This window comes from Erpetoichthys calabaricus, chromosome 5, assembly GCF_900747795.2.
Source record: "Erpetoichthys calabaricus chromosome 5, fErpCal1.3, whole genome shotgun sequence".
Lineage (NCBI taxonomy): Eukaryota > Metazoa > Chordata > Cladistia > Polypteriformes > Polypteridae > Erpetoichthys > Erpetoichthys calabaricus.
The window spans coordinates 51628508-51700596 of NC_041398.2; positions in this window are offsets into that span (position 1 = coordinate 51628508).

A 72089-nucleotide genomic window follows, 5' to 3' on the forward strand; every position below is an offset into this window, starting at 1 on the left:
TTGGTATCTCCTCCATGTTCTGAGACTTTGCTGGCAGACACAAAAAAACCCTCTTGCAACAGCGTGTATGGATGTGACATCTTGGAGGAGCTGGACTACCTGTGTAAACTGAATCGGCTGCGAGTACTGGCTAATGCTACCAGTAGTGACAAGGACACTAGGAAACCACAAAACTAGAGAAGAATCAGACAGGAAGGATAAAGAGAGAGCAGTTGTCTGTGGCCACCATCTGCAAAACCATTCCCTTTTTGGGGTTTGTCTTAATGTTGCCTCTCCAGTGCACCTATTGTCACTTTCATTTGCACCAAAGCAAGTAAAGTTGATTCGCAATTGCTAATGCTTCCTAACTGAATAGATTAATATCCCTGAAGCTTAACTGACTTGGTTTTGGACTGTGGTGATTAAGTGTCTCCTTATTTGTTTGGTAAGAAACAACTTCTCTTTTTCATCTTGCAGTCATTTTGACTTTTATCCTTTTAGCAAAATACTTTCTAGGCACAAGTAAAACTTTGACCATCTTATGTAATTGAGGATCTACAGGCAGAGCAGTTTAACCAAAGAAAACAAATTAGTGACCCAACCTTTAGGACATGCAAAATTTTTTTTTCTTTTTCTAGGCCTAATAAATACCAATGTTTTGCACATTGTCATGTGCACAACACAATGTTATAGGCCTCATGAGGATCAATCTGAATGGGACACAGGAGAAATGGTTCCTCTTTAATCAGAACGTCAATGACAAACAAGAGAAGCAGTAATTCTTGTCTTCTCCCAAACTCATGTCCTTCCTCTTGCCAAGACTTAAAAGTCCTATAACTTGCCACCAGGGCGTTATTTACTGAAAGCATCCATGCTATCAACCGTTTCTTTCCATTCCTAAGAAGGCAATAAATGTTTTTTTTTTCCCATCTGAGTCCTCAACTCATTTACACACACCTATTAGTTTTCTGCTTACTTATCTGAACTTATCATTACTTGCAAACCAGAGCTCATTAAGATCTCGAGATGCTGGTCTGCTTATGATTCCAAGGATGAATAAAATAACAGTGGGAGGTTGAGCTTTTTGTTGCAAGGCACTGAAGCTGTGAAATGGTCTGCCTGCTACTATAAGAGATGCCCCTTCAGTTTCAGCTTTTAAATCCCAGCTGAAGGCTTACTACTTCAGTTTAGCATACTCTGAATAGAGCTGCACACTAGCTGTGCATACTGCACCTCTGTTTGTAGTCATTAGTACTTAAACAAACAGTAAGTAATATGATATTTAGAATCTGTTACTAATGCTCACCTACTCTGTTTCTCTTCTGGGTACTCACAGGTGGCACTTGGTGCCACTGCTCTACTGCCAAGTTGTCTGCCTGCCTATGGAAAAGTCATCTCTGATAAAGGAGGACTGGAATCATTGGGTAGAAGAGTCCTTTCATCAGACTGGCGAGCCCAGTGCTGACTCAGCTGTGCAATGACCAGCAGGGGGAAGGCAGCTTGTTGGCTGAGGTCTGAAAGTCTGTGAACAAATCCTCATATGTGATATATCTGTATTTACTGAGTGATGTGGTCTATTCTTGTGTTTTGCTTTGTAGTTTGTAATATCACTGTTGTACTATTGTATTGTATTCCTGAGGTGGCAATGATACATTGGCCATCAAGCTCTTTGAAGAAGATTACTTGTGGTCTTTTTTGTGTATTGTATTTACCCCATTTGTGACACCCATTATACACCTGACCAATCTGGAAAATGATCTTTCTCTGAATTGCCTTTCCTAAGATTTTTTTCTATTTCTATTCACTACAAGGGTATTTTTGGGAGTTTTTTTCTTGTCTTCTTAGGGAGTCAAGGCCTATGGACTGTCAAAAAACAGGATCTGTTAAAACCCATTGTGGCACTTCTTGTGTGATTTTCAGCTATACAAGAAAAGCCAAGCAAAATGACACCTTTTATTGGCTAACTAAAAAGATTACAATATGCAAGCTTTCGAGGCAACTCAGGCCCCTTCTTCAGGCAAGATGTAATTACATCTTGCCTGAAGAAGGGGCCTGAGTTGCCTCGAAAGCTTGCATATTGTAATCTTTTTAGTTAGCCAATAAAAGGTGTCATTTTGCTTGGCTTTTCTCTACATTCATAATGGCTAACACGGTACAGCACTCTAGTACTACAGCTATACAAGAAATAAATTGTTGTTGTTGTAATTTTACAATGTTCATTGGCCATGAGACAAAATTTTGTTGAATTTCACAATACAAAATACTGACAATGCGAAATGTGGCCTTGGGTGCACATCCTATGTGCAGTTTGCATGTTCTCCCCATATGTTGGTGGATTTCCTCCCATTGGCCCTGTTGTGCGTTTGCCGCACTGTCCATGGTTTGTTCGTGTCTTAAGACCTATGCTAGCTGCGATAGGCAGTAACCCTCTCCACTATCCTGGTCTGGATTAAGCGGGTTAGAAAAATGACACAGCACTTATTTTGTTAATATTTAAGATTTTTGTTAATAAAAAAGAAAACCCATATAAAAACTTCCACTGAACCCTGTGTATTTGTGCACTGATTTGAATTAATTTTGCAGTGTATTTATGAATGTTTAATAATAAGTAAAACTTAAAATGCAGTACATTTGTTTAATGAAAATATCATATTTTGGGAATATTGTATCATGAGGCCTGAATCACAAGATTAATTGCATCGTGAGCAAAGCCTGTTGTCTGATGACTAGTGCTCCTTTTACACAATAAGTTGCAGTCACTTAAATCATTTTGTGCTCTGCATGCTTTTACGTTTCCTGATCTCTCGTGCAGGTAGACTCACTTTTGGTTGTTTTCTGCTACTTTGATTTAACTGACTATTACTTCAACATCCTTCACTCAATATTAATGTTCTGTTTTTGAAAACAAAAGGACAGGCATTTCTCTTTCAGAATTTTTACAGCTGGATAATTAGTTGTGTTGTACACATATGTTACCGCAGAATATGTTGCAAAACTCCATAACGCTTTTACTAAAACATGCATTTTGAATGTTATACTTTTTTTCCAAAGGGGTTTGAATAGGCTAACAAACAGAATAAAAGTGTCAGTGAATGTGCTAGGAATGCCTAGAAAAAACATCTACAAGTAATGTCTAATTCTGCTGTTTTGAAGCAGTACAAAAAACAGAATTGTTTATCTCCGCTTTTATAGTAGTGTTTTCAAATAGGTAGTCATAGCATACCTATAGTATCAATTACTGAAAACCCATGGCCTGAGTATCATTTTGAAGGGCAGATCCTACTTTGCTAGAATATAAATATTTTGTAAAGAAATTATACTGCATATCCAAATACTTTCAAGATTCAAAAACATCTTTACAAAAAAAAATTCTGAACTATAGATAGTGGAAAACATAGAAAATGGAATGTGGTGTCATTTGAAAGCTGAAAAACTCCTCTCATTTAGTATATACTGTAATAGTCTGTCCATCAAATGGTATGTAATTGAATCAGGACCTTTTAAAAAGCCAGTGGGTATTTCTGGACTGTGATGCAGGAATTTGGCCATCTTTGAGGGAAATAGGAAAAAATATTATGCCATGGTATTGGGGTATGAAATACTGCATTTTAGCAGCAAAACACTGTACTTTAATAATAGCAGTCAGTAAATGAACGTTTAAATGCCGCTGCCAGATCCAAAATAATGGGGCTGAGTTTAAAGGGTTAATTATTAAGCGTCACTAACTCAAACAAGGTTAACATCTAATGTCTTGCAAGCTTAGAACTCTCTATGTCTGTTAATGCTTTAGGTAAATTTAGTGATAGAGATTCTTGAACAACTTTTGTGTTTTCAGCACTTACTTTCCTTTCTTAGTTTTAAAGTCAAGAAGCCCGATTAATTTTTTTCCTATAAATCTATATTAAAACCTCTTTTGCATTCAGGACCAAAAAGGCCTCATTTGATTTCCTTAAAGTTCCAAAAGTCCTTTCCAATAAGGACTGCACCTTGTCTCTAAACATTGTGACTCCAATTTTTACACATTCTCTTCCATTTTTACACATAGACTCTTCTACGGTGAAATTACCACCACAAATAAATTGCATTTGTTCACATGGTTTTATTATCAACGAATTATGGTATTTTCATTTTCCTTGTTGCTTTGTATGTCCAATGGGCTGCCATAGAACTGCAAGAATCTTAATTAAGCGATATGGCATCTGCACCAGTAACATGGCAGAAGTTCAATGACAAATCTCTTTGACAATCCTAATCTGTCTGTGATAAGGAATATACTGATTTGCATGAAAAATGTTATCAATCAGAAACTGGTTTATAGGTATATCTGCAACTAGCATTTCAGCTTAGAGTTGCAAGGAGCTGCAACCTATCCCAGTAGCACTGAGCACAAGCCAACAAACAGCTTTCAAAATATTGTTAATCCAATTAACTAATATAATTAGACACATCTTTTCAAAATACTAAACAGGCATTTTTCCCTTTTTATTCTTCTGCAACCATCTGCACCATTTTAGCTTCATGTAACAGTGCTAATGCATTCATAGTTAACACTAGCAGTAGATGGCAAAGCATTATTACACTTGGCTTAATATTCCAGCACAGAGGTATCTTGTAGGCATATTTCTATCCTCATAAAACAAATGGAAACATATTGTAAGAATCCGATGAAGTGTTTTATTACTGTTGAAGTTCCAATTAACAATATGGTCCTTTGCTATACACTGAATATATTACTTTTATGTTTGACAAAACTGAAAATTCATTCTAAGTATATCTCTTGAGTTCCATATGTTGGGTATGGAGGCACAATGAAAGTACATTTTGTTTAGGGCAAACATTTTGAAAAAATAGCTAACACAAAGAAAAACAAAGCATATGTGCTTCTTTGTTTGTGTGGTCAAATATTATGACTTTTTTGCATAGAAATTCATATAATTCTTATTATACCATTTTTTAGATTTGATGAATGCCTTGATATAAGCATAGCATCAGATAAATCAAGTAAATTACAGACAGAAAACTTAAAAGGAGCTGAATTTCTTACTCTTTTTTAAAATGACTTGTAGGATAAAATTTTTATGAATAAAGACAAAACAAGTTCCGAAGAAGCATAAATATTAAATGGAGTCACAGCATAACAACACATGCCTAGCATTAAAATTTAAAAACAATACTTTAAAAGAGTACTGCCAAACAGATAACATTATGACCATTTTTGCAGGATCTGTACCCTTTATCTGGTTTTATCTCCCTCCCAAGTAACAGGAGCATCTCCAACTCATAAAGAGCACATTCTCCAATGTACCTCACCTGAAATGTTTACCTGTTTGATAACTCATTAGCTATTTGATCGACTGATTCATTCCTTAATTTTCCAAACACATAACAGTGTTTACAGTGTTGCACCCTATGCTGGCCGCGTTCTGCACAAAACAAAAGATCAAAATTGAGTACGATGTCACTCCATCGCACACTCAAATACAGTACACATCACAAGTTGCTGATTCAGATGTATCAGTTTACCTGGCAAATAACTATTCAGAATTGGGAAGAAAAATGGTTTAGTTAGAAAAACTCTGGGAAAATGCTCCTACTCCATGTAGACAGTGGCTCGGACCAATTATGAACAATTTATCCATGGAACACACATGGAACAGTATAAGCAACCACAACACTTTTGGCCATACCAATACAATTACATTTTTCGTTTTATACAAAGTAGACTTCAAAGAAACATTTTCTAGACATGTTTGAAGTTTACCATCAAAAATCAACCAAAATAGACATTTTGGCCTATTCAGTTCAAGTCAATCTAGTTTTCTTTTGTGTAGCACTCTTCACTGAGTACAGGCGGAGAGTGCTGTGACAACTTCATAGGCAAAACGCAAGTGTAGATTTTACAAATCACCAAATGCAGAATTATTAAACATAAAGATACAGTTTTGTCGAAACACATACAGAAAAGTAGATGGTGATTTACATAAATGAAAGCAACGATATCTGTCTGTTATTACTACTAGTCATTTAGCCCGTTACAATAACGGGCGCTAGAACAGTAGTGCATAAACATTAGTAGGAACAGTCTATATTAAACAGCAAGGGACTTTGACCTCATTCTTTTTGTTGGTCGTATTTTTCTTTCTTTCAGCCTTTCTTTTGTTGATGTTTACTTGCTGAGCTGACCGTTCTTCGTGGGCTGCCGCCGTGTATTGTGTGTCTTTAATTTTCTGTGACAGTAATACTGTCTTGTACGGCTCTATTCAATAAGGGCACACACAAAAAGGCGAGCTTCAAAAGGGCATCTATATATATAGATGGCCAGTTGACAATAGAGGAGATGAAAACAAAATTGTGTCCAATGTGTGCAATGTATGAAAAAAAGATTAAAACATCTGGAAACGCCTCAAGTAAGAATATTGTTTCTATATGCCTAAACAAATTAATTTTAGAAAAGAGTGATATCATACTGATGCTTATTTGACAACAATTTTGAAAATAATAAAGTGGATCATAATACTTTATTCTGGGCAGTGGACAGTGCTGCCACCTCATGGATCCAGCTTCTTGGGTTTTAATCTCACAACTTTTTGTTGTCCATGTGGAGTCTGTGTCATGACCTGGCTTCAATGCAATTTAATTAATTGTGCTTTTTATTATTTAAATGTTTTTATTGTGCATATTATATTTTGTCCTTTCTTGAATTTTTATGTTTATTTATTATTTACGTATTTTTCAGTTTTGTTAAATATATTTGGTTATGTGTCCTGTCACCTTAAGATAGTGTTTCAGTGGGAAGGGACACCATGACATTAAGCTTGAGGATGATCCTCTGGATCAGGTTCTCCAGATTGACATTGAGAATTGTAGTGGAAATATATTTTGATGAGTACCTTTAGGAATTTTCCACTTTTAGATTGTATCCTGTGGATTCAGAGATTTGATTTGTGAATGGGATTTTGTTGCATAGTTTGCCTGTGTTTTGGATTTTGCTTTACCTTTGTTTTCTTTTTAGATAATAAATATTCTTATTTTCAAAAAGCCAGAGTTTATGTTATGTCCTGTTTGATTTGTTCTTTTATTTTATTAATTATAATTTTATTTATTTATCTTATTAATTATAATTTTTTGCACAGATTCAGGTAATTATGCTTTCAGATATATAGTATGTTGAACTCAGGTTGAGTATAAGTACCAAACTCATTATTGAAATAATATCGAATCCCCGTCACTGCCAAAAGAGATCCTACTCTGCTGGGCCCCTTGAGCAAGGCCCTTAACCTGTAATTGTTCCAGGGGCGCTGTACAATGGCTGACCCTGCGCTCTGACCCCAAGGGGTATGCGAAAACTAACAAATTCCTTATACAAGAAATTGTATAAGGCGAAATAAAGAACAAAAAAAAAAAAAAAAAAACATGGCTAACATTATGTGACACTAATAGTTTGTTAGGCTGAAAGGCCTGTTCTTATCTAAATTGGCTTTAGAACATTAGAACATTAAAACAGAGTTTTATGCTTTTTCTCCTCCTTTTGTTAATTTTTTGATTCAAAAGGTTATTAAGGACAGTTTGTTTCTTGGTTTCACCATGTTGTGCCTGTGTAGGCCCGAGCCTTAACTTTTTAGGGAAAAGACATTTTGAGTAGTAAACCCCAATCCCAGGACTATATTTTGGGAGGCTTGGGCTTCCTTTGATGTTTGGTATTCATGATTTCATAACAGTTTGCACAATCTTCCTATATCTACATGGGCTTTCATCCAGAAACACTGGTGTACCATTTGATTCCAAATTGGCCTGCATGTGGGTGTGCGTGAATAAACTCTGCGATGGGCTAGTACCCTATTCGGAGTGATTTCCACCTCCCCATCTAAATTAGATTAAGTGGGTCTGAGAATGTTATAATTTTTTAATAAAACATAAATATTCTATTGTCACTTCATTATTTCAGATATTACAACCACATTTATAATGTTGTAACAATGACATGTAAAATACCACTGAAACAGAAGTAAATAAAATAATGATAATTTTGTTGAAAGAGTCTTACATCTTATTTATGGTAATCGGGCATGATTATGATAATAGTACTGTTTTTTTGGCGGCATACCTGTAAATGTCAGGCAACTTAAAGTAGAATGCTATTTCCTTCATCATAAGGGCTGGTGTGTATTATTGACTATTATGTATGAATTTTATATTAGGGTGAACAAAAAAAAACACTTCTCCAGTCCTTCATAATGTAGCTCGTCCTTGTCTTAAGAAATAGACATTTGGTAGTTGTGGCTAAATAAGCAAGGTGGAGGCCATACAGTTCCACTGACAGAGATTTCCTTGAACAGTGATAAGGAGCATATTTGTTTTAATAGTAGTAAAACTTAAATGCAAGACTTTCAAGGGTTATGCAATCCTTAATTCAGTCTGGTGTTTGAAGAAGAATCTAACAAGCAAAAGACAGACAAAAAATAATAATTTTACAGTAGCTGATATACAGTATTTACTGTATCTGCTATTCCTTAGGTTAACAACAAAGGTGAATAGTTCATTGTTCTCATCATTCTACAAGTTTGTTTTTTAATTTACCAACTGTAATTGATATTTGTGATGAGAGCTGATAATAATATTTCATGCCAGCTTTACAAAAAGTTAGTATTCATATAATATAGGACTTTCAAATAATATAGGATCCAGCAAAATCAGTACTGAAATTACACCTCTTAGCATTTTAGTATATAGATGCCAACATGGTTAACATTGATTATTAGTGTCGCACATTCAGACCAGTCAACAGGTAAATATTCTCCATGAAAGATGACTTAATTAAACAGATAAGAAGTTAGAGAATGTCTCCTTAATTCCCCAAACCTACACCAGAATGTGATGGTAAAAGTGAGGACTACAGAGAGAGTAAGTCTTACTCTTAAAATGTATCAAGATCATCTTTCTACAGTCACATGAAAAAGTTTGGGAACCCCTCTGAGCCTGCATAATAATTTAATTTACTTTCAACAAAAAAGATAACAGTGGTATGTCTTTCATTTCCTAGGAACATCGGAGTACTGGGGTGTTTTCCAAACAAAGATTTTTTGTGAAGTAGTATTTAGTTGTATGAAATTAAATTAAATGTGCAAAACTGGCTGTGCAAAAATTTGGTTCCCCTTGTAATTTTGCTGATTTGAATGCATGTAACTGCTCAATATATTATGCAACACCAAATTGGTTGGATTAGCTCATTAAGCCTTGAACTTCATAGACAGGTGTGTCCAATCATGAGAAAAGGTATTTAAGGTGGTCAATTGGAAGTTGTGCTTCCCTTTGACTCTCCTGTGAAGAGTGACAGCAAGGGATCCTCAAAGCAACTCTCAAAAGATCTGAAAACAAAGATTGTTCAGTCTCATGGTTTAGGGGAAGGCTACAAAAAGTTATCTCAGAGGTTTAAACTGTCAGTTTCAACTGTAAGGAATGTAATCAGGAAATGGAAGGCCACAGGCACAGTTACTGTTAAACCCAGATCTGGCAGGCCAACAAAAATACAGGAGCGGCATATGCGCAGGATTGTGAGAATGGTTACAGACAACCCACAGATCACCTCCAAAGACCTGCAAGAACATCTTGCTGCAGATGGTGTATTTGTACATCGTTCTATAATTCAGTGCAATTTACACAAAGAACATCTGTATGGCAGGGTGATGAGAAAGAAGCCCTTTCTGCACTCACACCACAAACAGAGTCATTTGTTGTATGCAAATGCTCATTTAGACAAGCCAGATTCATTTTGGAACAAAGTGCTTTGGATGAGACAAAAATTGAGTTATTTGGTCATAACAGAAAGTACTTTGCATGGCAGAAGAAGAACACCACATTCCAAGAAAAACACCTGCTACCTACTGTCAAATTTGGTGGAGGTTACATCATGCTGTGTGGCTAGTTCAGGGACTGGGGCCCTTGTTAAAGTTGAGGGTCGGATAAATTCAACCCAATATCAACAAATTCTTCAGGATAATGTTCAAGCATCAGTCACAAAGTTGAAGTCATGCAGGGGTTGGATATTCCAACAAGACAGTGACCCAAAACACAGTTTGAAATCTACAAAGGCATTCATGCTGAGGGAGAAGTACAATGTTCTGGAATGGCTGTCACAGTCCCCTGACTTGAATATCATCGAAAATCTATGGGATGATTTGAAGCAGGCTGTCCATGCTCGGTAGCAATCAAATTGAACTGAACTGGAGAGATTTTGTATGGAAGAATGGTAAAAAAAACCTCCATCCAGAATCCAGACACTCATCAAAGGCTATAGGAGGCGTCTAGAGGCTGTTATATTTGAAAAAGGAGGCTCAACTAAGTATTGATGTAATATCTCTGTTGGGGTGCCCACATTTATGCACCTGTCTAATTTTGTTATGATGCATATTGCATATTTTCTGTTAATCCAATAAATTTAATGTCACTGCTGAAATACTACTGTTTCCATAAAGCATGTCATATATTAAAAGGAAGTTGCTACTTTGAAAGCTCAGCCAATGATAAACAAAAATTCAAAGAATTAAGAGGGGTTCCGAAACTTTTTCATATGACTGAATATATATTTTCTACTTTTTGATAAAATTTCTCAATTTTTAACTCATGAGTTATATTTATTATACAGTATATAATGTTTGTTTTAGGCAAATTCAATGAAAACTCCTCATCATCAACATTACACTATGGCTGACATACTCAAAACATAAAAACAAGTCATCATGCTGTTACCTGATATTTTCATTATGAGAGGTATGGAAAGATGTAATACATTTATAATAGTCTGGATTAACATAAAAAAGTATTCTTCATGGACATACAGTGATGATCTGATATTTTCAGCACATTACACTTAGAAACACATTATTTTAGTTTTGGATATATGCTTAAATATAATGAAAGTATTCAGACCCCTTCACTTTTTACATATTTTTTATGTTGCACCCTTATGCTAAAATCATTTACATTCAGTTTTTTCTTCATCAAGGAACATTCAGTAACCCAAAATGACAAAGTCAAAACAGGAGTCTTCTTGAGTATTGCACAACAAACTTTGCACATCTGGATTTAGAGATTTTCTGCCTGGTTTCCTCAAGATGTGATCCTTACAATTGAGGCCAAGCAGTTCTGTCTTTTTTCATCAGACCAAAGAATTTTGTTTTTTAAAGTCTGAAAATCCTTTTAGGTGCCTTTTTGCAAACTCCAAGAAAGCCTTCATGTGTCATCTGACCACTCTGCCATAAAGCCCATATTAGTGGAGTGTTGCCATAGTGGAAGTTTCTCCCATTTCTACACAGGTTGTCTGGATCTCAGCCAGAGTGACCACAGGCTTTGGTCCCCTGTCTTACCAAGGATCTTCTTGCCCTGATTGCTCAGTTTGACCAGAGAGGCAGGTGTAGGAAGAATTGTGGTTATTCCAGACATCTTATATATAAGAATGATGGAGACCACTTTGCTCCTGGGAATCTTCAACGCTGCAAAACGTTTTTTATATTCTCCCCCAGAGTTGTACCTCAAGAAATTCCTGTCTCTTAGCTCTGTAGGCAATTTTGTTGATCTTGTTAGCTATAGCATCTTTTATAAACAGGTATATGCCTTTCCCAATCAATTGAAGTGACCACAGGTGGACTCCAAACAAGGTGTAGAAACGTCTCAATGATGATCAATAGAATGGGATGTACCTTAGCCAAAATGCTAGTGTCACAATAAAGTTCCTGAAATACTTCTGTTAATGTGATATTGCAGTGTTGTATTTTTAATTTGGAGAAATTCCTAAAATCCTGTTTTCTCTTTGTAATTCTTTGATTTTGAGTTCCTGTTGACGTGGGAGAAAATTAATTTAAAGATTTTAGCATTGGGCTACCACATAATAATATGTGAAAAAGTTAAGTGGTCTAAATTCTTTATGATGGCCCTGTATATAACGTAAGCAGTGCTTTTCCTGATTTAATGTCCACAAAAAACTGAATACATTTTATGTTAGGATATATTGTTTTGCAGCCTTTGGGGAGAAAAAGTATCATCAGACTCTCCAAAACTTAAGGTTTTTATAATATATTGCGCTCATATGAGCTTCATTAAAACATGTTTCTTCCTTTTTTACAGTTTTACTTTAGCATTAATTACTGCCATCTGCAGACCATCAAAACATTTTCTGATTTCCCCATCTAAAAATATTGTTCTGCAACAATTTAGACTGACAACTTTTAGTTAACTGAAACATTTTGAACTCAGCGCCCCAATGCTATCTGAACAGTGTTACCATAAATGCTTAAACTAATCACAGGATCTTATTGCACAATTATTTCAAACTATTGTTTTTGCCACTGCATTAAAATAAAACAAACAGCATGTCAAATTATTACTATCATTAAAAATGCTTACTGTAATTTCCTTCCTCTTATCACTGCTGGGAGCCAGATCCTTTTTAGACATAAATGTAAACATTAACTCCCTCTGATGCACTTTTAATGTTGACAGATGTTTTCCAGGTGCAGTATGAGGTCTTCGGGATGTTTTGAAAAGTTCTAATCACATCTGTCAACTGCAATGCAATGCAGAGAACAAGACATTTATTATCATGAATGCAGATTATGTTAATATCTCAGTTTATCTGCTCATTTTTCCTCTCAGAATAATAAACATTGACTTTGAAGATTCAGCTAACAAAAATTAGAATTAATAGCAATACCTGAGAAGAAAAGTTACCTGTATCGATTTGTATGCCAAGTGTTTTAAAAGTAAAAACTTACTTCACCTGAAGCAACACTAAATTGTAATATTTTAACGATTTCATGACAAAATGTTTCTTCTAATTATGATTATTCTAAATGAAAAGGGTTCTTCCCCTTAATCAAGCAATAAGAATGTATATGGAAGCACTGTAAACATCTCCAGCAAAATATATCCATGGAAAGTTTAAAAAACAAACATATGTTGGATTTTACAAAGAAAACTTTTAGACCATAAGAAATGCACTTAAGATATGACATTATCTAGAAAAGTAATAAGTTGTAAACCCATAAATTGATCCCATGCAGCTTTGCATGTCAAATATATATATATTTTAATTGACTGGCATACCCAAGATTTTACCGGTGGTCGACATATTTAGGGAAGAGATCTGATATGAATTTGGATGAGTGCTTTCACATTGTAGGACACTACTATTACAGTTAAAAAAAAACTGATAGCAACTTGAGTGAGTCTTGATGTGAAAGGGGCTACAGAGCACAGTGTTTGATAGTTTTAATAATAAAGTTGCTGATCCTATTATATCCTATATGCATATTTAAAAACAACACTGAAAAAATTACCTTTGTTTGTATTCACTGTTGCGGTAGGTTGGCACCCTGCCCAGGATTGTTTCCTGCCTTGTGCCCTGTGTTGGCTGGGATTGGCTCCAGCAGACCCCCGTGACCCTGTGTTCGGATTCAGCGGGTTGGAAAATGGATGGATGGATGGATGTATTCACTGTGTAGCACACTTTTTAGCCCTGGAAGGCTTCAGCCGGAATGAAAGGCACTCCAGAGTTCACAATATTACTGCTTTCATAACAGATCTTCTTCTTTTTTAAGAAAGACGTTTATTTGCTCATCACTTTATCATAGAGAAGAAACCCATTTGTTCTTTAAAACATTCTTTAAAAAGTCCTAATGATACAATGTCATACTCCTAACTCTAAATAGTATTACTTATGTACAGATTTTAGTAGTTCAGATTTAAATATGGTGCTTAATCCTCAGAGAGAATAAACACAACTGGCATAACCTATTTAAAAATGTACTAACAATTTACACAAATATGAACTCTCTTATTAACAGCCCACAGATTGTCTACACATTGAGCTGATATCCTGCTTCTAGGCTTGGATTAAATATTGCTGAGTATTAAAAGAGTAAATTGCAGCCTCCTTGTTGCTTACTGGGATGTCAAGCAATTTTAAAATGTTTAAAAGTTTAAAATGATAAGCACTCATTCATTTGTAACAGGTTCTCTCCTTGAGAGCAGTAATCATGACTCCAGAGGTTATAACTCTTTCCAGCAAAAAGAATTTCATTTGAAATTGGCGGCCTCTAGTCTTCTTTTTCCCACACATCATTGCTCTCCTCACCAGTCTGTCTCTCTCCTGTTTACCAGTTATCTTAGTTGCATTTGGGTGAGTAACTCATTACATAATTTATAAGAATTGAACTGTTCTCCATATTCTACACCACTATCTCATCACAGCATTTTTTCTCCTTTTCTTCTTTTCAGCACTTCCTCCCATGTAATTGTCTCTTTTCTTAGTATACGCATATTTACAATTTTTTAAAGGGGTGGGATTAGTTACACAGTGGTACCACTACTACCTTGCAACAAGGAGACCAGGGTTCACAGACTGGGTGCTCTCAGCATGGAGCTTGCATGCACTCCCCATGTCCATGTGGGCTTCCTCCTGGTGTTCTGTGTGACGGTTCAGGTCTGCTCCATGCTACCGTGTCCTTCTAGGAGCCCCTTGAAGCTGCCACCATCAATACTGTAACTAAGGGATGAGCCAGGCAAATGAAGACACTTACAAAGAGCAAGGGGTAGGTGTAAAAGTGTAACAGTGCTTTTATTAAAAACAAGTTCAAACAAACAGGTGCTCAAAAGTACAGTGCAGAAAGTTCAATAAATAAATAATCCATAAAACAAAATTCTGTGGAGGTTAAAAACAATTCCATAAATAATCTTTTAAAACAACATTAAAATCCTAGGCAGGAGCTAACCTTTAAAATCAAGTTCCCAGTTCTTCCCTTTTAAAATGGACAACTCCCTGGCTTATTCAGCTCGGGCCACACAGCCTGAAGAGACATTAAACCAGCAGGTGCAGCTGACCTTCTTACATGAGTCCGGGTCCCTGATGTCCCATGCCTCCGAACCCTGGCTTGGGTCCTTATTGACCATGGCTCCAACAGGGCTCCCCATTTTAGTCTCTTCTCTCCAACTCCCACTGCTTTCATGGGCTTACACGGGAGTGAGCACTGAGTCACTCCAGCTCCCAGAGTCAGCTGGAGGAGCCCCCTTCAGCCGCTGAGTATCTGCCACATGCTTCCCTGAGGGGCTCTCCTCACAGCTCCCAACTTCCTCTCTCTCGCTCGCTCACTTGCTCTTGCACTGGAAGTCTTCTGTCTTCCTGCCTGCTTCTCTCTTTCCCGTCTTTTTAACCTCCCATTCCCTTTCTTTTCTCCTTTCTTTTGTTTTTTCTTTCTTTCTGATATTCCTTTCCTTGTTCCATGCAGGCTCCTGTTTGTACTGCTTGTTTAATATTAGGTACAGGTGCAAGGAACCGTTCCCTACATGGCATCATAGAGGCAGCTGACTGATCTGCCCGCCTCTGCACAGTAAACACACTGACGAACACATGCCCAACTGGCACCTGAGCCTTCATTAGAGTGTAATTATTTATTTATCATTAGTCTCCTTTTGTTAAGCTGCAGATCCGCTATACCACACTCTGATTCTCTCCCATGGTCCAAAGACATGTAGGTTAGGTGGACTGTTATTGGACTGTTATTGTTAAACTGGCCACTGCACCCAATGACTTCCGGGATAGGCTCCAGCTTTCTCATTACCCCAACCAGGATAAACGGGCTAGGAAAATAAAAGGATGGATGGATTTGTCAAAAGGATTATTACTGTTACTATTACTGTGTTATTACTGCCACTGGAATCACCACACAATTCAACCCTTGACTTATTTGGGTTACAACTGTTTTATCTGTTCATACAATAACTTATTAAACAATATTGACAATACTGATAAAAGCAAAACCATAACAATACAAAAGTTATATTCAGGTATATCTTAAAGCCACTCCTCTTTATTAAACATGTTGGCATAACTAAGGAGTTTACCCAAATATTCTCCATCTGAATCTACATCTACTAGTCCATTCAATCTTCCACCAACTTCCACCATGTTTTTATAGGCTAATAATATTTATCAGACTTGGGCAGCAGCTGTAAGACAAATCTTTCTGAGCTCTTATTGTTTTCTCTGTTGCTTGTTGAGTTTGCATTTTTTGATAATCTCAATTGTATTAAAGTTGTATTTTTTTTGTAGGTTAATTTGCACTTTTTTCATAATCACTCAACTGTATTGAACTTGTATTTATTTATTGTAAGTTAAGGTGGAATACAGTATTTTGCTAAATTATAATAATAATGAACAAGTTGTTACATGTGAAATAAAATATCTCATGAGTGTTATATAACTTAGTAAAGGCTTAAACATTACTGCATGAAACTGAAATTAGAAAGGACCGACAGGGGAGAAGCAATATGTTATGGTATAGTTTTCATTGATAGATTTTTTACAAACTTATGCTTTCTGTCCACCTAAAAGAATCAGTCTGTACTTCTTTTTCTTTTACAATCAGGCAGGATTGGTTTTGACTTGTATTGAAGGTAAAAGTAGACTTCCTGTCATGTATACAACCCTGCACTCATCTTTTTTGTTATTATTTAATACTGTATGAAAACTGCTCTTGTTGGATTAAGTGTTCATAACTTTATCATATGTCACTCAGTATTCACGTTCCGTTTATAAAAGTGAATGACGAACATTTTGCTTTTAGAATGCTTACATCTAGAGAATGAATTATGTTGTGCACATAAGTTACAAGACAGTAAGTTAAAAAATGTAACTGCATATTTACCAGAAACTGCACTTTGTGTTAATTTTATTGTCATAAATATTGGAGTAAGATTCCAAACACCACAATATTAATACAGAATTTGTGTAACAAATATTATTTAGTACCAGTAACCGATAATGTGCAATGAATACACTTGACTTGAGCATTCATAGTTTTCATCCTCTTTCTCTGTCTCTGTGTATCTTCTGTTTGCTCAGAGGTTGATGCGCTTGCTGCTTCCTGAGCAGCTCTTCTTTTCTCCACCCTAGCGGCAGTCTGCTTCTCATCTTTCGTCGGCAACTTTTCGCGTTAAAACTGATTAAGTTAGTTTTTGTGTTGCAATTACTTAGTACCAATTACTTAGTACGTTTTTCTTAATTTTTCACTTAAGCTGGTGCTTAAGTGTTCAATCTGCCTCAAGAATGATTAAAGATATGAAGAGGTAAGGGAAGTGACCGCGAAGGTGGTAGGGAATGTTAACGATGAACGTACGCATGTGCCGCATGGCCACCCTGTTACCTACTGCAGAGAGTTGATTCTATAATAAAATAAAATAAAAATAAAAACAGTAATAAAAATCATCACCCCGAAAGCGGATAGCAGACATCACGTAGTATATGTGTACCAAATTTCAGGTCAATAGGTGAAACGGTTTGCGAGCTACAGGTAATTTAAAATCCTGGACAGACAAACGAACAGCCACGGTAGCGTATTATATATTAAGATTTGTTAAATATAATAGGTCAGTGGATTGAGTCCCTGCAGGAGAATGTCTTTGAATTTGAATCTGAATGAAAGATGGTAGTGCTGATGTGCTGTTTTGGAGGTCCTATGTGTCTGAAGGTGCTGTTTGCAAGCATAGGAAAAAGAACCACATTGTAGCACAGAGGCAAGTAAGTGTGTCATCACTGCTAATGTGCTGGGTCCAGTGGAGGTGAAGCTAAATGAACTTAAAGAGCTGGAATGTCCCCTTTACTGGTGAACAGTGATACTGGTTGATCTTTGTGCCATCTAAGCTAAGGTGCTGCAAGATGTACATGAACCACCAAAGGCTGGTCAACTTGAAGAAGCAAAGACCTTGAACCAGTTTCACGACCACTTCTATTTGGGTCTCTGCCATCAAGATGTGGCCCACAATATGGAAAAATGTGATGTTGTGAAGCACTAAAGGGCCTTCAGCTTCAGTCCAAGACCCTTATCCAACAGTTTTAAGTGGGGAAGCCAATGGAAAGGGTGGTGTTTGATGTGTTTGTGACTCTTCCATGCTATGAGAGAAGGAACAGGTCGATTTTAGTGGCAGTGGATTAGTTTACAAAGTGGATTGAGGCATATTCACTGCTGGAACAGACTGCAGCCTACATAGCAGATATACTGCTGAATGGGATGTTCTCCAGAATAGAGGTGTCAGGAGAGAGCTGCATAGTAATGAGGGGAGGAAGATTTAATCCCAAATGTTCACAGAGGCAAGTCAGCAATTGGTGGGTGTGGAAGGCAAGCTGGTCCTATATAAATAGCCCCTTCTGGATCAGATTACTTCTGGGAACTTGAGCATTGTCTGCTCCATACACCTACCTTTGCATTGGAGCATCACCAGACCCAGGATCAAACAGAAGATGGACTATAGTACCCACTGCCAAGGCTGAGCATACCCCACTGGAAACCTGGTGTGGGTCTATAGTCCTAGATCAGGGATGCCCAAACTTTTTCCTATGAAGGGCCAAAAATCAAACTTGACTGAGGTGCCGTGGGCCAAAAGTAAATTTTGCATCATATATCAAACTGCATTACATTAAAGTTGCTATGGTTTCCCCTTATTTATTTCATAATATTTAAAATAAATATAAAACAACTTTAATCTGATTAACTAATGCAATTTTATTTGTAAAGTTTTGCATTTTAATGAACTTATTACAATAAAAACAAACAATCTGCAAGTGTTCAATGTACAATACAGTTCAATGCCACTGCAAGACATTCCTTGACGAACTCTCCAGTAGCGAAGGCTCTTCCACTTTTAGAAATTAGAGCTGAAATCTGATAACTGGCCCGTGTGGCGCTTTCTTGTGCTGTTAAAAGGACGTAGCAGCGCGCTCTGTTCGAATCGAAGTTTAGCAAGCAGCTCGTTAGCCTTCTGTTTTCGCGCCTCGCCGCTGTACTTTGAGAAAGCTGCAGAATGTTTTGTTTCATAATGACGACGGATATTGTACTCTTTTAAAACAGCAACCGACTGTTTGCAAACTAGACATACTGCCTTTGATTTGACTTCAGTGAATAAAAACTCGTCTTGCCAAACTTTTTAAAAATTTCTCTTGTCTGTGTGCCACCGCCTTGATTTCTCCATTATTGCGTTTGTTAATTTGTTGACGTTAATTGACGTCGAGTGTCGCAAAGCAGGCGGTGCTGCACCTTGAATTGCGCATGCATGAAACAAAAAATCGAATTAATTTACATTTAATTTAAACATTTAATATCAGTTTACTCTTTTGTAGTTCAACAATAAAACAAACAAAAATGTTATGTCAAACTACAAATGACGATCTGTGTCGAAGGCATCCCCCCCCCCCCCCCCCCCCCCTCTTCTTGGATGGTGTGGCGGGCCAAATCAAACATTACCACGGGCCAACTTTGGCCCGCGGGCCCTAGTTTGGGCATCTCTGTCCTAGATGGAAATGAGGGCTCTTCCTTAGGCTACATGTCCATGGAAGGTGTTGGAGGCAATGGATGGAGTGTGCAATCCAGTCTGGCTCTGAAGCAGGTGAGGTGTTGTACTACTGTATTGAGACTGGTTGTCTCCATGGTCAAGAGTGTTCTGTAAGCCCTTATGAATATGACACCGAGCTCACCCTGGTGAGACAGTAAGTGGAGGATCAGTATCAGTCCCCTGCTGCTCAGGTTAAATTTGTTGGCCCCTGAGAGAGTTGGAAGATTTTGACCAGTCTGGCCACATTGTTTGAAATCGCCAGGGTGGCAGGCCTTAGAGAGGGGTCAGTGTAACCCTGGTGGGTTTTCAGGCACCTGAGCTGACCTGGAGGTCTTTTTGTACATAGAATATGTGGATGGATTGCTCACTTTGTTTCCACACTCCTTTGTGTGTCTTAAGTTTTTTTGGTTACTGTTAAAAAAAAAAAATAGTGCAATGTTGTGTGATCCATAAATGGCAGGATTTATTTTAAGACAGTTCTGTATTAGATGTTGTTCGCCTGTACAAGTTATCAAAAATAAAGCCTGTTTTTGTTTTTGAGTCACTGTCTTAAACCTCATCCTTCCTTTCAGTTCAATTAAGAAGAACTCACTCCCTAGTTCAGTGTCGTGATTTTGATGTTCATAATACTGGCCTGTAACTAAACATTAAAGTGAAAAGCAGCAAATGAGCATACTGACACTTAGCAAAGCATGTTGGAAAAGTGTTTTTACTGTACATTTAGAGGTAAACATTAAGGAAAAATGACTAATCAATAATTGCTTTTTTTGGTCTTTCTGATTTACTGTCAGAGTTTCGGTACACTTTGTGATTTCACAGAGTCTTATTAAAAATAAAAGAAAACAAAACGTAAACAGTCCTTTAACCAGACGAAGAGAAGCCCTGGAGAAGTAGCCTGCCATTTATTCTGGCTTAATCGGACTGGAAATACAGCTAACGGGATTTGACTCTTATTCACATGTGAATTAGGCGGCCACTGATCTGTAACTGTACTCTGCTGGGGTCTGCAGTGGAGTCTCTTTTTCCCAGTGATCTATTGCGGCCTTAACTCAGATGATCTATTGCTCGGAACTGGCAGTAACGGATGAGAATGATTCGCTGGAAATACTCTCTCATTTGTCTCTGTCGAAACCGGTGAAATAAAGGAGATGCTAATACAGAGAGACTGAACAGAGAGAGGATATAATTATGTCTCTGTGTGTGTGCTTGCATTCACACTGTGTATGAAGGCATATTAGGTATAATAGATGTAAGATTTTATCCTTTTGTCTTACTCTCATACTCTTACCAAATCACTTTACTCCTCTAAAAATCTAACCCTCCATCATACACTATTTTTATTCCATAACTTCATTTAGAAAAATGTTGGGAAATGGTAAAAATACCATTCCTTTTTTAGCAAATACGCTCCTCTTCTTTGTTAAATTGCTACACATCCTACTTGGGAACTAATTATTCTATAAATATAGACTTTATACAGAGGATATCTGCAGGATGTGCAATTTTATATTCAGTTATTGTTGAGTTCTTCATGCTAGTCAGATATTCATTAAAGCTTAGGTCCAACCACTTTAAAAAACAGTACAGATTTCTATTTAAAAAGACAAAGTTAGAAAAAAAAACAGTAACATTTTCTGCATCTTACTACCTTATCAAGCACTTCATATGCAAATATTGATTGGTTAAATATTTAAAACAGATCATCAGAAGCAGAAGAGCAATCAGAAGGAAAGTCAAAGTGAAAGCAATATAAGCTAAGTGGTGACAGGAGACCTGCTTCTGTAGCCAGTATGAACAAAGTGGAGTTACAATTGTGCCTCTGGGTGCTTTGTAGATTCCAACAGCATATGAACTCCTGATCCAAGACATGAGCACTGAGGGCACAGACTAGAAACTTAGAATTAACACTGGGGGCATTTTGAGGGTAGAGCAGAGAAAGTTTCCTTAAATGTCTGTATCTTTAAATGGGTTCCCAGTGAAGTGAGGGCTAGGAAGTTTATTAAAGGTGAACCATGAGCATGGACATAGGGTATTCAATGTACGTGATTTACCACATAAATTTATTAAGATAAATTAAAAAATACTGTTCAGAGAAAGAAATGTAACATAGTGAGTCTGTAGTACTAGAATCTATTGTTTCATGCCAATGTCATCTAAACCATATAAAGCATAAATAAAAGAAAGGCACAAAAAGAAATTATAAACTGCAGGTAAGCACTTTAGTTAAAACCCAGAGCTTTTAGATTCTAGATCATTCCACGATCTGCTGCAGTTAAAGCTTTTTCATCTTTTGTTAAATGCGGAAAATTAGAAAAGGTCAAAGTTAGACGCAGCCAAGATGAATGAATTGTGCAATCAATCATTGCATTTTTGTGCAATCCCTACTAAAAACAGCTTACAGCAGATGCTAGGCAGTGACCCATCTCTGTCGCCACAGTTTTCTAAAATGCTAGTAATTAATTGGCAAATTTCAGTATTCCCATTAATCTAGAAGGATTATCAGAAGACTGTGATGAATTCTGCTTTACTAACTTTCTTTGTATATGTTAGGAGGGCAGAAGGTGTTTAATTCAGTAGTTTAGACTGACATCATTTGCTGAATGCTAAAAATCATTAAAAAAACATTCTCTTAACCTATAAGACCTGAGTATATATTGTCAGTATTCTTTAATTGTTAATATATTAGTATCTTTTTCACATCAAGTGAAGCCCACAAGAGCAAAGAAAAAGACTCAAATAGAAAGACTTGTAAATAACGTGAGTTTCCCTAATTAAAAAAAAAAAAATCATAAAATGTATTTTGCCTAATCCATATTTAAACGTGATACAGATGGCCCCCATGTTAGTGAACATTTGAAGGTTCGCATTATTGGATACAGTGATGAACTCACACCCCATTAAAAAATGTTAATTTCTTTCCTTGCACAGTTACTGCCCCCTCTTTACAACAGTTTGAAACAAGTGAGTTTGAGCATGTCAGATTATATGATGTGGCTGTGGAATTGGAATATATTTTTGCCAGGTATGACACACTATATGAACTTAAACAAATCACTTAACCTGGTTATGCACCAGTAGTTAAAAACACATGCAAACAGTTGTACCATGCATCTGTACTTATAAAGTGTCTTGGGATAGTGTTCACTATAGCAATGAATTGTATAAAGATTAGAACTGTTAAATGATTACACTTTTTTATTGTAATGCATTGCAAAATTTAATTCAATTAGTCTTGATTAATCACATGTTTGACCGTGATAATTTTGGTTGCTCAGTGATGTCCAGTGTTCTCCTTTGAAAGTCACTGCCTTAAAACTTCTTAGCTGCTCAAACTGTAATATTTGTGGCTTTCATCTAAATCGTCGATACGTGACACAGTTGTCCCACATGAAGGTAATGTTTAGGAATTGCCAGAGCTCACTAGCTGAATTATGTCCATCCACATTGTATCTTCAACTATATTTTGGGGCCTGTAGTTTGATGCAGTTCATTTTTATAATAGCAATAGTAGTAGGCAATGCTTTAGATTTTATTTCATTCATAGTCCTAGATCCAGTTGTACATTCAGTGATTCTAGTCTGATACAGATTTTGACGATTAAAACTTGTATATAGTAGGGACATATATTGCTCTTAATAAATATGACAAAGGTGCTTCACTTCTGAGATATTTAAATTCAGCATCAGTAAGTCTACAGGTAACAATTTTGTCCCTGAACTGTCTGGGAGAGTAAATTGATAGCAGCCATCATAAACTTAAACAGCCATCAACAGACTAGTCTAGATAGCAAGGGCTGTGGAACAATCGCTAAATGTGATTAAGAAAAATTAGTCATACTTTTGAAATTTATCTCATGCATCAATGCTTTAACAGCCCTAAAAAATAAAAATGTTTTCTGCCATTGTATTTTATCAAGCTCATTGGAGACTGAGATGTACTGATGTGCTGATGTCATCCTTACAAGTGAAATTGGAAGGAGAAGTGGTAGTAAGTGTTTTGTGTTATTGCTGTGTGAGAGTTAATTAAAATACAAAATTTTGCTTTGTTTTTTGGTTGTCACTAAGGAACCATGCGGGTATTTTTAAACCTTTATTCCCTTTAGAATGTTTTTTTTTTCTTTTTGCTTATTTTTTCCCTGAGCAGGAGCAAAAGATGTTTCAATGCACCCAGTGGAAAAGTTACTTATTACTTGTACTTGTTACTTGTATTGAAAATTAGTGTCAGCATGGCAAAGTGAAGTAGAAAGAGCAGAAAGTAGTTGTGGAAACCAACAAGTCTGTAAGTAAGTAACCTGTTTCAAAGTGACGAACAGTTCAAGGTAACAGCAGTTCCATAGAGGGAAGAAGTTAAGGCATATAAAGAATAATTGGACAGAGCACTATATAGCACTTGTACAGTAAAGCGTTAGCACTAGTAAAAGAGAGGGCATTTATTTAAGCTTTTATTTAAGTTCAGGTAGGCAGTTGAGAGTGGGACTCGGTAGCGGTAGAATCAGACAAGTGAATAAGCAAATAACTAGCAGCTGATATTCAGTAAGCAAGTTTTCTTAGTAAGAATGAAGTAGTGAGTAAAAAGTTTTTCTTGACAGAACAGTTCAGGAAAGTTAGTTCTACAGTATAAAGAGGATGACAGCATAAGGTTTCATTATTAGGAAGGAATACAAACGGTGTAAGCAGAGAGCTTCATAGTAAGGCAGTAATAAAAGATTGCAAAGTTAGGAAAATAAACAAGGAAAAGTAAAGTTTAATAACTTCAAAGAAAGACACACAGCAGGCAGTGGAGGGGGATAATATTACAGGAGCTTAATGGGCCAGAAGGTGTTACATAACTGCAGTAGTTCTCTAATCTATTAAAGTATTAACTTTAATTATTTAAATTAAACCAGCAGAGAGTTATAATGCAGGGAACCTATTTAGAACTGGGTGATATTAAAAGTGGTGTCCCTCAGGGGTCAGTGCTAATGCTGCTGCAATTTTTAATATATATTAATCATTTGGATTGGAATATAAGCAACAAGCTGGTTAAATTTGCAGATGATAGATAGATAGATAGATAGATAGATAGATAGATAGATAGATAGATAGATAGATAGATAGATAGATAGATAGATAGATAGATACTTTATTAATCCCAATTAATTAATTAATTAATTAATTAATTAATTAATTAATTAATTAATTAATCCAAGATAGGTGGATTGACAGATAATCTAGAATCTATTGAACCATTACAGAGGGACTTGGACAGCACAACACTTGGGCAGATTTGTGGCAGATGAAAGTTAATGTCTGTAAAAGTAATGTATTACATGTAGTAAGTAAAAATGTTGAAAGAAGCCATTGAGAACATTAGCAGAATGTTAGTTGATAAAGCACACTGTATAGAGTATAAGTCCAAGGAGATTATGCTCAAGCCTTATAAATCATTGGCGAGGCCTCATCTTGAGTACTGTGTGCAGTTTTGGTCTCTTTGGACATAGAAAAAGTCTAGAGAAGAGTGACTAGGCTGACTGCAGGACTGTAGAGGATGAGTTATGAGGAAAGATTAAAAGAACTGAGCCTTTTCAGTTTAAGTAAAAGGAGATTAAGACATGATATAATTCACATGTTTAAAGTTCTAAAAGGAATTATTATGTTGGATGGAGACTGTTACTTTAAAATGAGTTCAGCAGGAACATGGGGGCAAAAAGCTCAAACCAGGCAAAAAGTTCTCCCAGCTCAAGGCTCCTTATCTGCGTGTGAGGCGCCTGGAGGTGTACAGGGTAAATAATACAGTATAAAGCTATTTGGGATACATGCATTCCTTGTGTGTTCCATGTCTAGAAAGATCTGAGTAAGTGTAGGATGAAAGGAAATGTGAGGCAAAAAATGCTGAACGCATACCTAAAGCAGAAACCTTTTCCGTGTTATACTAATAATGTGTGAAGACTTTAGTCCAGATATCAAATATATAATATATAATATGCTTTTATTCAAGAATATAACCAAAGTAAAAAAAAAAAATCATTCAATTTACAAGTTACTGTCAATGAGTTACAAATCCAATCGACAGAAAGTTGATTCTGTATTCTTGGATGGCGCACAGGTAAGAACTGCTGCTTATAACTAAAAGGTTGGCGGTTCGAGACCTGGCCGTTTTGAGTAGTGAGCTGCTATTAGTATTATTACTATGATATAATAAAAACATACATTTGATTTGAGTCTGTAACACCTGGTGTAAATTTTGGCTACTTGTAAAAGTTACTGCTTTTTTTTTATTATTCAGTTTCATTTGCTCAGTGATGTTCACGTGGTACAACGACCTTGCCTCTCCCTCTCTGAGTTGATGCCATTTATCTAAATTCTTTTCACAAGAGCAGCGATGACAACAGTTGCTACTGTGGTTGATGCCTGCTCAGAACTATATGTTGTACTGGCAATCAAAGATATAGGCAGAACCCTAACAACAGACAGCTTCTTCACAGCGCTTTCGCTGGCTAATAGACTCCTGCACTGCAACGCAACTCTGCTTGGCACCATAAGTAAAATGGGACTTCCGCCTGCAGCTAAAGTCACTTTAGTATGCGAGCAATTTACCATGCTATTGGTAGTTTTGTGTTTTAATTGGTGTTCAATTACAGTGGTGATAACATCTAATACCGCAAAAACAATCACACAGTTTGTAATGTATTATAACTTTTAATACTATGCACTATGCCCTTGTAACAGCTTGCTCATATCTTCATAAATACATGGGCTGAATTGTTGTTTTTGACTGTTTAAATATGGATGAAAGCAGAATTATGCATTTGTGGCAAAATACAAACTGGGATATCCAAATGGATAGAAATTAATGGATCAGGTTTGGGACATGGAGACAAAATCAAAACAGAGCACTCACAAAAAACTTCCTAAATTCACTACTGAAGAGCAAAATCCATCATTCTAAGCGGACCTCAAGGGGGGTTTGCTTACCTTACCAGACTATCTTAGAAAAAAATCTTTGTATTAAAAAATATAATAATTTAAATATAAAGAGAGATTTGCTTTTTGAAAAATATCTTCTTAGCAACCAATGGGATGTTTTTGCCCAGATTGTTTATTCATTACTGTCAGTAATTTAACATTACTTTAGGAGGGAGCTTGTATGTATGTGCAAAGTCGTTAATGTAGATCACTGATAATTACACAGCTTAGAGTATAATTTTTCAAAAATTACAGTATGGATATTAGAAACTGCTTAAAATCAATTCTGCAATTTCTTCTACAGACAAGGCTTGAAAGAACCCTTCCTCCCAATGTTGTTATACTAAAAGAACCTCACATTAGATAACAAGTGCCAAGTTTGCTCACCCTGGGTGATGTGGGCACAGACAATCTTATGCAACTTATATTGAACACATACTAAGGGAGCACTGCACGTGGTGAGTTATCATTATCACCTGTATTTGCTTTTCTGTGTGTGTGTGTGCGCATCCAACCCCTCCAGTAGTGTTTGCATTGCTTATACTCGGCAGACATGTTTTGTCTGCCTTGTTGATGCTATGATCTTGGTTTGAGTGAGTAATTAGAGTACAACATTCAAATAATATTATATTTGATTACTATATTTTTATGTTATGCCTACTTTATCTAGAACAGAGTGGTGGTTTAGAGGCTAGGGATCTGCACCAGCAATCAGAAGGTTGCTGGTTTGAATCCTGTAAATGCCAGAAGTGATTCCACTTGAGCAAGGCCTTTAACCTGCAATTGCTCTGTCCTGGGTATGATGTTAACCTGAATCAAGCCCTGCAAGCAATGTCCTCCAACCTGCAGGGAGAATTTGGGGGTCGGTGGCAAGATTGGTACTCCAGCCACTGTAAAAAAACCTCACAGTGTTCCATTTGAACTAGTGTACTGTTCAGGTCTCATCTGTGACATCGTATGGTGGGTGTGGCAACGTGCTGTATCAGTGCATAGTCTCACCTTCTACTCCATCTGCTGTAGTGTGCAAAACATTTAGTACATTTATTGTCTGGTTGTATTTTTGAGCTAGTCTGTGAAACCAACTTGCTACTCTAGAGTATTGAGGAAAACATGTTTTTTACTGCTTTTAGTTCCTCTGCTGCAGCATACCAAGTCTGCCTAGAGTGGCACTAACTTCATGTTATGAACCATCTCTTCAATCTAGTACTTAATTGATTACAGAGTCAGTATCATTCTGTATATATCTTTAACTTTGTTTATATCTGTTATGACAGATAGGAGTTCGCTTCCCGGGTCCTCCCTCCGTGGAGTTTGCATGCTCTCCCCATGTCTGCGTGGGTTTCCTCCGGGTACTCCGGTTTCCTCCCACAGTCCAAAGACATGCAGGTTAGGTGCATTGGTGATTCTAAATTGTCCCTAGTGTGTGCTTGGTGTGTGTGTGTGTGTGTGTGTGTGTGTGTGTGTGTGTGTGTGCGTGCCCCGCGGTGGGCTGGTGCCCTGCCCGGGGTTTGTTTCCTGTCTTGCGCCTAGGATATAACGGGTTGGATAATGGATGGATGGATGTTATGACAGTTGTAGGTTTTTTTGATGTGTAGATTACTTACTGTAATAGTGGCAAGCAGCATACTTCCAGATATGGAATCTCTTAATAAAAACATTCAGCCATTTTTCTTTAAAGAAGACTTTAGTGTTAGAATCTTTGCAATGGTTATAATGATTAGGATTAAGAATTTCTCCTGGGCATTCGTTTACAAATCCATTTGCTATACGTTTCTGGGCATTAGGTGGAATAAAAACATCAGATGCATTATCAAGAAAGCCCATTAGAGAATGACCTTTTTGTGCCAGCTGAGGAAATTCAATATCTCCCAAACAATATTGGTCCAGTTCTGTACAGGCATCATCGAGTCTATTCTAGCCGCATATGTAACTGTCTGGTTTGGTGCTGCCACTGTTCAAGCTAAGGCCAATCTGCAGCGGTTCATTAGAGCCTGTGAAACAATCAATGCTGTAACTTACCATCCACTCAAGTCCCATATGAGTCCAGGGTAAGAAAGTGTGTTGGAAAGATCACTGCTGATCCGAATCACCCAGGGCACCAACTATTCAAAAGACTTCCCTCCACTAAATGCCTTTGAGTGGTGAAAGCTTAAACATTTTTTTCCACATGCAGTTATTCTTACAAACCAGTTTTTAGTTGTTACTCTGTATTTATGTATACAGTACCAGCATGTCAAGACTTTTTTTCTTTATATTTTATTCTATCGTTTATAGTTTGTGTTGTCCTTGTATGTTGTGTCAGTGCTGCCAAGACAAATTCCTAGTACATGTTAGTGTACCAGGAAAATAAAGTGAATTTGATACTGATAAATTTATATAATACTGTTAAGGTAAGAATATTGTAGTCAGTTTCAGAACTCAGTGTAGTCATCATGATTTCTTTCATTCTTTGTAAGTTTCATTGTTGCTCAATGGGAAAGATTTAAAGAGCGCACACATCTAAAAGTGTTTTTAGATCTTGTATTTTCAAATGAATACTGAAAAATTGCACCACATTATGCTACAATCTTATAATCCTCTGAAGACTGAGAATCACCAATTTCTTTATTCTGTAATATTGCTGGAACAGTGCTGCATTGCACTAACATGTAAGTTTCTTACCTTGATATAGTCAAGGGCATCTCAAATTTTGTCCTACTGATTGGATTTTTTCATTGATTAACCTGATACCCAATCATTTTAGTTCCTATAGAATTTTTAGTTAATACGTAACAACATTTTACAATTTATTACAAATGTATATATTAGAAGTATATTTATATGAAGATATAACAGAATGAATTATTAAACACAAGGATAAGGATTGAGTGCAACCTAAAGCTGAAAGCACAAGAGGTCTCTGCCTTGTCTTAGAGACACTACCAATGTTGTTTTCTAAGGTTAGAATACAGTAAATGAGTAACAAACACACCTCCAGAAAGTGGGAATAAATTGATGGGAAAGCCCCTAAACCCCTCTTATGAAGTGGTGCAATGATCAATAGGACAATCCGGAAAACACACCTCTTAACACAGTGCTGTTCATTGGTGGTGTTAGTTGATTGGAGGAGGTAATAAAGTTCTGCATGTTAAGAGTCAGATGACATGATGTGTTAGATGAGGTGATGTAATCAAAATAAAGTATAAAAGCAGATTAATTGTTTAATTGATTGCTCACTCCACAGACTAAGACATTTGTGCATAACTGTGTAAATAAAGAAATGTTCTACATTCTCATCTGGGCTCCATGACTGCCTTCTTTGAAGATGGAGGAAAGCTTTTTCCATGACATACATCATTAAACTTGCCTGGTTTACTGTATGTTTTACATATTTTTCCTATTTGCTGATTCTTCTGTAGTTGTGTCTTTTCTTATTCCATGCATTAGTCCATCCATATAATACCAGGACTTTGTGGGTTTAGAAACAACAAATAGTTTAAATAATACAAACATTACAGAGTTAAAATACATAATTTAAAACATTTCAATAACGGTTAATGAACATCTACCTAGCATTGTAAATCAATATGAATGTTTATTACAATAGGATATTTTATGACATGACAGAATACAGTAAGAAAACAGAAGTATCAACAATTAGGCAAAGATTTAATTTTCAGTCCATGAGATATCTCAAGCTATCATGGAGAAGCTTGTGCAGCCACCCTAAATAGTCAACACAGCACAAATTCTAAATTTGGAGAACCTTTTTATTATTTGTATTGTGAATTTATCTTTCATGTAATAGTAAGTACTTATTGCCACGTATAGTGCTTTTTCTTATGAATAAAGTACTTATTGCCAAATATAGTGATTTTTCTTATGACCAATAAAGATCAATTTTAGTAGTTAAATTTCCACAATTTTTTCAGTTGGCTTTAAACACTGTCTGACATATCTGCACATAAATCCTTTACAAAATCTTGCATAATGGCTTTTCAAACAAATGCAGTTTTATAACAAAATCATAAGAGAATGAGGTGTTTTAACTTAAGACTATACAAGGAAAAAAAGCCTTACTGTTAGAAGAATATGACCTCCCTTGGATTGTCTGCTCTGCTTAAATCAGGTTAGATTGGCTCTCCTTGTGTTTCATTTTTCAGTGTCTGATAAATGCCTGTGCTTACCAGTAATTGGATTGGGGCTCTAGGCAGTGTAGCGATTATTGCTGTTTACTCACAGCTGTGAAAAAGAAACACTGACACAGTCCCACTGCGCACAGCTATTTAAAGGAAAAGTCTACTTTTTAATGGCACTTACTCTCTCTGTGTAAGGTGTATTAAATCTATACTCCTAGGTGTTGCTTTTAAATAAATGATTGCTTTGAAGAGTAGCAGCATTAACTAGTTAGGGTTCAGTCTTGTGCACCATCGCACTTTAGTTACTGTTTTGTGTAGATTGTAGACCTTTTACAAACTGAAAACCACATATCTTAAAATATGAGCCTGGTGGATGCAAGCAATGCAATTACTGATTGCAAGGATGCATTGGATAAAATACAAGACTTGAAAATTATTTAATATAACGTCAGGCATTGTCAGCACAATTTATTAGTAATCACTAGGCTATTTGTGTGTGCAAAGCAAAATAAATGTTTAACCAAATGCAAACTCTGATTCAACAATTGAAAAAGAATACAGAATTTTCACTTGTTAGAGCTGATAGGCAGGAGATAGGGTATAGAGTGAGAGAGTGCCACAAATATAATCAAAATAAGTTGCATCTTTTCTTTATGTTTTAATTGGTTATGCAAGACTAGCTGTCTTATCCGGCTTCACCCTGGAAATTTTTTAAGACAATGGTGATGAACGTTTCCTTATATTCTAAAATTTGTCATGAATTTGCCTTCCTTTGAAATGCACATTATTTATTTTCCTATAGCACTGTCCAAGTGTAAATCAATTACTAAACTTTTGATAGGCTCTAGGTCTTTAAAAGGAGATCATTTGATTTTTCAACCTTTGCCACACATTCTAGGTGGTCCAACAGTCCATTTCAATACACAACAATTTGGACATTTAACATTAATGAACCCCATAAGAACCTGTTAATTGGATTCATAATTAATGAGTGAATTATAATTAAACCCATCTTTACAATATTTAAGTTAAGGAAAATAATTTTTTTGATTTGTATTTTGAGCAGAAGTTTCTCTCTTCACATCAATATGGTCTGAGGTATATTTACTAACAGCAGCAGTGTGAATTTCTAGACATTTATGCATGTATTTTGAGAATCTTTCTGTGCATATTTAGCAACCACAAGTCTATTTACCTTGTTTTTTCATGAATATTTAGCAGCTGCAAGTCTGTTTAACTCAGGTTTTTTTGTGTATATATAACAACATTCACTTTGGGATTTTTTTATTTATATTTAGCAACAGCATCTCTGTTGCACTCTGGATATTTTGTGCACATTTAGCTGCAGATTCTTCTAATTTATTTAATCTAATATTGTCTGTATATCTATTATAACACTTAATTTTTACAGTATAAAATTAATATAGTTTTAAGATCATTCGGTTACATTAGATAAGCAAGAGAATGTACGTAATTGAGATGTTTTGTGTAACAAATTTTGAGTTTGAGCAAGATCAATAGTACAAATAGGTCTATAAACATCAAAATGACCTCTGCATGAAGCAGAATCTTTTAACTGGCTGTTTACCACAGATTCACCAAATAATACATCCATCCATCCATCCATCCATCCATTTTCCAACCCGCTGAATCCGAACACAGGGTCACGGGGGTCTGCTAGAGCCAATCCCAGCCAACACAGGGCACAAGGCAGGAACCAATCCCAGGCAGGGTGCCAATCCACCGCAGGACACACACAAACACAGCCCACACACCAAGAACACACTAGGGCCAATTTAGAATCGCCAATCCACCTTACCTGCATGTCTTTGGACTGTGGGAGGAAACCGGAGCGCCCGGAGGAAACCCACGCAGACACGATCATTTCTGTAAACTTCAAATACACTTGTAAAAATTTCTGATGCAGCTAACAATTCACAAGTTGTAGCATAGGGTGAGGAATTTGCATATCATTCATATACGTAACAACATCATCAAAATTGTCGCTGTTTGTGTTATATGAGAAAGACTTGGTATCCCTCTCACTCTCTTATTAAAGATTTCCAAACCTAACACATTCTACCATATTTTCAAAATGACGGACAACAGAATATACACTGGCACACTGGTAAGAGGCTGCTGAGTAGCTTCTACTCTTTGTCTTAAGGTTTCTGTCAGGGTTGCATGTCATGTCAGTATAGTATTATTATCAACAAATATTGACAAATAAAAAACACTGGTTGGCTAATTTTCTTCTTTCTATAATTTTAATTAATTTAATTTGATCAAATCAGTCAAAGCTTTTTTGTGATTCTGCGGTATTTAGTTTTTCTATTGTGGTGGGGGGGGGGGGGGGTTTACCCCTAAATATTGAAATATCGAAATGTCTTACCTTAGTGGATACCTAGTGCCCTAGATGTACCATCCTGCAAAATTTGAGCTTTTAAATTATACAGGAAATACTGTTTATGTGGATTAGTGGACAGGCTTGGGATAACCTGTTCTGAATTTCTAAGAACTGGGAAACGGAAAAGATGTTCAAATTATAATTCCTCAATACCTGCATGTTCATTTTCAATCAACTACATGAGAATAATTAATGTCCTTGATGCAGACACACACATCTTTCCCTGGACCTGTTTTGCATCAACGACGTAGCCTACATCATGCATTAATGGTGTGTTGATTGTTCTGCTTAGCACCAAGAATGTGAACTATGGACCTCAGCAAACACACATAGATGTGTGGCAACATTTTGTTAGAGGAACTCTTGACAATGCAACATATAAAAATTGTGGCAAGATCATTTCTTGTAAGGGAGACTATAAAATAAGCATGTTGAAACATTTACTACAGTATGGCATTAATTTAATGTACTGTCTTCAAAGTCTTTCGGTCTCCCAGTTCAAGTGCCTCAGCTAGCACTAGCACATTGCACTCTGGTAATATTAAATAACATAACTGGGACGGTTACCAGTTTTTACAATTAACCATGGTGAACTTCCCAAAAGTTATTTTACCGCTTCATATTTTAATTATCATGGTTACTGTGTTTTTCTAAAATGTTCATTAAAACATACATAATCGTGCATGTGTGCAAGGTGACTATGGCAGATGGCAGTGGCCATGTTTCAGAACTGCTTTACTGTGCATTTCCATCACAATGGAGATTATGGAACCTTTTCTGCAATTGCACTGTCCTAATGTATGTGTTACTAGTGTGTCTGCATTGTTTATTGTAGAGGGCAATCCATCCAGTATATTTGGTTCATTCGAATTTCTAGGACAAGTCTTAAATAAGCTACATTTACATCTTGCCTTATGGACTGATCAAGAATTAAACTTAAGTTAAAACAACCACATAAACACCTACAGTGGAACAGAGTGATACAGTAGGACATGGGGATGCACATTTTATATAACATTACATGAGGGCTTGAAATTCAGTTATATCAAATGTGAAAAACTGGCTGTGCAAAAATTTGTGTCTCCTTGTAATTTTGCTGATTTAAATGCATGTAACTGCTCAATACTGATTACTTGTAACACCAAATTGGTTGGATTAGCTTGTTAAGCCTTGAACTTCATAGACAGGTGTATCCAATCATGAGAAAAGGTATTTAAGGTGGTCAATTGCAAGCTGTGCTTCCCTTTGACTCACCTTCTGAAGAGTGACAGCATGAGATCCTCAAAGCAACTCTCAAAAGATCTGAAAACAAAGATTATTCAGTCTCATGGTTTAGGGGAAGGCTACAAAAAGCTATCTCAGAGGTTTAAACTGTCAGTTTCAACTGTAAGAAATGGAATCAGGAAATGGAAGGCCGCGGGCACAGTTGCTGTTAAACCCAGCAGGTCTGGCAGGCCAAGAAAAATACAGAACCAGCATATGCGCAGGATTGTGAGAATGGTTACAGACAACCCACAGATCACCTCCAAAGACCTGCAAGAACATCTTGCTACAGATGGTGTATCTGTACATTGTTCAACAATTCAGCGCAATTTGCACAAAGAACATCTATATGGCAGGGTGATGAGAAAGAAGCCCTTTCTGCACTCACACCACAAACAGAGTCGCTTGTTGTATGCAAATGCTCATTTAGACAAGCCAGATTCATTTTGGAACAAAGTGCTTTGGACTGATGAGACAAAAATTGAGTTATTTGGTCATAACAAAAAGAGCTTTGCATGGCAGAAGAAGAAAACCGCATTCTAAGAAAAACAACTGCTACCTACTGTCAAATTTGGTGGAGGTTCCATCATGCTGTGGGGCTGTGTGGCTAGTTCAGGGACTGGGGCCCTTGTTAAAGTTGAGGGTCAGATAAATTCAACCCAATATCAACAAATTCTTTAGGATAATGTTCAAGCATCAGTCACAAAGTTGAAGTTACGCAGGGGTTGGATATTCCAAGACTGACCCAAAACACAGTTCGAAATCTACAAAGGCATTCATGCAGAGGGGGAAGCAGAATGTTCTGGAATGGTCGTCACAGCCCCCTGACTTGAATATGATCAAAAATCTATGGGATGATTTGAAGCAGGCTGTCCATGCTCGGCAGCCATCAAATTTAACTGAACTGGAGAGATTTTGTATGGAAGAATGGTCAAAAATACCTCCATACAGAATCCAGACACTCATCAAAGGCTGTAGGAGGCGTCTAGAGGCTGTTATAGTTGCAAAAGGAGGCTCAACTAAGTATTGATGTAATATCTCTGTTGGGGTGCCCAAATGTATGCACCTGTCTAATTTTGTTATGATGGATATTGCATATTTTCTGTTAATCCAAAAAACTTAATGTCACTGCTGAAATACCACTGTTTCCATAAGGCATGTCATATATTAAAAGGAGGTTGCTACTTTGAAAGCACAGCCAATGATAAACAAAAATCCAAAGAATTAAGAGGGGTTCCCAAACTTTTTCATATGACTGTATATCATCCCATTATATAAAAAAGGGGAAAGGGCAGATCCAAGCAACTATAGGCCAGTAAGCTTAACATGCATCACAGGAAAATTAAAGGAACGAATTACACTGTATTAAGGATAAGATTGAGCAACACCTGGCAAGGACAGGAGTTATTCTGAACAGTCAGCATGGGTTCAGATGAGGGAGGTCGTGTTTTACTAACATACTGGAATTCTATGAGGAGGCAACAAAAGGATACGATCAAAGTGGAACATATGATATAATTTATCTTGACTTTCAGAAGGCATTTGATAAGGTGCTACAAGAGAGGTTGGGCATCAAACTAAAAGAAGTGGGAGTTCAGACACAGAAAGCAGAGGGTGATGGTGCGAGGAACCTCATCAGAATTGGCTGATGTTAAGAGTGGTGTTCCACAGGGGTCAGTGCTAGGGCCACTGCTTTTTTTTAGTATACTGTATATAAATGATTAAGACAGGAATATAAGTAACAAGCTGGTTACGTTTGCAGATGATACCAAGATAGGTGGATTAGCAGATAATCTGGAATCCGTTATATCATTACAGAAGCACTTGGATAGTATACAGGCTTGGGCTGATTTGTCCATCCATCCATCCATTATCCAACACATTATATCCTAACACAGGGTCACAGGGTCTGCTGGAGCCAATCCCAGCCAATGCAGTGTGCAAGGCAGGCACAAATCCCGGGCAGGGTGCCAGCCCACTGCAGGGCACTAGGGACAATTTAGGATCACCAATGCACCTAACCTGCATGTCTTTGGACTGTGGGAGGAAACTGGAGCACCCAGAGGAAACCCTCGCAGACACAGGGAGAACATGCAAACTCCACATGCACAATATAAGTAATAACACATATAAGTAATGATTATGACATAATCCCAGACAATTTTTGTGATTTTATAAGTATCAGTCAGACAAAAACAACATTTATTTTTATAGCAATTTTCATACAAATTATGTACAGTAATCCCTGGCTATATTGCACTTCGACTTTCGCGGCATCACTCTATTGCGGATTTTATATGTAAGCATATCTAAATATATAACACAGATTTTTCGCTGCTTTGCGGGTTTCTGCGGACAATGGGTCTTTTTACTTCTGGTACATGCTTCCTCATTTGGTTTGCCCAGTTGATTTCATACAGGGAACGCTATTGGCGGATGGCTGAGAAGCTACCCAATCAGAGCATGCAGTTAAGTTCCTGTGTGCTTATTGGCTCAGCGACGGAGCACTGAATTTGATTCCGCTGCATTAACCAGGAAGTCTCGTCCCACTCATTCAGGATGAACGTGTTTCGCTGTGTAAAGAGTTAACTTTTGTGCTGTTTTGTGTTTATCTTTGTGCATAGTTAAACCCTTCGTTATGGCTCCAAAACAATCTGCTCCTGCTACTGCTTCAGGGGCCATGCCCAAGCGCCAATGGAAGATGCTAACGATTGACGAATAGGTAAAAGGTTTCGATATGTTGAAGGAAGGGAACGGCTACACTGCTATAGGACGCCATTATGGCATTATTGAGTCCACGATTCTTTTTATTTAAAAAGGAGGAAAAGAATATAAGATCTACGGCCGCAGTGTCCTTTAACCAGGGCACAAAAGGAGTTGTAAGTGGACGTAATAAGGCGGTAGTCCAGATGGAATCTGCTTTAGGGATTTGGATTGAAGACTGCCGGAAGGAGAACAACGGCAGTGCTACACAGTCGCCTGAAGAGGCTCCTTTAGAAAAGCTGTAACGCTTTCCTTTGTTGTGCAGTAAAATTAAACGCATTGTTATCGTACAAGTCGTTGTGTCATTGTTGGTGAGTAACCATAATTAATTTTCTACGTACAGTACTTAGTACATATACGTACTTTTAATGTCACTGTACACACATTTTACTGTATACAATTTTTCTTGCATTGTAAATATTTATTGCTGGTGGCATGTCTGTTGTAATGGCTGTAACATATGTGATATCGGAGACGCTCGATATTTTTAAAATAATATTTAGGTTTTACTGTATATAAACAGTGTGTTTACATACATATTTTCAACAAATCTTACCTAATATCTAAGAGAATACAAAGGATTTATGTTGTATAACTGTGCGGGAAATGTTTATAAGAGTGTGGGAGAGTTTATAAGAGTTTAAAATATATAAAAATAACCATATAAAAATAGAGTTTTTACTTCACGGATTTTCACGAGGAGGGATCACTGTAGCTCAAAGTGCTTTACAAGATGAAGAAAGAAAAAATATAAAAATAAGATTAGGCAATACAAAATAACAAAAAATGAAGTAAGGTAAAACAAAATCTGCAGGGGTTCCAAGGCCACGAGACCGCCCAGCCCTCACTAGGCATTCTACCTACCATAAATGATCTAAATCAGTCTTCATGGTTTACAGGCTTCACGTGGCAGAATTAAATCACAAAAAAGGACATTGTCAGGAAAAAAGAAGATGTATGATCACTCTTTAACTACTCATTTATTATTTTTGAAATCAATATCAATAGAACAACTCTGATTGTATTGTGAAAACAAACAAAAAAAAAAATAATAAACACATTTACTCATGTCTCCGTGATTGTTTTTTTCCTTTATAGATTCTCCTGTTTCAGACTCCACTTAGGCTCTGTCTAAATTTCAAATGGCCTTTTAAAGAAAAAAAGCAGGAATGCAGGAAGTTCCAGGAAGAAAGTGAGCTGGAGCATATGGAAATGAGATGGATTTTTGTCCAGACCTCCTGTAAGCCACATAAAATTGTGATGGAGGAAGTCAGGAGCAGGACTGAAACATCAGTATTGTGCAGCCGTGTACTTTAAGGTATAATTCACAAGCATTTGCTTCGACTGCCATTACTAATGACGAGCATACCAGCCAAGTTTTGAATCGCATGCAGTTTTGCGAAGTTGACACTAAAATTCATTTTTCTGACAATTTCACAATTGTGAAATGTGAAACTCAGTAAAAATGAGTTTTGGGGGGCTTTAAAAGTTATTTTTGGGGTACAAAGCAAGAAATATTGTGAACCAAAGGAATATTGCTCCCATGATTACCTGTGTTTTTTTCATAGCTACATAATTTAGGTAATTGGCTGCACGCCAACTCTATTGATTTCTCTCATCCAGATCAATTTAGAGGTGCAGTGCATTTTTTAAAAATATAATATGCTGAATATTACTGTGTTTTGTCCACAGGAAAACTCACCAGATGGAAAGCCATTTCCCTCCTCTTTCCCATTAGCAAGTAGCTCTCCTTTCCTGTTTCCCAATTCTTGCAAATAAGGGCTTGAACACTCCATGCGCCATGGAGCTTAGAGTTTTATTTCTGATTCAGGTGGATATGTATCTGTGATCAACATTGTTAGGAAAGTTGTCCTAATTGGTAAAGTAGGTGTCCTCTTATCAGATCAAACAAAAAACATGCCTGATGGCTCAACAAAATGTCTACACATGACAGGCAATTTTTCTTTTTTTCAGCTAGAGATCTTTATTTATATAAAAACATGTGTCAGTGATATCTTTGGCAATCAGCAGCTACCCTCTAAAACACATGAAGCTCTGATCTCTCTCTCAAAAATGTCAAACGTTACTCCTTAACAATCTGTAGATGGTAATGTCTGTTGAACAAACAAGTATTGCTAGCTAAGCGGAGGCAAGGTACGCTCCAACACGTGGTGAGAAGCAAAGCGACTCGAACGGAGGCTGGCACATGAGTGAGGAGCCCTGCAGGTATGTATTAAGTCATATCCTGTCCTGTCTGAGTGTGTGTGAGAGAGAAATAGAGTTTCGGTATGTGTGTGTAAATATAGCATGAATATGTAGAGAACATTTTTTGTGTGTATACAGGTAGTCCCCTAGTTACGATGGTTCGACTTTTGATTTTTCGAAGCCACGATGGCGATAGTGAGATAAGAATTTATATAAAATTGTGTTTAGGATATAACGGGTTGGATAATGGATGGATGGATAAATTTTCAAGTTGGCGCGGCAATGAACGTTTCTATGGGCTGAGTGATGTAGTACGATATGCTGCTGGAAACTCCCACCTTGTGAGATGCCTCAGTCTCACTAGTGATCGATAGAGATAAGTGATCTTCTTGTTATAGTGCTTTTCGATACACATTTGCTAGAAGGAAAGTTAGCTTTGTTGATTTGACCTCGATTCCCTGTGCATGTTTGAGTAGCGAAGAGCAAACAGCTTCTAAAATGGCATGTGGAGAGATACCAAAGTGAATGCTCAAAGCAAAATAATCCGTGGATGACTTTTTTCGTGTTATCGCTGAATCGGACTCTGATTTGTCAGCCTCCGATTTTGATGCAAGTGACCTGGAAATGTAGATCAAAAACGAAAGTGAGGTACCAGCATCAGCTGATCAGTTCCCAGCTGATTGTGGTGCTGAACACGTTTGTGTAGCTGATGCACCTATGGCAACGTTCACCTGGGAGGACAGATACTTACGATGACAGGAGGTACAAACCATATTGTTTCTCACTGCAACTGCCACCCCATTGCACCTGTCTCACAAAGACAGCCAGGCAGCCAGCCCACTGTACATTCCTGCTGGCCGTTGAGCCGCCCCCCCCCCGTGCAGCCTCTGCTGCCGTAAACTGCAAACAGGCTCTGACAGCAGGCAGCAACAGACGTTTTATGTTGATTTATGGTGAAACTATTGCTTTGTGTGCTTTTTCTTTTTCGGAAAAAAATATTAGCCCTCAAATACTTGCTCCTGAACATAGACTGTTTATGCTGCTCCCTGATAAAAGAAAATGTTTCTGCTGGTATCTGTTCAGATAAAAAAGAAAACAGATTTAGAAATGTTAACTTGCTGTTGCTTGGAAGGTGCCTGTTATAACGTTATGATTGTAGCTCTGGACTCTGAGGGTAACTTGTTTTTCTATAACAAACTAGATAAAAAGTTAATGCCCTGGCAGTGGCAAATAGCTTTGGTTTTATATTTGATTTGATTACATTAATGTTTAAATTGAGATTTAAAAGAAATATTTTAACTGCTACTATGTAAAGGGAATACTGCTGTTAAAAAGCACCTTATTTGTTTATAAAGTGTTTGCAAACCAAATACTACTTCACTACTTTTGAGTTCATTATTGAATTTTGTGCATAACGATGTAATTGTGATTGTCTCTGATTAAACACAGACAATCAAGCGATTAATCGCGATCAAAATTTTTAATCATTGCCCAGCACTAATATATATACAGTATATCCATCCATCCATCCATCCATTGTCTCCCGCTTATCCGAGGTCGGGTCGCGGGGGCAGCAGCTTGAGCAGAGATGCCCAGACTTCCCTCTCCCCGGCCACTTCTTCTAGCTCTTCCGGGAGAATCCCAAGGCGTTCCCAGGCCAGTCGAGAGATATAGTCCCTCCAACGTGTCCTGGGTCTTCCCTGGGGCCTCCTCCCGGTTGGACGTGCCCGGAACACCTCACCAGGGAGGCGTCCAGGAGGCATCCTGATCAGATGCCCAAGCCACCTCATCTGACTCCTCTCGATGCAGAGGAGCAGCGGCTCTACTCTGAGCCCCTCCCGGATGACTGCGGTGGGCTTGTGCCCTGCATGAGGTTTGCTTCCTGCCTTGCGCCCTGTGTTGGCTGGGATTGGCTCCAGCAGACCCCGTGACCCTGTAGTTAGGATATAGCGGATTGGATAATGGATGGATGGATGGATATATATATATATATATTTATATATATAGAGAGAGAGAGAGAAAGATGATAGGCAGGTGCATGCAGAATGGATGAAAATGTTTTCAGAGAGAAATCAACACCAATGAAATGCCATTTATTTTGAGAATAGTTTTGTAAAACAAAATACAGTTCCGAGCAAATTTAATTTCTTCACTAACCATTATCTACAAAGACACCAAACAAAGTGCCCACATCCCCTTTCTATTGGTTCTCTTTTGTCATCAGAAGGCACTAGGTGTCAGGGAAACCTCACAGGTGGTGCAGTGGTAGTGCTGCTGATTTGCAGTAAGGAGATTGTGGGTTCGCTTCCCGGTTCCTCCCTGTGTGGACAGCGCTTTGAGTACTGAGAAAAGCGCTATATAAATGTAATGAATTATTATTATTATTATTATTATTATTAAATCCCATGTAGTTGGAAGAAGAAAGTGGGCTGAGCAATTTATTCTTTTGTTGTCTTCCACAGCTATCATTTCGCAGTATCATACATGACTGTCATATCTTTCATTAAAAAAGAAAGCAATAATTATAACATTTGAAAAGAAAAACTTAAAGAAGATACTCTTATTAGATAAGGTGCTTTTTCCCAATAAGAGTAAAGAGAAAAACACCAATAGAATAATACAAAACAGGTCAAGACATAGTAAATAAAAGTGCACATTCTTTAATAAAATAACATACAAAGAGTGACAAACTCCTGGAGAATCAAATAAACAAGGAACCAACAGCATCTCTGGGACTGCCTCCACTCAACGTAGCACTGTTCAGTGGGATAACTACCAAGTTTCTCTCCATAGCACTGCTTTTTCACCTCTTTCCTTTCTCTTTTCTTCTAGACCCATGACCTTTCTTTTGTTTGCCAGATGAGTGTTTATCCCAGCTTACTTCATGAATCTAGAATTTATATGGTTCTCTTACCATAAGATGAGTTTAAACCCCATCCTTGAGTTAATTCTGATCATTGCCCCTGAATCACTTTTGGGGATGAGGGTCTTCCCTAATTTTGCTACAGGAATACCTGGCTACAACTCATAGCCTCGTGACAAGTGGTAGCTCTGCACCAGTAAGCCTTCTATTGCGCTTAAAGGCTTATGTCTCAGAGGCTACCTTCCAATTGCCTATTCACTTGGAAAATGCTTTGCTATCTTTAATGGATGGCTGATTGAGTACAAAACCTCTTGAAGGAGCATTCTGGCCTTAGCATTTCCGGAATTTTCAATTATATGTTTATTTATTTTTATTTTGTGCACTGCAGATGAGGCTTTTCCCTTCATGGGACTTTACAGACATTCTGCACTGATTATGTAATTGGTAGACTACCTGTGATTAATTATACAATTAACAGCTAATTATAAGAAGTCCATTTGTACAAATCAATACATCAACACAATTACAGCAAAAGGGGAAAAATCAAATCATGTAATCCAGTGCTTTTTGAATAAGTGTAACCTTTCATGATGTAAAAGTTTCTCTTGATCTGTTTATAGTTCATTGTGTACATTATTAAGTTTTGGTGTGTGTACGAGTGTGCCATTCAATGAACCTGTTCCATGTTCCATGCACCTCTACAGCAGACCCAGCAGCTTCAAAGAAATGGAAGGGTTGATGTTTGTAAAGCATGCAATTGCACAGCACACCTTGAATACTGTGAAAAAAAAAATTAAATATTTCTTATGCCAAAAACAGGGAGGCATATTAAGGTAGAAAAACAATAACCAAATTACAGAAAAAAAATAGTTAAGTGATAGGCTTACTAACTAATGAAGGGAACGACAACAGTCTAGTTGTAAGGGCTGTGAACCACTAGGGGGCATACCACCACTCTAACCCAGACACAGACAGGCAGGAGACAGGTTTTGCCACACTCCACACGTTTATTTACAGTTTTACCAGTCCACAATACCAGTAAACACAATGCACACCAACACCATTCAGTCCTTCTCCCTCCACTCCTCTTCAGACTTTGTCCTCTCCTCCCGACTCTGGCCACTTATGGAGTGAGGCGGCTCCTTTTTATAGGGCACCTGGATGGACCGCAGGTGCTTAATGAGCTTCTTCTGGCCACACTTCTGAGTGTGGTGGAAGCGTGACCAAATAAGGCCCTGGAAAGGTCCATGCACCCCTGGCGGTGGCCACGGGTTCCAACAGGGTTGAGCCCCCATGCTCATAACCCGTGGCCCCACTGGAAACCAAGGGGGCTACCCTCTATCGGCCCAGGGAAGAAACTGTCCTGACAATCCTCTTTCCCCTGGTCCTTCCACACTTTGGGAGTCCTGGCTGGGCAAGGGCCCCGGCCATCCCCCACAGGGCACATACTATATTAGTAATTTCATGTCTGAATGAATCTATAATTTAACATGATGGCTCTCTGGAACACTAATGGAGATACAATTTATTATACTTAGAGGCATTTTATACATATATAGTGTTGCATTTGGGCTCATGAGTTGCACAGAAAGGCGAGCATGAGAGAAATGGCCAAAAAGACCTTTATTTTGACACTCAAAGGAACAGTATTGGAGTTTTATTCAGTATTAGAGCTTTTATTCAAACAATGCTAACATAACAACATCCTAGTTGTCTGTCCTGTTCCAGCTGCAACCTTTCAGATTGAAAGAACTTAGATGTGTCTTCCTTGGGAGCTTGAAGAGAGATAAAAGCAGTGGCTGGAGCAGAGCCACGGGTGGGGTGGGGGGGGGGGGGGGGTGGACAGAACAATTAGAACAATACAAGCATGTGAGTGAGCTTAGGATGAACAAATTATTCATTATAAAATCGGGTCTGTTGTATTAAAGTGGCATTGGCAAGTTGCATTAGCTAGAGAATGAGTCACCAACAGTATAAGCTGACATTCCATCATTCAAATGTGTAGTTTCAGCGCTATCTGCAGGGCAGCCTATAAAAACAGCAAACCTGCCAAAGTCACGTTAATTTTAACTAGTGCGGTAACAGTGAGCCATCCTTTTGAGGACAGTGAGCTACCTAAAAGTGTGATGTAAACAGTGAGAATCCTTTGGGTTGGTAATGGCACTACATTGGTTTGTGAAGTGGGACAAGAGGACCTACAGACTGATTTATAAAAACAGAGAATGACACGAAGAGTCAAAATGGAGTTGCTGGGCTTCTCTGAGTTGTTGCTGGAGAGTCTTGAGGCTGAGATCCAGGATCTGGATTGCTGTTTGTACTGGTCTACAACTCTGTTTACTCATATTTAGGTTTATGGCACCCTCTTGTTATATCTTGAAAGTTTTTTGTTTGTTACATTCAATATTAGTGTTTAATAATTCATTGAGAACTTTTGACCTGTGTTCTTTACACTTAATTTGAGTTTATGATTGACTATCAAAACTGGAAAAGGAAACTAAAAATGTATTTGCCCTAACTGACCAAATTTCTCACACTCTAAAAAGAGAAAAAGGACTCTTTTTGATTTAAGGTAATTTTAGTAGTTGTAATGAACTATATTAATATGTTTGTTCACCTAACATAATTTTTTGCTTTACTTCAAACTGAAAAACCTTGCTGTCGCTTAATGTAACTTCTTCTATTTAGTCTAAAGCAAAAAATCGCTTTGGAGACATTGCCGGCTCCGACCCCTGTGATGTCACGTCCGGGCTCGCACCAATGGCAGAAGACCTACATGAGCTCGACCCCTTTGACTTCACTTCCTGTCTCCCCCTTTAAAAGCCTCCACCTTTCCCTATTCCCTCAGTTCTGTTTGGACTCGGTTTTGTGCACATCAGTGCTGTATTATTTTGAAAAGCAACTTTGCAGCCAGGAAACCAAATTATACGGGTGGCTGCCCCAAACCTTTATATGACTCTGCCTCGAGTTTGTGAATATATATTTATATATATATAGAATTTAAGTTGGCATTACAGTGAATACAATAATGGACAAAATTTTAATTTGAGTTCATCCATCCATTATCCAACCCGCTATATCCTAACTACAGGGTGATGGGGGTCTGCTGTAGCCAATCCCAGCCAACACAGGGCGCAAGGCAGTTAATTTGAGTTTTTAAAGAAATTTGGTTTGAGCTAAATACATTTTTTGCTTTTATTCAAGTTTTTGAAAAGGTTAAAACAAACTCAAATGAATTAAGTTTACTCAAATACTTTTTAAAATTTGAAAGAAATCAATTAAATTGCTTGTTACCTTGTGAAGTAATTTATTTAGGTTGATCCAACAAAACATCTTTTACAGTGCATGTTAGTTTGTGGAGGCTTTGTTATTTACAAAAATGCAACAGTGCTTCATTTTTTTTTAAATATTGCATTTTGTTAATAACAAAGCCTACTCAAAATCTGATATAAAACAGCCAACTAAAAAATATGTCATTATAGTCAGAATGACTGCAAAAGCACTGGTGGGTTATCTTCAATAACGATAAAGAGCTTTTTTTTCTTTTACTAAACCCATTTATTCCAAAATAAGGAAAGCTGAAGCCTATCTAGTGCTTCAGTTATGCACAGTGATATGGAGTAATTATTCTACAGTTGCTAGGATACTTGTACTTATCTCCATTATTCCTTTTATAATAATGTTATTTTTAGCATAAAATAACACTTTAACTTAGGCTTTTGCTTAGTGCATTATTTCATAAACAGAAAACCTTCATCGGCCACCAACTTAGTACTAAAGCAACGCATTCAGATCATCTCTTCTTCTCCACACCTACCCATTTATAATAATAATAATATTGCCGTTCATTTTTCACAGTGCAATGGATGATCCAAGGTGCCAGGTTTGCCAGTGGATTGACTCAGATATCCAAGTTTATCCAGGCAAAAATCATCTCATTTTAACAAAGGCAGAAAACGATGACAGTTAAAGTGGCCCGATTAGATTTTACTCTTTATAGCACATGTTAACTACCACAGTGCATTGGTGTAGATAAGCAAGTGTGCCAAGTTTACCAGAGAATTAAATTAGTGCACCCTCATTGGGCTGCACAAGCTTCACATGCAATCAATATGTGAAATATGAATTGCTTTCGTAACTGGTGGGAGTAAGAAGCTGGCTGCGAGCTAGTAAGTAGCTACGAATAGTTAGCTAACGAATGTCATTTCCTTTACACAGTAGGGCAAAGCTTAGTGCTGCTGCTTCATGGATCCAATGACCTAGGCTTGAATATATAGCCTACTTTTATAAATTTGCCAATATCTGTTTCTGTGGTTTGTAATTGTGTACGTAATGGCAAAATGTTAAACAATATGTCCTCTTCACAGAAAATGATGCATAGTTGCATGCGATGGCATTTGATTGTATGTGGCGCACACACAATAATAGCTGGTGCGACAGTAAAGTACCTGGTGTGTAGGCTATAGAAAGTGGTGAGTATGAGATAGTTTCCAAAATATAAATTTACACTATGTCCCCTCAGGGGCTCCGTAACATCATATGACAACACATTCATTATAATAATAAAATAATAATTTATTTATATAGCACCTTTCCCATGCTCAGGGTGCTTCGTAATGTCATGGGATATTATCACGTTAATTTCAACAAGTCAGAATTTAAACATATACAATGAAATTGCACTCAAACGGCTTTACGTCCTCACTTTAGTTGGACTACAGGACTGAATTTTATCCTTTACTCTGTAAAATTTCTCAAATTAAAACCCTGTTTTCTGAACAGATGAATCAGACCACCCCATTTGATATTTTAGGTAGCACTGAGCTGGGAATGAACTAACCTTGCAATGATACTTTGATATATATGATACCCAGAAATGCAGTTATTAGTACAGATTTGGTAAAAAATTGTGATTATATAATGCTCAACTGTGCTGTTTCTGTTACCATGACTTAAATAATAATTAGTTCTACAAATAACCTTTGACTATCTGTGACATAGCATGTGGCACTGCAGTTATTGCAAAGGTTGTTGGTTTCAACAGGCTGTCCAAACAGGTTCAGTGCTTTGGGGCTGGAGGCAATGCAGTTTAGTTTGAGGTGTTCCCTTGCATAAGAGCTGTTACTAAATGAAAACTGTTCCTCTCAAGTATGTTTGTATAATGGTTCATAGGCTGACAGCTACACCATTGCATTGTAATGGTTACTGCCAAAAAAAACAAAACACATTTTTGTTCCAAGATAAAGTCCAACTGCTCTATAAAAAAAAACAAAACATGAAAATTAGATTTTTTTTCACCAGCAGATTTTTGAAAACAAAAATGGCCTATAAAACTAAATCTGGAAGGCAAATATTGGCTTCATGTTACATTTTTTAAACAACTCTGTCATTTTGTTGCCTTAAAATGTTGAAATAGTGGGGAAAAAAGCAGAAGCGAGTTCTGCTTTGTTTTGCTTTACTTTACTGAGCACGCGTAGCATCAGGTGATCTGCACAAATCATATGTGCCACAAGGGGAAAACTGGCTGCTCAGGGATTAATTGATTTTATTGTTATTGTTGTGAAACTGCAAATTATTATGAATGATTTCAGTCAGCAAGTCATAAATTCCAAAACAATTTCCCTTAGTTTGGCAACATCTCTTCCTCATCTCTAAAGACTACTTTAGATGAAATGGAAACCCAGTAATGATGCATGTCCAGGGCAAAGTTTAATCATACTATTTGTTATAAGCATTATTAATGAGCTGGTGATGCTTTTTGAATAAATCTCAAAAATGCTGCTATGCCTTAAGCACCATTTAACCTCTCTGCCCCTTAAACTTTTTTAGATTTTTTTTTTCTTGGTAGTCAGTTAGTGAATAAGATTTAAAGCTCATTTTGCATTTGCTTCTGTGCAGTGTTCCTTTATATTTATGTTTTGAACTTAATTAACTGAATTTGTACAATGGTAAAATTAAATAAAATGATCCTACAACAAAAGTGGGTGAACTTGTTTGAAAAGTGTGAAGGTATAAATAACAATTCAGTTTTCCAACTATCTATATTCCATACCTACTTTTTCCAATCTGAGGTCATGGGCAAGTCAAAACTACAACAGTATTGCAGTAACTCGCCAAAGAAAGGAACAGGAATCTTTTGCAGGCAATAAATTCTACAAAATGCATATGTGTATCAACTAAAACAGCGATTAGAACTGTTAATATTCCGTAGCATGTACTGCATGTATTTCCCACTTTGTGTCAAATGCTGTTCAGTAAGGCACTGACTATTCATGATCCTGAAATGGCTTAGTGAATTTATGGATGAACTGATTGATTAGTAAATATGATAAAAAAAAATTAAATTTTCATTGGTTTCACATATTAAAATCATTTAAAATAATTTCAAAACATTCCATCCATCCATACATATTATGTTACTCCTTACAAAATTACTAGTTCACTGGGAATTGAGATTCTATCACAGCAGTATCAAGTCCAAGACTAGAAGCAACCATATGTCATGATCTGGCTTGATTTTTTCCAAATGTTTTTTAGCCTTTAAAAAATATTTGAATATGATTTTCAGAGTTTCTGAGGCCGGTGATTATAGTCATATTTTGCTTTGTCATGAATTTAACATTGTTAAAATTATTCACGCTCTCATGCAGTGCTGTGTTGTTTTCCTTATAGGATTGGATGCTAAGATGTAGGAGGGGGATTCCCAGAGATCAACATGTCATGACATCACTAGTTTGACATTTCAAATTAGTTTTCATATTAATTTTTGAATCTATAGTTTACAACATTTCCTTTGCTATTCTCTGATGACGATTTGTGTAATCATTTGACCTAGTGCTCTTTTCTCTGACCCCGATTGTCACTTTAAAAGTTAACAAGATTTGAGTGTTTAAAATTATGAAGGGAATTAGTGCTGTGGATCCCTACTTTTACTTTAAAATAAATCCTTCAATAAGAACACAAGGACACAGTTGGAAACTTGTTAAAGGTAATGTTCACACAAGTGATAGAAAGGTTTTCTTTATACAAAGAATGATAGACACATGGAATAAACAGACAGTGTGGTAGAGAGCAGTACTATAGGAACCTTAAACTTCTGACTGAGTGCTGACTGGAGAATCTTGGTAAATAGGATTTGCAAGCTTGTTGAGCTAATGGTCATCAAAATTGTCCAACTGTTTAAAGGATATTTTTTAAACTATTTCTTCACAAATTTTATGTATGCATTTGGCACATACAACTGTGTTTTGAAGAGTTTTCTATAAGTTTTCTATAAATTTTAAAAAACACATAGCTTGTCCTGACGTTTTGCAATAAACCTTATGGGGCTCCAATGGAGCAAAAAAGCATAAATCATACCAAATATGTCCTATTTAAGTTATGATAAAAACAATTGCATTCCATGTTTCCAATTTATGTTTGTGACAACAAAATCTGGAAATAATTCTTTATCGTACAGTATATTCCTGGTTCTAGTTTTCAACAACATGGTATGAACAGATTACTGTGATTTTGTCTTTCTAGGGCGATATGTCTCCCCAGACAGGTAAATGGTTATTGCAGAAGAATACAATCACTCAGATAATGAACATAGTCGGTCGTTTTTATAATGGCCGAATCTCATAATATTGGTGTTTTGTTTTTTAAAAATGACATGTGTAACCACAAGGTGGTGCCAGAGAGCCCCAATTCACAGACACAATAAAACACCTCAAGTTATTAGAATAAAATAAAGGATATTTATTCACACCAAGCACCTTTCCAATGATCACCTCTACAGATGTAAGCCACAAAATACAATAAATGCAAAATAAAGCGTAATTTTCCTCCTTCTCTCCTTCAGTTGAGTGTTGTCCGCTAGCTCCCATGTGTGGCAGTAGACTCTCTTTTATGTTGGACCCAGGGTTGTTTCCGGTGCCACGTCATATCCTCTGGGTAACACTTCTGGGCCATAAGAAAATGAGGGAGGTCCTCGTCCAACAGCGCCCTCTATTGATACATCCCAACAGGGCTGCACTTCAACACACTTATTCCCAAGCGTCTCTTTGGGTGTCCTGATTGGGCTCCCATATCAGAACCACTGCCACCTAGCACATTGGGGATGGAACCTCTTCCTAGTTCCAGCTTCATTTGGTCTATCTATTATTTTATACCACCTGGGCACAAAGTTATCCTTTCATCCAGCCGGCCAATTCCTCCATAGTTCCTAATGGTAATAACCCATGCCTCTCCCTGGCTAGGATGCCCAGTTTTATCCCACACAGGTATATGCTATTTTACAATGTTTGTGTAATTACAAGGTACTGCTCAATACTTGACAAGTGTCTTGGCTTGAAAATATATATGTATTTGGTAAGTTTTTATGCTTTTATGTTCCATTGGAGCTCCATGTCCCATAGGGTTCATTGTAAAATGCCACAACTGGCGATGTATTTTTTGAAATTTCTAGAAACCATTTAACTATAGAAGACAATTTTAAATTCATATATACAGTGTTTGTGAAGAAATAATGTCAACTTGAACAATATAGAACATATCCTTTAACAGTGAGCATGCAAGTTTGTTCTTTTTAATTAGATATTTAAAAACTACAGTTTTCAAAACAAACAGAAATATCCTGTATTCTTCATTTGTTTCTTTTTAGGTTATGATACACCTTTCTTTGGTTAAAGCAGAATCTTGCTTTCTGAATTCTGTTTAAACCCTTTTGGTGTTTTATCTACCTATCATTCTATCCTATTGCTAAGCCCAGCTTCTGAATCATGAGAAATATTCATGCAACACTAAGCCCAAGGCAGAAACCAAAACCGGTGAGTGTGCGAGTATATCATAGGGTACTCTTTCTGCCTCATACACACACTCATGACAGGTGAATCTAGAGCCGAGCTCTACTGAGTCTAACTGCTTCTGGAGTATTGTGTGTAATTCTCGTCACCATGCTACAATAAAGACATAGCAGCAACTGAAACCGTGCATAGGAGAGCAACCAGGTGCATCCCAGCACTGAAGGAAACGTCATACTCTTACAGACTCAGAATATTAAATATGTTTAGTCTTAAGAAGTGGAGACTGCGTATGAACCTAATCCAGATCTTCAAAATCCTCAAAGGCATTGATAAAGTAGATTTGGCAGAATTATTTTAATTTAATGGTGACTGACCAGTGAAAATTAAGGGGAAGTGCATTTAGGAGTGAAGGCAGAAAGCACTTATTTAAGAGTTGAGGGAATCTGGGACAAACTACCGAGACAAGCAGTTAAAGCAGAAATCTTGACAACCTTTAAGAAGAATCTGGATGAGATATTGGAACAGCTTAGCTTAACAAAAACGCAACAAACAGACTGAATGGTCTCCTCTTGTTTGTCAAATTTCTTATGTTCCTAGTTAAAAACTCAACCTGACGTACATATGTTTGGATGAAAAACAGTATACCTGGATGAAAGCCTAAGCAGAAACAAGAAAAATGTGTCACTGAAAACATACAGTGAATGAACCAGATTTTAAACACAGTATTCCTGTACCTGTGTAAATACTAACCACAGCACTGTACACTATACATATAGTTTATATATATTACATATAAACAGGATATATACATATGTATTTAATTTATAGTTTATAGCCCGTTTACAGCTTGTGATATGACAGGAATACAGTTTCATTTATTAAACTTTTGTCTAACACTCCACAGGCTCAAATAACTTACACTGATTTACATATACAACTCATTAATAAGAGCTTTGCCTATTTTGACAAAAACAGCAATCACTTCATCTGAGCCTCTTAAAATAGTTGAACAGTGCAGTACACAGTCATCAGACATCCTTAGCCAATCTATCCATCCATTTTCTAACCTGCCTATCCTTAGCAGAGATTCAGCAAACATCAGGGACAAGGCAGGAATAATCTCCGGACAGGGCACCAGTGCTAGTCTTATTAGTCCAGCTAACTGAGCTTCAGATAACACAAGCTTATAGATCTTGCCTTCATGCAAGTTAGAATCTGCTACAAACTCTGCAGAACAAAATGCTAGATACATTTTTTACTAATTACTTTTCCATAATAAAACTTTTAAAGAATGATATGCATTTATTTAATTTGATGCTGGCTTACTTAAGGCCCGTTTATAATTTATGCATCTGCATACTGTGTGACGTAAATTTCTGCATCCATCATGTTGCACAGACATGCACATTTGTGACCACATGCCCCCAGATTTTTGTGTCTGCGTGGTCCTGTGTGCATCTACTCTGCATGTGCTAGACAACAAAACATGAATGCATTCAAAAACAAGCTGTGTGCAGTGCTATGCACACATGATTATACTATAAGCAGAAAAGGGTGCATATTCTCTGTTCGTGACCGTATACATTCAGTTTTGGAGTATAAACTTGCCTTTACTTCCTGTACCTTCCATTAAAATTTTAAAAAGATGTGTGGCTGCAGCATTCAAAAAAGTTTGCTTTGAAGTCTTTTAAAATCACATATCCTACAATGCTTACAGTGTCTGTTTATATCAAAAATGACAGAGGGATCCATGAACTTTAGACAAAATGTAATAGAATTAATGTAAACAGCAGATTTGTCCAGTAGGAAATAAGGGAAATTGTAATCTGCACTTAAACAGTTGCCAGAAAAAAATTTCCTCTGGAGGCATTGATGATCCATTTAAATGAACAAAGTGAAAGCCTGATGGGCCTTAGCAACTGGCTAAGACTTTCCTGTCCTGGGCATCTTGCAGTATTGCACAGAACATGGCCAAGCTCATAACTGAGATATAATGATATTTTCTGGTGTAGTGTGAGTTATTTCTGAAGCTAAAGCTCTTTGTTCAAACAAAAGGAGAAGCTTGGTTGTGGTACAGTGTCTTTAGAACCAAGACCCACAATGGGATACCAAAAAGAAAAAGAAAATGAGAGTCAGTTACCAGCAAGTATAATAATGGCCAGAGATAAGAAAAATAACAACAGTTTAGGTAAAGGCTGTATCTCCTGCCATGGTCTTATTAGCCCTTTGAATTTTTAGAAGACTTGCATCTTGTGATTGTAGTGTATGTTCTGGCATTTTTTCTTTTAATCAATTCTGTCAAGGAAGTGGCAAGGAGGTGAAGCTATTTATGGATTTATTTTTTAGCTGGGGTATTTGAAAACATGTCCTTTGTATAAATAGAAGCCAATGTAAGGCCTATTGTTTTACTTAATAGCCCGACACAGTCCAGGCTCTCCATTACCTTGCATTGGAATTGAGAATGTTTTGCTAAGTTAATTGTTGTAATAAGCATCCTTGCATTCACATTTTAATTAACTGTAGACTGGAAAGAAAGAAAATTTAATAAAGAGTAAATAAATCATTGTAATAGTCAATCGTATCTTAATGAGGGCATGAAATATATTTTCTGTGTCCTGCGTAGGAAGAACTGAATGTGTTTATTTTGTTATTCTGATTAATTTACTTGATCTGATTGATTTTATAAATTTAGTTTAACTCATAGAATTATTTTAACATTATATTTTTCCACCTAAAAATAATCAAAGTCTTACAGAAATATACAAAAACAGAAGCTAGCCCACCTATTAATTATTCTACAGTGCTTTTCATGGGATATGTAATATGCTTGTAAAATAAGTACGATAAAGTTCAAATGATAAAATATTTAATAGGATGAAGAGGAATCATTGGTTTTAAATCTTGCAACACTAATGTAGTGCTATATGGTTATAAAAAGTGGCATTTTTCTTAAGAGGTGCAGTATATTAAAAAAAATAGTGCTTGTAGTTTTGAATACTCTGCCGCAAATAAGATAATAACTCAATGAAAAGCAACAAGTCCAGTAAAGACAGTGGCTTCACAAAGTATTCTGGCCCCTTTCCTGTTCTGCACACTTTATTGTGCTGTAGATTAAATTACAAATGGGTAAATTTGCCATTTTTGCCCATTAATCTACACTCAATAACAAATAATGATGAAGTAAAAACGTTTTCAGAAAGGCTTGCGTATTTAATAAAAATCAAAAACTGAAATCTCTCCTTCATATCAGTGTTCAGACCCTTAATTCAGTTCTTTGTTGAAGCCCCTTTGGCAGCAACTACAGCTCTGAGTCTTTATGGATAAGTCTCTACAAGCTTTGTACAAATGGATTTGGTCAGTTTATATAATTCTTTCCGGCAGATCCTCTCAATCTCCATCAGATTGGATGGGAAGTACCTGTAAACGTCCATCTTTAGGTCTCCCGAAACATAATGTACATAATTAAATGATACAACATCTTTGCCATTGGTTGTTGTTGTTACTTTACTGATGCTGTCTGTTTAGTCAATAACCAAATCTGCTGTGGTATTTGATCCTGACAACATTGTTTAATGGTTTAATATCTGGCATATTAATTACAGTGCATGGATTTCAGGGTTATGGTTAAACATTTACTTCTATTTTAATGTGTAAAGAAAAAAACAGCTGTTTACTCTAAACTTATACCGTAGACCTAAAAATATTGTCACCTTCTTTTTTACGGTCAGATTCTGGCAACCACAGCTGCCAGTTTCTTACCGTAAATTTAATATTTTACTTTTTACAGTGTGTATATTTCCTAAAGGCGGCACGGTGGCGCAGTGGGTAGCGCTGCTGCCTCGCAGTTGGGAGATCTGGGGACCTGGGTTCGCTTCCCGGGTCCTCCCTGCGTGGAGTTTGCATGTTCTCCCCGTGTCTGCGTGGGTTTCCTCCGGGCGCTCCGGTTTCCTCCCACAGTCCAAAGACATGCAGGTTAGGTGGGTTGGCAATTCTAAATTGGCCCTAGTGTATGCTGGGTGTGTTTGTGTGTGTCCTGCGGTGGGTTGGCACCCTGCCCAGGATTGGTTCCCTGCCTTGTGCCCTGTGTTGGCTGGGATTGGCTCCAGCAGACCCCCGTGACCCTGTGTTCGGATTCAGCGGGTTGGAAAATGGATGGATGGATATTTCCTAAACTCGCTTATCTGGAGCAGGATCGTGGGAAACCTGGAGCCTATCCCAGCATCTTTGGATGCAAGGCAGGACAAATCCCTGGACAGGGTGCCAGTCTATTCTAATAATGATATATACAGTATATGCAATATGCATGACATGGCTGATGTTAAGAACAAAAAAGTATTACATTTCAACTATCCATTTTAAGAGAGAGAAAGATTGAAAAGAGGGAGACAAATGTGAATATCCCCTTGGGATTAATAAAGTGTCTATCTATCTATCTATCTATCTATCTATCTATCTATCTATCTATCTATCTATCTATCTATCTATCTATCTATCTATCTATCTATCTATCTATCTAAATAATATAAAACATAATTCTGCCACACTATTATTTTCACAATATCAGGTATTTTACATTTGTGAATGTAAAACTAAAATAGTTAAATTAATAAATACAGAATAAACACAAAAACATATTAGTAGGTTTAGTTTTTCACCAGTTGGCAGACACTTTTCACCTACCCACCTGTAGTTCAGTAGAGACATTGCTAACTTAGGAATTCTGCAAGGTTTGTATCACTTCGTTGTTAAATGACCTTTTTAAAGCAAAAGTGATTGGTCAGCAACATTATGCTGATTTTGTATGTTGACCTTTTCAGTCCCTTGATCAGTGTTGTTTTATTTTAATAAAGGATTTCTCCTATGCAAAGTGGCAGGTGAATTATTATGAACAAAATGCAGACCCTGAGAAATAAACTGAAACGTTACTCACTCGTGATTTGTCTGTCCATATGGTAAAGGTTTTGTTGACTAGCACATTTCGATTTTAGGAGTTTGAATTACTTCTTGATATGCAAGAAGCACAAAGAAATGCAGCACCTCATCATAACGGACATCAGACTCATGAAGCCTGGAATATGGCTTTGTGTGTGCTGCTGAATTAATTGCTGTGTAGATACTATATCTTGGGCTCAGTCAGAATTACAGTTAACATGCTGTCATTTATGAAAAGGCTGAAATTCTGTAAGGGATTCTGCATCTAATACTTCTCTCTTGAGCTCTGGAGATCCAGTGAACAACAGTCTTGAAAGTTACAGAGCACATTCAAAGCAAAATCATCAACTTGGTATGCTTCAGTAACATTTGGGCCAGAATTTATCATGCTGTCACTATCAGCTCCTGAAGAACTGTCATTATTATCACACAATTGCTTTCTTCATCACACGCTTTACGCCCCCATATTCAGCTTGCTCTGCCACCGCAAATGCTGTGTGAACACCAGCCGCTGTTCACTGCATGAATATGTGCAGGCAGCTCATGGTGGATGACTTTCTATTTTGGAGTTAAAAGTTACAAGGGTCAAAGACTAACAGCAGATATATTTATTCAAAAAACCAAATATGAAATTCTTATTAATATATACTGATTAATTTCTGAGTTTTTCATTTTGGTTTTATTATATTATTTCAGTTTACGAAATTTTTTTTAATTAAAAGTTTCAGTTTTGATTTTAGTTTTCGCTAACAATGATAACCTTACTCTAGAGCAGGTTTTCTACAAGGTCTGCTCTGTATTTGGCTGCATTCCCCCTTCCTTCAGTTTTAACAGTCTCTCTGTCCCTGCTACTAAGAGGCATCCCCATAGCATAATGCTGCCACCACCATGTTTCACTATAGGCATGGTGTTAGTTATATGATGAGCAATGCCTGGTCTTCATTGTACATAGTACTTGTAGTTCTGCCCAAATAATTCAGTTTTTGTCCTATTAGATGAGAGAATTTGTTCCTCATACTCTCAGAAGACCTTTAAATGCCATTTACCAAACTCCAAATGGGCTGTGATATACCTGTTATTCAAGAGTGATTTCTGTGTAGCACTCCATAAATGCTTGTCTGATGGAGTGCTGCTGAGATGATCATCCTTCCAACAGGTTCTCCCAGCTAAGCTCTTTTAGAGTGACCATTGGGTTCTTGAAGACCTACCTGACCAAGGCCCTTCTTGCCTGGTTACTCAGTTTGGTTGGGCAGCTAACTCTAAGAAGATTCTTGGTGGTTCTAAACTTCTTCAATTTCACAATTATTGAGCGTTCTGTGCTCCTGGGAACACTCAATACCTTAGGAATGATTTTATACCCTTGTGAACCTTAAAAGAGTCTTTCTAAATAATGTCCAAACCACCACCTGCATAGCTGAATCAGGCCGAGTTCCTCATCGTTGACATCATCGCTCCGACAACAAGGCACGGGGATAAAACTCACTTGGCCTTGAAAGTGAGCGGCACGGCGTGGAGTCAGTGTTACTGAACCGCAATTTGCTGTGACGATTTCAGATGTCAGGGAGGATTTTTCCAGTAGATGTGCCTTCAAATCCCTCAGGTGCCTCCATCTGGACAGGAGTTTCTATGACAATGAAGTTCTTTGACAATGCGGTCCATCTCACCGTCGCCCATTGTCTGCGACTGCTTTCGTCTCGTGCCCTAGGAAAGAGTGAGAGAGAGAAGGTTAGGATAGTCGGGGGGGAAAAAGAACTTATTTTTGCATTTGGGAATTAATCTGTAAATGTAGGAGATGTATAGATGAAAAATGTTTCAAAATTAAAATGACTTATTGTGTCAACTATAGACATAGTGACACTCAAAACATTAAAACCTAATCTCCTCTATTGTCATTTGCTATTCTGTAAACAAGGTCCTCAATCTCACCAAACTTCTATAAGTTGCATGAGAGTGGTGCCTCTGTTGAAAATGGCAAAGGCTTATCTATCTACCTTACAAATTCATAAATGTAAGAGCTATGTTAATTTACTAAAATTACTTTTTTAAATGTGCAGCCAGAATTACATTAATCAGGACATCTATAATTGTTGAAAAAGTTATCTACTTTCATAGTGGGCCATTCAGTTAGCTTTGTCTTTTGTATTCAGCAGAATGTACATGAATTGTTGTGATATTAATAACCCTTTAATTAGAAACAGGTCTATAAAAAGGGAACTTTAGTTAAACATGCAGTAAAGTTCTGAAGGGTAATAATAAAACCAGACTTTTTCTTTTACTTTTTCAGAAATTACTCCAAGTAGAGCTTCTTCATAAAGTTTTATGAGCACCCCAGGGTTCAACACTAAACCACCTAATATAGATGAGATATGAGCACTTTAACTGGCCTCCCATTCTGTTTTCTACACGTGCCCGTCCCCACACAGGTCAAGCTTTGAGTTCCAAAGCAAAATACCAGGGAACCACTTGTGAATTCCAGCTACATTAAAAAAAATAACTAGAAGTTAAAATGCATTATTCAAATAATATATTGTATGAATATTTGTAAAACTTTTCTTGAATTTGCAGTAATGTATAAAATGAACATGTTTTTTCCATTGAGAATGTTAATACACTGATCTGGTACATAGGGCACAACTGTTAGTGGTGACTCCCCAGAATTCCAGGGCCCATTCAGGGTCTGTAAATCATGTTGTGTGGGATTCCTCTGCGTACTCTAGTGTTCTAACATATATCTCAGAGATAAGATTTATTGACATCTCTAGATTCCCTTGCCATGAGTTACATTGGAGAGACATTTGGTGGGCTGCCATTTCTGCCTGGGTGGTTTCTTGCCATGTGTTTGACTCTGATGGCATAGGCTGTACACCCTTTAAACACAGAGTGTACGCCAGTCCAAAAATCAAGTTGATTGACATAGGAACAAATGAAGAGATGTATTGATTGACTTAAAACAGACACATGCGGCAGACAACCAGGGACCTTGCCCCACCAGGTCACTTGGAGAGCGGAAGGACAGAGAGAGCGGCAATACCTTCCCTGGGACACAAGAGGGCAGCCCCCCTTGGTTTGCATTGAGGCCACAGGACTGGAGCTTGGAAGCTCAATCCTGTTGGGGACTGTGGCCACTCCCTGGGGGTGCTTGGACAATCCCGGAGTCTTGGACTGAAGCACTTCCGCCACACCAGGAAGTGCTGCAGGAAGAGCATCAGGGAGCACCTGGAGCACATCTGGGTGCATTATAAAAGGGGCTGCCTCACTCCATTTGAGGAGCTGGAGTTGGGCGGTAGAAGGCAGAGCTTGCAGGAGAGTAGTGGAGATGGCAGTAAAGAGAGAATAAAGCAAAGAATAGAATAGAAAGGAATGAGCATTGTGGGTTTGTGCACTGTATGCACTATGAAGAAAAATAATAAACGTGTATATTTTTGGGACTTCTGAGTCTGCCACACACACAATTGTCAATGCAGGCAATAATTAGTAAAGAATAAATGGAAAAATAGAATTTTTGTTAAAAAATATTATAAATATTAGGCTGTGATAGATTACAAAATTTCTGAAATGGACAAGAATTGGACCTAATATGACCATGACAAATAGGACATTAGAGATAACATAATGACACAATAATTATAGCATTATTACCACACTGTTCTAAACAGATTAACTGTGCTATTTTGATGGACAATTGTGTCAGCCACTGCACCAACAGACAGGTTGGCTGACCTGTGCAAGAAAGAAAGCCCAGAAAGGATAATTGTCTTGTTTGTTTGTCTAGTTGTGTATTTTTTGTTATTTAATTTGTTCATTCTTTTCTTGTGCACTGTATTTAAAGTGTTATGTAGGTACCTTTATTATATTACTTTTGATTCATTATAATTAAGTGTGATTGTGTCCTGCTCTCTTCTTTTGGTTTTGCTCTTAATGTAAGCTCTCTGTTATTTACCACTGTTACCTCATATCTTCAATGACCTGCGTGTAACTTACCGTTGCAAACCCATTTCCAGCAATCCATCTGAAAGATAATAGAGCTTATTACAGCATTTCAAGCCTGCATCCTGAAGAGAAGGATAAAGAAGTGGTCAGAAAATCTTTTGAAGAATGCAGTGGCTTTGAATGTAAAAGATATCCAAGTTCAAATTCAGGGTACTTACTGCTTGGGAACATCAAATAGTTATACACACTGTAATAATACATTATAAGTGTTAAAGTCTGAAGTATTGCAAAATGTCCAAGATGAATTATCCATTCATTTATTCGTCCATCGCTGGTTACAGGGAAGCTGTAGTCTATCTCAGTAAGGTTAAGGTGCAAGGCAGGAACAGTCACTGGACAGGGTGCCAGTCCATCACTGAGTGAACATGCACACACCAGGGCCAGTTTAGTATCGCCAATCCACCTAACCTTTATGTTTTTGGGCTGTGGGAGGACATGCAAACTCTACACAGGGAGGTCCAGAGATGTAATCCGTGGTCTCCTTACAGTGAGGCAGCAGTGCTACCACCGCACCACCATGCTGCTTCAAAAATGAATTATTTATTTTTTAATTTGATTCAGCTGAAGATAAATATATAAATAACTTGAAACTTCAGATGATTTTCCAAAATATACAGTAGAAGGAATCATCATAATACACATAAAATAACATTTTGACATGGGATAAGCTGGCCAAATAGAGACTTGTTGCAAGTACCCAGCTTTGTCTTGAAGGAGACATTTTTCAAAACAAAAGTTACTATCTAGCCAATTCCATGCGGTTCCAATTAGCCCAGCATTGTTTTTTAAGGTAATTCAATAAACTTGTTTGTTTTTAAGGAAAATACCATAAAGCAAAATTTCACTAAAAAGGATTTTTTCAAGTGTAATGCTAGACATCTATGCTATCATTATATTATACATAAACAGCTTTAAAATTATACATTTCCAGAAAAATATAAGTTTAATTATGTTGAAAACTGCACTAAACCTATGGTAAAATAAAGAGACAAAACAGATCAAGTTTTGGGGCACCACAATTTACCCCATTTAATCTCTGGTGATGAGATTGGTGAAGAAAAATGGCAGAAAAAAATGAGTATAAATATCACTAGTGATGTATAGGCCTCTCATAGTCTGTTTAAAGAAATCTTTCCAGGAGGAGATCCTTTACTTGTCAGGTATCTGGTCTGGAGTGGCAGTGAGACTTGTAACGGAAAAAGCAAAAGAGGCAGAGCTGATGATTCAAGACAGATAGTGATGTCAATAGTTTTTAAGGAAGTTCTCCTTCATTGTATGGCAAACAGAAGCTGTGTTTTAGGCTTTGTCACACCTAAATCCATCCCTGTAAATGTCTCCATCAGACCTAAACCTGTATAACGTATCTCACGGCAACACATAGACCATTAGTAGTTGTTCTTAATAACTGGAAAACTAAACTCTATCATGTTATAGAGGTGATGGCACAGCCCATGAATCCAGTATCCTGGGTTTGAAAATCACATCAAATTGTTATTCATGAGGATTGTGTGCTTTACCCAATGTCATATGGGATTTCTTCTGAGTTACTTCTGTTTTCTTCCCACACCACCAAAAAACATGAAATTTAAGTTAGTTGGCCTTTCCAGATTATCTCTGTGTGAGTGTGTGCGTACATGGGCCTTATAATAAACTGTCTCCATGTCCAGCCTTGCTCTGGCTCTCCATAACCCTGAATTGGATTAAGTGGGTTGAAGAACCTTACCTGTAGGTTTTGTTGTTATGTTGCAAAGAGAACACTTAATTCTTCAAATGCTTAAAGAACAGGGTCCCTACAAATCTTGGGTTAAAAGATGGCTGGATGTTTAAACAAAGAAGCGATTCAGTGGTTAGGCTTGCTGCCTCACAGTTCTATAGCCATGGTCTAATTCCCAGTCCAGTGTTGGTGTTTGTACCCCTCCTTTAACCGTCACCTTATCGTGGTGGAGGGGTTTGCGTGTCCCAATGATCCTAGGAGCTCTGTTGTCCGGGGCTTTATGCCCCTGGTAGGGCCACCCAAGGCAAACTGGTCCTAGGTGAGGGATGAGACAAAGAGCGGTTAAACAAACCTCCTATGAAGAAAAACCATTTCCCTTGCCCGGACGCGGGTCACCGGGGCCCCACTCTGGAGCCAGGCCTGGAGGTGGGGCTCGATGGCGAGCGCCTGGTGGCCGGGCCTGCACCCATGGGGCTCGGCCGGGCACAGCCCGAAGAGGCAACGTGGGTCCCCCTTCCCATGGGCTCACCACCTATGGGAGGGGCCAAGGAGGTCGGGTGCAGTGTGAGTTGGGTGGTGGCCGAAGGCGGGGGACCTTGGCGGTCCGATCCTCGGCTACAGAAACTGGCTCTTGGGACGTGGAATGTCACCTCTCTGAAGGGGAAGGAGCCTGAGCTAGTGCGCGAAGTTGAGAGGTTCCGGCTAGATATAGTCGGGCTCACCTCGACGCACAGCTTGGACTCTGGAACCAATCTCCTTGAGAGGGGCTGGACTCTCTACCACTCTGGAGTTGCCCCCGGTGAGAGGCGCCGAGCAGGTGTGGGTATACTTATTGCCCCCAACTTGGAGCCTGTACATTGGGGTTTACCCCGGTGGACGAGAGGGTAGCCTCCCTTCGCCTTCGGGTGGGGGGACGGGTCCTAACTGTTGTTTGTGCGTATGCACCGAACAGCAGTTCGGAGTACCCACCCTTTTTGGAGTCCCTGGAGGGGGTGCTAGAGGGCATACCTTTTGGGGACTCCCTCGTTCTGCTGGGAGACTTCAATGCTCACGTGGGCAATGACAGTGAGACCTGGAAGGGCGTGATTGGGAGGAATGGCCCCCCTGATCTGAACCCGAGCGGTGTTTTGTTATTGGACTTCTGTGCTCGTCACGGATTGTCCATAACGAACACCATGTTCAAGCATAGGGGTGTTCATATGTGCACTTGGCACCAGGACACCCTAGGCCTCAGTTCGATGATCGACTTTGTGGTCGTGTCGTCGGACTTGCGGCCACATGTCTTGGACACTCGGGTGAAGAGAGGGGCGGAGCTGTCAACTGATCACCACCTGGTGGTGAGTTGGCTTCGATGGTGGGGGAGGATTCCGGTCAGGCGTGGTAGGCCCAAACGTGTTGTGAGGGTCTGCTGGGAACGTCTGGCAGAGCCCCCTGTCAGAAGTAGCTTCAACTCCCACCTCCGGCAGAACTTCGACCACATCCCGAGGGAGGTGGGGGACATTGAGTCCGAATGGGCCATGTTCCGTGCCTCTATTGTTGAGGCAGCTGACCGGAGCTGTGGCCGTAAGGTGGTCGGTGCCTGTCGTGGCGGCAATCCCCGAACCCGCTGGTGGACACCGGCGGTGAAGGATGCCGTCAAGCTGAAGAAGGAGTCCTACAGGACCCTTTTGTCCTGTGGGACCCCGGAGGCAGCTGATAGGTACCGGCAGGCCAAGCGGAATGCGGCTTTGGTGGTTGCTGAAGCAAAAACTCGGGCATGGGAGGAGTTTGGGGAGGCCATGGAGAATGACTTTCGGATGGCTTCGAGGAGATTCTGGTCCACCATCCGGCATCTCAGGAAGGGGAAGCAGTGCAGTGTCAACACTGTATATGGTGGGGATGGTGCGCTGCTGACCTCGACTCGGGACGTTGTGGGTCGGTGGGGGGAATACTTCGAAGACCTCCTCAATCCCATTAACATGCCTTCCAATGAGGAAGCAGAGCCTGGGGACTCAGAGGTGGGCTCCCCCATCTCTGGGACTGAGGTCACCGAGGTGGTCAAAAAACTCCTTGGTGGCAGGGCCCCGGGGGTGGATGAGATACGCCCGGAGTTCCTCAAGGCTCTGGATGTTGTAGGACTGTCTTGGCTGACACGCCTCTGCAACATCGCATGGACATCAGGGACAGTGCCTCTGGATTGGCAGACCGGGGTGGTGGTCCCCCTCTTTAAGAAGGGGGATCGGAGGGTGTGTTCCAACTACAGAGGGATCACACTCCTCAGCCTCCCTGGAAAAGTCTATTCAGGGGTCCTGGAGAGGAGGGTCCGTCGGATAGTCGAGCCTCGGATTCAGGAGGAACAGTGTGGTTTTCGTCCTGGTCGCGGAACAGTGGACCAGCTCTATACCCTTAGCAGGGTCCTGGAGGGTGCATGGGAGTTTGCCCAACCAGTCTACATGTGTTTTGTGGACTTAGAAAAGGCATTCGACCGTGTCCCTCGGGGAATCCTGTGGGGGGTACTCCGAGAGTATGGGGTACCGGCCCCCCTGATAAGGGCTGTTCAGTCCCTGTACGATCAGTGCCAGAGCTTGGTCCGCATTGCCGGCAGTAAGTCGAACCCGTTTCCAGTGAGAGTTGAACTCCGCCAGGGCTGCCCTTTGTCACCGATTCTGTTCATAACTTTTATGGACAGAATTTCTAGGCGCAGCCAGGGTGTTGAGGGGGTCCGGTTTGGTGGGCTCAGGATTGGGTCACTGCTTTTTGCAGATGATGTTGTCCTGTTTGCTTCATCAGGCCGTGATCTTCAGCTCTCTCTGGATCGGTTCGCAGCCGAGTGTGAAGCGGCTGGGATGAGAATCAGCACCTCCAAATCCGAGACCATGGTCCTCAACCGGAAAAGGGTGGAGTGCCCTCTCAGGGTTGGTAGCGAGATCCTGCCCCAAGTGGAGGAGTTCAAGTATCTCGGGGTCTTGTTCACGAGTGAGGGAAGAATGGAGCGTGAGATCGACAGGCGGATCGGTGCGGCATCCGCAGTAATGCGGGCGTTGCATCGGTCTGTCGTGGTGAAAAAGGAGCTGAGCCGCAAGGCGAAGCTCTCAATTTACCAGTCGATCTATGTTCCTACCCTCACCTATGGTCATGAGCTATGGGTAGTGACCGAAAGAACGAGATCGCGAATACAAGCGGCTGAAATGAGTTTCCTCCGCAGGGTGTCTGGGCTTTCCCTTAAAGATAGGGTGAGAAGCTCAGTCATCCGGGAGGGGCTCAGAGTAGAGCCGCTGCTCCTCCGCATCGAGAGGAGTCAGATGAGGTGGCTCGGGCATCTGATCAGGATGCCTCCTGGACGCCTCCCTGGTGAGGTGTTCCGGGCACGTCCAACCGGGAGGAGGCCCCGGGGAAGACCCAGGACACGCTGGAGGGACTATGTCTCTCAACTGGCCTGGGAACGCCTTGGGATCCTCCCGGAAGAGCTAGAAGAAGTGGCCGGGGAGAGGGAAGTCTGGGCATCTCTGCTCAAGCTGCTGCCCCCGCGACCCGACCTCGGATAAGCGGGAGACAATGGATGGATGGATGGATGGTGTTGGTGTTTGTAAGTTCTACTCAGTGTCCTTCTAGGTTTTCAACTGGTAGTCTGCCTTCATCTAAAATCCCAAATACATGCTGTACATGTTAGCTTAAATATTGACTACTGGGTTTGCCCTCCAATGAACTGGCATTACTCTTAAACTTAACAGCAATGTCACATGTAATTATATGTAGGGCTATATTGGCAAATGTGGTCTTAGAAAATGCTTTTCTGTGTAGACAAAAGTAACTTCACTAATGTTCACTATATATTAGCAAAAGTGAAAAATGCAAAAAAACAGACATACGTTTTAGTTATGAGAAGCATATAGTAGAAAGAAAGAAAGAAAGAAAGAAAGAAAGAAAGAAAGAAAGAAAGAAAGAAAGAAAGAAAGAAAGAAAGAAAGATAATTTCATGAACTCTGTAAATAAATAGGAAGAAAAATGTGTCAGTATTGCCACTAGGAAGCTGTTAGTGCAGAAGTTATGACCATGTTGAAAATTCAGACAGGACAATTTGTTAATTTTACAAATGACAATGAGTTTTGGTCAGATAGCCTCAGGCAAATAAACAGTGTAGTAAAATGTTATGGTTCAGAATTTAAAAGTCTCTACTGTTGTGGTCACTGGGGCAATTGTCTGCATTTTTCAGTCCAATGTAAGCGATCTCAGGTTACCTTGATGTCAGAGCGCTGCCCGATTTACCTCAGATTAATCTTTCCCTTGTAACACTTTGTAATTCACCATTACAAAACCCATCAAACTCTCAGCCTGCTCTCCAGTGAATTGAGGCCTCTGAGAGGAGGGTGCAAAGCAATGATAGACCTAACTGGCCTCTTGTGTCTAAGACAAGGCTGAAGTCAAAAGACAGGTACTTAAAGCTCTCCAATCAGGGTTAAAAGATCATGGCAAAGAAAATAATAATGATTAATGAGCAAACAAGGAGTATTCTTTCATCTCAATACTTTCAGGCCTTCTGTGAGTAATTAACCTTCAGGACAACTGTCCAGTGGACTAGTGAGAAATGAAAACTTTGCCCAGAGTTCAATCCAGTGTTTATGCTACCTGGGAAAAAAGTAAATACTGAACTGAAAGTTAATGATATTAAACTGTGTCAGTCCTGATTTTCCAGGAATACTAATGGTGACTTGTTTTATAGGAGCAGGAATCTGAAATAAATAAACATGGATAATGATAACAGGTGTTTATTTCACAATTTAAATAAATATGCATTGCCTGCAATAACTTGAATCAAAAGGGACAAACAACCAAAAAAATATGATAAACATATAAAGTACAATAATCTCTGTACCTTACGGATGTTATGCAAACTATTTCCATATTGTATGTGAGTTTTTAGGGAAGAATTTTTGGCTACCAGGTTAAATGGGACAGAAAACAATAAAATATGCATCTAAATTGATCTCATTGATTAAATGGAAAAGACATGTACACATAAGTTAAATATAATCACACATACCAACTTTTATGATTAGACCTTTTATGATTAAATTTTCATTCATTCTAATCAGTCTAAAATAACTTTCCTACAGTCTCTCTGTTGTAATGTAGTGCTACTGTCTCAGATTAGAACAACTTTCCATTGTATAATACTATTATTAATAATCCATTATTTCAATATTTTTAAGTGTATTCTGGCTTTCTGTGTCTTCCTATTAACTGGACTTTTGTCAGTAAGTGTGAGTGTGTGAGCAACTTTGCCCTGCATTGATGCCCCATCTTGGGGGGGATTTTACTTTGCTAATAATTCAGCTAGGATAGCCTCTACCTATCAACGCTTTTTTATGCATTTAATTCTTTGAGTTGGGGTTAGGCTGCCTGTGGTAAGGCCAATGCATTGTGCATAGACCTAAAGGCTCAATGCATAGTAACATAGGATAGTGTTAATACTCTGGCACAAGAAATAAAGAATGAACATATTCAGGAGACAAATGATGTGCTCAATGAGACATCTGAATTCTTGCAAATTTGTTAAAATGTATGCCTTATCTTTCCCCTCTTCTATTTTTATTTTGTTTTTGTTTTGTTTTTTCTTACTTTCCCTCACTCTCTTGTTACTGCTGCTTTGTTTCTGACTTTGTTTTTGTTATTAATTTTGACACGGCCCTTTATTCTGATTATTCGCCTTAGCTTTAGGAATTAAAACTATTTGGCAATTAGGACTCTGTAGTTACCCAAAAGCCCTGCAGATTACACCTCCCGCCTGAGCCATGTTGCAACAGCATTATCCTTGTGTAGTTGCTCCCTGCCCCCTCTGTTTATTTTTGTGTTTTCAGACCATTTTGTTTTTGGAGTTACTGCTTTGTTTTTCTTTTACTTTTGTTTTGAATTTGTATTTTGTTTATTTAATTAGTATTATAAATCTTTGATTCTTTTTTGAAATTTGTATTTGTATTACTTTGTGTTTCTTTAGTAATGTTGCATTTTGACCTTTTTTGTTTTTAACTTCTAGTCTCTTTTATTTCTGTCATGATCCCCTTTTCTTTGAGGTTTTTTCATGATCCAAGTACATCTCTGTTTTTGACCTTGTATATTTTTGTGAGGTTTTGAATTGTGTAGTTTTGAGTTTCACTTTTGTTTTGTGTATTTATTTTGATTGAAGAATTTTAATTTTATTTTTGCGTTTTATTTTTGTTCTACCACATTGGTTGGTTGTGTGCCATTATTTTGGTCTTTTTCTAGGTTCACACTCCAATCAACCCACCAAAGCCTGCCAATCCTATCCAATTAATTCTTCTACAAAACATCAAGTCGTGTTTTCAAGTCCCTATATTTCTACTGTCTACCACACTACCTGGTAGTTTATTTCCAGTGTCTGTAGTTCACTATATAAAGATTTCCTAATGTTTGTGCGTATTTTACCCTTAAAATGTTTCCAACTGTGTCCCCTTGTTCTTGTTGAACTCATTTTAAAATAACAGTCTTGATCCACTGTACTAATTTCCTTCATAATTTTAAACACTTCAATCATGTTTCCTCTTAACCTTCTTCTGCTTAACTCTTTGAGGGCTTAATATTTTTACAGTTTTCTGAAAAGCACACAAAGCAATGGTTTCATGCATAAATCAATATAAAACGTCTTGTGCTGCATGCCGTGGTTTCTGTTGGTGCCTGGTCTGTGACTCTAGCAGCAGCGGCTGCACAGGGGCAGCTCAATGACCAGCAGGAATATGGAACAGGCCGGCTACATGGCTGTCTTTGCGCAGCAGTAGCAGTCGTAGTGTGACACAATCTGGTTTGTACCTCTTGTCATCATAAGAGCCAGTCCTCCCAGGTGATCATTGGCGTAGGTACATTAGCTACACAGACATGTTCAGCACCACGACCAATTGACTCTGGCCACTCACTTTTGTTTTCGATCTCCAGATCAGTTACAACAAAATCTGATAACTCTAACTCAGCAATATGGCACATAAAATGTCGTCCACAGAGTATTTTGCTTTGCGCATTCGCTTTGGTCTTTTGCCAGATGTTGATGCCATTTGAGGGATTGTTTGCTCTTTATTACTCATGCACTCAAAGGAAATTTCAGTCAAATCAACAAAGCTAACTTTAAAGAGAGTCGAACTAAAACATCATGGTGAGTTTTATCACAGTTTACAGCTGATTACCATCCTCTACCTCTGAAATTCGACAAAAGTCGACATCCGCCCTGAAAGAGTTAAACTGAAAAGGCTCAGCTTCTTTAATCTTTCTTACTAATTCATCCCCTGTAGCCTTGGAATCAGCCTAGTCAATCTTCTCTGGACCTTTTCTAGCGCTGCTGTGACCTTTTTTGTAGCCTGGAGACCAAAACAGCACGCAGTACTCCAGATGCGGTCTCACCGGTGCATTATAAAGCTTGGGCATAACCTCCTTGGATTTGTAATCCAAACACATTGTGGTATTTAACCTAACATTCTGTTTGCCTTCTTAATGGTTTCCGAACTTGGTCTGGAAGTTGATAACATAGAGTCCACTCTGACTCTTAAATCCTTCTCATAACATAGACCCTTGATTTTCCGACCGCCCATTGTGTATTCAAACCTAACATTTTTACTCCCTATGTGTAATACTTTACATTTACTGACATTAAACTTCTGCCACAAATCTGCCAAACCCTGTATGCTGCCCAAGTCACTCTGTAATGATTTAACGGATTCCAGATTATCTGCTAATCCACCAATCTCTGTATTATCTGCAACCTTAACCATCTTATTACTGTGAAAAGCATACTCCCGGACACAGACAGAGAGACACCAGAATGTCCACAATACACTTCTTTATTTTCCTTACAGCACCACAATGCCTTCCTCCTCCAACTCTCTTCCTTTCTCTCTTTCTCTTTCTCTTCTTATTCTTTTCTTTTCTTTTCTTTTGACCTCCACTCCCCTCCTCACAAGCTTCGTCTCCTTCCTTCCAACTCCGGCTCGTCTACTGGAGGGAGGTGGCCCCCTTTATAATAACCCGGATGGGTTCCAGGTGCTCCGTCTGACCTCACTTCCTGGTGTGGCGGAAGTGTCAGGAGGGCACTCAGAAGCACTCCAGGTGTCCTTGGAATTTCGTCCAGCAGCACTTCCTGGTGTGGCGGAAGTGCTGCTCTCCAAGGTTCCAACCATGTGGCGGTGACTCCGTCTTCGCAGAGGGTTGAGCTTTACAGCTCCATGACCCACCATGCATTCCAGGGAGGCGGCCCACCTGTGCTCCATGGAAAATATTGACCGATTTCCGGTCCCCTACTTCTTCCAGTGTCCCAGCGGGGCAACGTCCCTGGGCGCCTATGACATACTTATATTCCTATCCAAATCATTTATTTATATTAAAAATAGCAGCCGCCCTAGCACTGACCTCTGTGGAACACCAATGTTAACATTAGCTAATTCTGATAAGGCTCCTTGCACCATCACCCTCTGCTTCCTGTGCCAATTCTGCACCCATCTAAAAACATCATCCCAAAACTCCCACTTCTTTTAGTTTGATGCCCAACCTCTCATGTGGCACCTTATCAAATGCTTTCTGAAAGTCCAGATAAATAATATCATAAGCTCCACTTTGATTATACCCTTTGGTTGCTTCCTCAAAGAATTCCAGCATGTTAGTAAGACATGACCTCCCTCTTATGAACCCATGCTCACTGTTCAGAAAAACTCCTGTACTTGCCATGTGCTGCTCAATCTTATCCTTAATAATTCCTTCCATTAATTTTCCTGTGATGCATGTTAAGCTTACTGGCCTATAGCTGCTTGGATCTGCCCAGTCACCCTTTTATATAACGAGATAATATTTGCCATTTTCCAGTTCTTTGGAATTTCCCCAGTGTGCAGTAACTTCCTAAAAATATGTGTCAAGGGTTTATATACAGTATGTACTCGCTAACCTCTTTAAGAACACAAGTGTGAATATTATCTGATCCTGGAGATTTGTTTGATATCAGTCTATTTAAACTTAGCAGTACTTCTACCTCTACAATTGCCAAATGAATCAGTACCTCCAGGCTAGTCCTTTTAATCACTGGGAGGTTATCCACTTCCTCACTTGTGAAGACCTCAGAAAAAATGATTGTTTAGAGCATCAGCTATTATACTGTCTATATTTTTTAAATTCCTTTTACTATTCATGATGCACTTCACCTCCTCCTTGACTGTTCTTTTTCTACTAAAATACATAAAGAATCTCTTAGGGCCGTCTTTCACCTTCTTTGTTATATTCCTCTCCAACTGCCTTTTATCCTCCCGGATATCCTTCTTAATGGTTGCCTTCATGTTCTCATATGCCGTACGATTCACTTTATTAGCCTTATATGCCTTATACAGCTGTTTTTTTCCTTTGCAGCTTCTTTTTTTAACTCTTTATTAACCCACTGCAGAGTTTTTTTTTTTAATTTCCTATTGATTCCCAATTTAGGTATGTACCTGTTCTGCATTACATGTAAAATATTTTTAAACTTTTTCCACTGCTCCTCAACTGTCTCCACTCTTAAAAGCTTATCCCAGTCTAGCCTCCTTATACATTGCCACATTTACTCAAAATTTGTGCTATGAAGTTAAACTTAACAGTTTAAGTCTTTGCATCTGCACTCTTACAAAACACTGAAAATTGTATTATATTATGGTAACTTGACCCTGGTGTTTCAATCACTTCTACACCCTCAGTTCTATCCTGATTATTACAAAATACTAAATCCAGACAGGCTTCACCCCGTGTTGCTGCTTTAACATACTGTGTTAAAAAACAGTCACTGATTCCTTTTAACTCCTGCTCTTCTGCTCTGCTATTTGCAAGGTTATCCCAGTTAATATTTGGATAAAGTCCCCCATGACTATAATATCCCCCTGTAAACTTGCCTTTCTAATATTACTAAAAAGATATGTGTTAAATTACTGTCTGCATTGGGTGGTCTATAACACACTCCTAAAATAAGGCCTTTTTCCCTAATGCTTTCCAGGAGAAGCCACATGTCCTAACTAAGATGGGACACATCATCCAACCAAAGAGGACTTGCATTTAAATTGTATTTGACATAAACAGCAACCCCACCTCCTCTTCTGTTCTGTCTATCGTTCCTAAAAAATGTGTATCCCACTATGTTACACTTATCTCCATCATTGTTATTTAGCCAGGTGTCCAATATTGCTATAATATCATTATCAAGTTCTGCTACATACCACTCCAACTCACTTGTTTTATTTTTAATACTTCCAGCATTAAGGCAAACTATTTTTAATGTGTTACTCCTTTTACTCATTTTTGGTCATGTTAGTGTGGGCAAAGATATTTTTGTAAATATTTTGAAAACACTAGAGTGGATGGAAATTGTCTTTGTATAAAAATACCATTTTTAAACATAGTAGTGTGGACATAGTTTGAGAATGAGCTTTTGCAAGCATCTTCCAACATTCTATTCCCAAAGCTTTGCATCATTTTCTATTGTCAGAGCTCAATGATTTGTTTTGAAGATTTTACAAAATTTTTACTTTAATATTACACCAATTAAGTAAAATTGAGATGACTGAGTATCACTGTTGCTTTTTGCATTTTCTGTCTATAAGTTCATTTAAACATTTTACCTGTAAACAGAATAACTAGGAGCTAGCCAAAAACACAATTAAACACTGATTTCTCAGTATGTTATTCTCAAATTCATTCAGTGGTCATGTTTTCTCTGTCTAAAGTCAGGTTTATTTTTTGTTCTTCCTAGGTACCTTAACTCC